Raw genomic sequence first — 72,089 nt, 5'->3', positions numbered from 1 at the left:
GCAAAGGGTCCCAGGTCCCAGCCTATGTCACAGGCACCAATGTAAATGTGATAAATATTGCTTATATTAAGATTTTCCTGTAAAAATTGGGGATGTGGGGACTATGTTGCTTTTTGGCAGACCAAAGATGATAGGATTGTATTGTCAGGATGGTAGTGACTTCTGCAAAATGCAGTATTTTTAAACTCTTAAATAGTACTAGGGACTGTTCTAAGTGAATTAGAAATCTTATCTAATTTAATCCTCATAACAATCCTATAAGTACTATTATTATCTTCAGTTTGCAGATAAGGAAACTGAGTTACAGACAGGAAAAATAACTTGCCCAATATCATACAGAGCTGTTATTTGAAGCCCGCAAAATGGATCCAGAATCTGTAGACCTAACCACCAAGCTTTATATTATTTCTAGACTTTCAACTGACTCTCTTGGCCCCCCTTTATACATGAGAGATCTACTTCCAAACTTTCCTTCCATGGTATCCCTGCTTAGATCAGTGAAAACAAGTTCCTTTAGAAGTTTGAAGCTGTTAGAAAACCACCTGATACTGACTACCATTTGCCTAGAGTCTGAGACCTAGCCTAGAAGGAAGTCTGCTTCTGATTCTCAGAGTAGGGCTACACAATAATGCTGAAGCTCTGATTGCCCAAATGCAGCACACCTTGTGAAAACAGTGTCTAGCCTGCTGCTGCTGCTAAGTCGCTTCAGTCATGTCCAACTCTGTGCGACCCCATACATGGCAGCCCACCAGGCTCCCCCATCCCTGGGATTCTCCAAGCAAGAACACTGGAGCGGGTTGCCATTCCTTCTCCAATGCATGAAAGTGAAAAGTGAAAGTGAAGTCGTGTCTGACTCTTCGCAACCCCATGGACTACAGCCTACCAGGCTCCTCCGTCCATGGGATTTTCCAGGCAAGAGTACTGGAGTGTCTAGCCAAGTGGTTCTCAAATGGTAGTATACATCAGAATCACCTAGAGAACTTGTTAAAACATATACTCCTGCGGCCTACCCCAGAAGTTCTGATTCAGTAGATCCGGCAGGAGGAGGGTGAAGGGTGTAGAACCATTGGCATAGCCTAATAGAAAGCATGACCATCCTGGGAAGCAGGATTCGTAGGAATGTCATCAGGGTTCTGGCACCAGAACCCTTGAAACTGAGAGTTCCTTTCAATCTGCTCTAACTCTGCCCTCACAATCTGGTTCCACAGAAGTTGGCTAAGATGGAGAAGGAAATCTGCTCTCAAACCAGCAATGAACCAGCGCTGGAAGTGTTTGTTGAAAAACAAAAGCAATGGATTTTAGGTAGTGGGAATTTGAATTTTTTTTTTCTTTTTATTCTTTTCAGGGGTGCTGGTGATAGTAATAGATTCTGATTAATGTGTCATTTGGGTAATTATTTTAATCTGAAGGGAAAAACAAGATATAGTCCAGTTGCAAAACACTGGAGTTACATTTATCCCAAAATCTCAAACTAAGTTCACCTACAAGTACAAAACAATAAAAATTCCATTTTACATTTTGAGTTACAAAGGTCTGGAAACTGAGAGATAACTTAAGTAACACCCGAGCGCCCTCTGGTGGGAAGTGAATTCTCCACTGCCCAAGCAAAAGTGTTCCTGTGCTAAGCAACCATTAGAGAATCTTGGATTTCTTTTCCAACCCTTTGAAATTGGAGAATGTTTTCTGAGAACAAATATAAAGGAAAAGATTACTGGGGAAGAGAGATTTTGGAGAGCACTGTTATGAAAATAGCTATGGATCTAAGTCAAACCTGTTCCTCTTCAAATTTTTACCCACTAGTCTGTTTCACTGATGATTCTTGCCTGAATCAATTACTATGATGATGACAGAAAAATATTTTTATTTACATTATAAATTCCAAAGCACTTGAACAATAGTTAATTTACAAACCTAGGATTCTAGTAAACCCTTGAAATTATCTCGTTATAAATATTCTGCTGGTCTCACTTGAAAATGCCCATGTCTTTTGTTTAAGTCACCAGGCTTGCTTACATTTACTTGACATTTTGTAAAGCCCTCTTTTGTGTTTTGTAAAGTGTACTGACTGGCTGTATATACCTCTTTGAATCCACAGCACACACCTACAGGTTCAGAATCAGGCCTAAGGGATTCAGCTCAGAACATCTTTAAATTAGTAATTAAGTCTAAGAGGTAATCTCTAGCACTTGCTCAGTTGCTAGTAACCACCAGTTGGAATATTATTACATGATATTGATATCTTCTTACCAACCTTCCATCCATCTAGAAGAGCTGATGAAAATTTTAAATGAACTATATTTTTAACATAGTAACTGACATATTTAGCAGTATTTCCTTCCTTTTAGGATTTTAATAATAACACATAACTGCTATAGCTATTCACTGCAACCTATGTGATGAGCACTCTTGCTGCTTCCATGTTACAGATCAGGAAACTCAGATTTACAGTGGTTGGAGCACTCACCCAAGTACAGCTCATTAAGAGCAGAACAGAGATTTAAACCCAAGAAGCTTTAACTACTCTTAACAGTATGGCACACTATCTCCCTTTTTATTCTTTTTATCTCTTTGCTTTTAAGAAAGAAAAAGACAAGCGAGGACATAGGTAGTCTTCTATTTGAAGGTGCCCCTGGTACTTCTAGCACATATTACATCTATAAACCAGTTTCTCTATTAGATTCCTTTCTTTCTATAGAAGTTCAAAAGCATTGATGGTTTTGAACTGTGGTGTTGGAGAAGACTCTTGAGAGTCCCTTGGACTGCAAGGAGATCCAACCGGTCCATCCTAAAGGAGATCAGTCCTGGATGTTCATTGGAAGGAGTGATGTTGAAGCTTAAACTCCAATACTTTGGCCACCTGATGCAAAGAGCTGACTCATTGGAAAAGACCCTGATGCTGGGAAAGATTGAGGGCAGGAGGAGAAGGGGATGACAGAGGATGAGATGGTTGGATGGCATCACCAACTCGATGGACATGGGTTTGGGTGGACTCTGGGAGTTGGTGATGGACAGGGAGACCTGGTGTGCTGTGGTGGGACTACCATACAATTGCACTAGCAAGGTTATGTTCAAAAACCTTCAAGCTAGGCTTCAGCAGCACATGAACTGAGAACTTCCAGATGCACAAGCTGGATTTAGAAAAGGCAGAGGAACCAGAGATCAAATCGCCAATATTTGTTGGATCATGGAGAAAACAAAGGAATTTGAGAAAAAATCTACTTCTGCTTCATTGATTATGCTAAAACCTTTAAGTGGATCACAACAAACCATGGAAAATTCTTAAAGAGATGGGAATACCAGACAACCTTACCTGTTCCTGAGAAACCTGTATGCAGGTCAAGAAGCAACAGTTAGAACTGGACATGGAACAACAGACTGGTTCCAAATTTGGAAATGAGAACAACAAAGCTGTATATTGTCATCCTGTTTATTTAACTTCTATGCAGAGTACATCATGAGAAATGCTGGACCGGATGAATCACATGCTGGAGTCAAGACTGCCAGGAGAAATATCAACAACCTCAGATATGCAGATGATACCACTCTAGTGGCAGAAAGTGAAGAAGAACTAAAGAGCCTCTGATAAGGGTAAAGGAGGGGAGTGGAAAAGCTGGCTTAAAACTCAACATTCAAAAAACTAAGATCATGGCACCTAGTTCCAACATTCAAAAACTTCATGACAAACAGAAGAAGAAGTAGAAGCAGTGACAGATTTGAATTTACTGGGCTTCAAAATCACTACAAGCAGTGACTGCAGCCATAACATTAAAAGATGCTTGCTCCTTGGAAAGAAGGCTATGACCAACCTAGGCAGTATATAAAAAAGCAGAGATCATTTTGCCAACAAAGCTGCATATAGTCAAAGCTATGGTTTTTCCAACAGTCATGTACAGATATGAGAGTTGGACCATGAAGAAGGGAAGACTTAGTGCTTTCAAACTGTGGTTCTGGAGAAGACTCTTGAGAGTCTCTTGGACTGCAAAGAGATCAAATCAGTCAATCCTAAAGGAAATCAACTCTGAAAATTCATTGGAAGGACTCATGCTGAAGCTGAACTCCAATACTTTGGCCATCTTATGTGAAGAACTAATGCACTGGAAAAGACTCTGATGTTGGGAATGACTGAAGGCAAAAGGAGAAGGGAGTGACAGAGGATGAGATGGTTAGATAGCATCACCAACTCAATGGACATGAATCTGAGCAAACTCAGGGAAAGTAAAGAACAGGGAAGCCTGGCGTGCAGCAATCCATGGGGTCACGAGGAATCAGACATGACTTGGCAACTGAATAACAATTAGCTGTGCCAGCAGTAGCCCCTGGCATCCCCAGCCCCACTTCTGTACCTGATGAATTCAGATTTGTCATTCTGGTTCAGTTTGAAATTCATCTTTCCCAGAAAGTTTCTCTGGAATTCTTCAGTAGTCTGTGCACATGGCTTCTAGCATAGCATGTTGCCATATTTTTTTTTTTAATCATCTGGTTATGTGTTTGCCTCTCCCATTAACAGACTTGAAGGTGAAGACCATGATTTACTCATCTTTGTAGCTCCAACCCAGTGTTTCATACATTCAATAAATACTGGTTAAGCTGAAATGTTATATTCATGCCATTTTGCTGTCAGGATTGTGGCTTCCTAGAGAGGAGGAATTCTGGCTTCTAGTACATATCTTTCCATTCTCTATACTCATCATACACAAAGCTGACCATCAGAATCTGAGGAGTTTTAAGTATAGTTTCTGAGAAATTAGTATATTACAAAGGTGACATTCATAGTACTGGGGGGTGGAAGGATAGCAATTATTTCTCCAATAGTGCTAATTTTTATCATATCCATAAGATATTCTGTGATCAATAGTTTAATCATTTAATTGTGATAAGGAGATAATGCTGAGTAAGTATAGAAAATGTGTATAAAGCATAGGACAACAGAGGAAGGCTAATCTCCCTGTTGGCATGTCAAATATTTATTTACCTGGGCATAACATTTGCTATTATATTTACTTTTGGTGTTTGTGAGTAATGCTACAAGAAAAATTGCTAGGTCAAGGCTTAAGATTAAAGTGGTATGAGGCTCTGGAGTGAGTGGAATGTAAAGAAAATGAAGCAGATTGCTTTGTTTTGTCTATTTTAATATAATTTATTATTTTTAGTGTTTAATAACTCAATACATTTATATTCAAAATTCCTTTATTATTGAACTCCCTGCAGCAAAAAATAACTTGGTTATTGCCAATCTAAAACTCTCTAACCCCTAATTTCCTTTTTCTACTGAAACAATTGTTTTGATAACATACTTACATAGTGAGAAGTATCTCAGGAATGATACTATTCAGTTATAGCAGAAAGGATTATATTAAAAATGGCATTGGGACAACTGGCTGATCAAATTGAGCTTACAGACTAAAGAAGAAAAAAAAATCATTAAACACCAACATTACAAAACTAGAACTCATATTTTCCCCCAAATCTGGCCTTCTTCCCACTTCTCTAAGAGAGGTATGTTTTCTCATACCTCTCTAAGACAGGTAGAGAGGCACACCTGACATACTTGACTCTTTTCATGCCCTCTCCTCAACATCCAATGTATCACCTAGTTTTATAGATGCTACTTCCTAAGTATCTTGTGAATCTGTCCACTTTTCTCCAGTGAACTTCCAACATCCCAATTTAGACCTCTATCATCTCATATCTGGACTTCTGAAAGTCATGGGTGTCCCTCCAAGTTTTCTTATGCTTTTCCAATTTATTCTTACAAACCACAACCAGTTTTCTAAAAAAACAAATCTGATAAGTTCATTCTCCTGTTTATAACTTTTCAATGGCTCCCCACTTGCAGTAGAATAAAGGGCACACCCCTTAAGATAGCTAAAAAAAGCTGCATTTTCTGGCCCCTTCTCTGGCCTCATCTCTTGCCATTTTCTCCCTCAGACATCCTTAACCAGACACAATGAATTTATTTCATTCCTCTCTCACTTCTGGCTTCCGTATGTATGTTGCATTTGCATTAACCACTTTTTCTATCTCTTGGCCACTTTTCTACCTATCTAGAAGCTTATCTGATACCTCCTCCTCCATAACCAGTTTATGTTGGATTCTAATCTCTCTGTATTATGCCCATCATCACTGCTACCTTACTAAATTGTGCTTGTCTATTTGTCTATTTTTCCCGCAGACTATACACTCACTGAAGGTAGAGATTTTGCCTATAACGTTCACTCCCAAATCTCTGGGCTTAACACAATACTCAGTACATGGTAGTACAATTTAGTAGTTAATTGGTCAAATGGATGGATGGAAGAATAAATGAACTAATGAATAGACTATACGATAAGTGTTATGTATTTATCATAAAATTATCATAGGTATTAAGACGACCTTCAGGTTCCATGATTCACTAGAAGGACTCACAAGACATAATGTGTGTTATACTCACAGAATATACTCACCGAATATGTGTTATGATTTGTTACAGAAAAATAGAGATTAAAATCAGCAAGGAAATAGAGTGCATAAAACAGAGTCCAGGAGAAACTAACTATAAGCTTCCACGTGTCCTCTCTCAGAGGAGTCTAACTGACAGCACTTAATTCTCCCAACAAAGATGTATGAGAACACATGCAAACTGTTGCCAACCAGGGAAACCCACCTGAGCTTTGATTCCAGAATTTTTACTGGGGCAGTCAGTCACAAAGGTATAAAGTACCTGCATGACTGAGTTTAGTATTGGAGAAGGAAATGGCAACCCACTCCAGTGTTCTTGCCTGGAGAATCCCAGGGATGGGGGAACCTGGTGGGCTGCCCTCTGTGGGGTCGCACAGAGTCGGACACGACTGAAGTGACTTAGCAGTAGCAATCCTGCTCCCAACCTAAAGATAAAACTGATACAGGATAACCCAAAGCCCAAGGAATGAAAAGAAGACATTCACCACAAATCACACTGTTAGTATGAACCATTGTTTTCCCCAGATAGGCAAAAATAAAGTATGTCTATGAAAACTTGCATAAGCCAAATGGTGTAAAGTGAAGCAGCAATCACCTTAGGTAACACCTTGCTAACAGATCTACAAAATAAATCAAAATAAAGCCAGTTCAAAACTGGCAGCTGGATGCTGAGATGCTGAGTGTAGTTCTCTGGTGAAGGAGCTTAGTGGTGCCACTCCTGCTGCTGAGAGTGCCCCTACCTCTATAACTGCTCACTACAGAACAAATGCTGAATGCTATTTTCTCTTTTTTCATAAAAGTGAAAATCCTCTTCAGATTTCTTTTGGTTAGCAAACACAAGAACTAACACAGTACAATTATGTAAAGTTTAAAAATAAAAAAAAAAAAGAACTAACACAGGTCTTTTGTGAAAGTCAAGTGGTGTAAAGAGAACTCTGGAAAGTCCTAGGATAACTGTATCTGGCACAGTACTAAGTCTCAGTTATATAAAGATACTCTTGTCAATAAGGATTATTTCAAGGGCTCAGAGGTTATATGCCAGGAGGTTGTTCATCAAGGGCCCATCCTCAAGACCTTTAGAATATGCAGGGTTTGGGCAACCCAGGCCTGCTGAGTTAATCCCTCTCAATTTACAGAAACTCAGAAGACTGAAGTGGGTTAAGGAGGACTTCTTAATACATACAACATTTGAGCTGCATATTGAAAGAGAAGAATCAGCTATAAATACAGATGAGAAAGCAAACATAGAAGTAAGAACAAAATCATCAAGGCATAAGTGAGCACAGCTCTTTAAGGGAAGGAAAGTAGCTCTCATGGATGAAGTCACCTCTACTCACAGACCCTCAAGCTTCCATGATGTTCCTATTGCCACTCTTTTCCCACCTGTATTCATCCACTCACTAGAGATCTTTTCACAAACTGGAAAAATGATTACTACATCATATTGTATTCTTGCTAATCTATGCTTTATGGTATGCAGAAATTTTTGCCCAAAGTCTCACAGATAATTTATTTCAAAGTATTCTCTGCATCCATTTTCAAACTCATAAACTATGTATCTATCATCTCTTTTGTATAACCTTTCCCAGAGACAGTGAGAATATTGTACCCAAGTTACCTCCTGAGTGAGGGAAAATGGCAAGACAGCAGAATATACTAGAAAAGATGAATAAGTATCTGAAAATATAATTTTCCTATACTTGTATGTCTTCTTGCAAATGTCTCAAGAGGGACAATCTTCTGTATCATTTGAATTTCCTATAGCTCGTGAATTTATACTAAGCCAAATCTGCATGGCTATGCTCCCCTATTCTCTAAAATTAGATAAAATAATAAATTACTTGTTGAAACTGAACCCTAATACTTTAAGCACCTTTTCCAAATTTAAGTAAAATAATAAATGTGAAAACAGTATAGTCCCTATATCCAACATACTCAATAAATTATTGTTGAAACTGAACTCTAATAGTGGGTATGTGTGTGTGCATGCTCAGTCACTCAGTCACATTTGACTCTTTCCTCCCTCACAGACTCCTCTGTCAATGGGGTTTTCCCAGAAAGAATACTGGAGTGGTTGCCATTTCTACTCTATGGGATCTTCTTAACCCAGGGATCATGCCCAGGTTTCCTGTATCTCCTGCATTGGCAGGCAGATTCTTTAACAATGAGCCACCTGGGAATCCCTAATACTTTAAGTATCTTTTCCAAATTTACCTCCTCATCAAAAGGAAAAATAATTGAAATGTATACTGAAATCACGGAAAAGGCAATGGCAACCCACTCCAGTACTCTCACCTGGAAAATCCCATGGACGGAGGAGCCTGGTAGGCTGCAGTCCCTGGGGTCGCTGAGAGTCGGACACGACTGAGCGGCTTCGCTTTCACTTTTCACTTTCATGCATTGCAGAAGGAAATGGCAACCCACTCCAGTGTTCTTGCCTGGAGAATCCCAGGGATGGGGGAGCCTGGTGGGCTGCCGTCTATGGGGTCACACAGAGTCGGACACAACTGAAGCGACTTAGCAGCAGCAGCAGCACATTGAAATCAAGGCTTGAATGAAGTATACTTTCTTAACAGTCAAAGCAATCAAACTCTATGAAAGACGAAAATTAAAGTTTTCCATATGAAAATATGGGGGGGTGGGGAATGAAACTTTGATGGGAAGAGGGAAACATACCAGCCATGGAAAATGAAACTAAGCTATGTATCTAATGCCAAAACCAAATTAAAAGAGGCTTAATGAGAACTAGGCAGCAGCCTGAAAGAAATCTCATTTGCCCTCTTCACCCTCGAATTGCCTTGTTGGGAGTCCATGAGAGTCTGTATTTAAGAAACAAAAAATGTGCAGGCATTTGGTATAGAAATTGCTCTGGTTTCTCATGCAATGGTGTGGGCTTCATAAATGTTTAGTGGAAATAAGAATGATGAATATTAGAAATAGGAAAAAAGACATACCAATTGTTTAAAGGAAGAGAAAATAAAGATGCACAAATGGAATTCTTATATGCCTATTGATTTTTGAAAGCTATATGAAAGACTGAAAAGGACAACAAAATATGAAATCTAATATTGCTACTTAACTTCAAAGCTTCTTCTCTCGTAAGACTGATGCATGTGTACAACCACAAGAGAAGCTTTATTTTAAATGTAAGCATTTCAAGGAATAGTGTGTGACCTTAGACATCACCTCTTTAAAAAAGAACAAGCTGTGAGAGGCTAAAGGCTTGTGATTTTAATGAGGGTTAATGATGATAATATAAAGCTACTTTGCACACTACAGTCCACTTATTAGCAACAGCTCATACCTCTTTGCAGAGCCACCTATTTCATATCCAAGACACAGTAAGTGTATTTTAATACAAAACCTTAAGTTTCTCTAAGACATTCCAAATTTATATCATTATCATCTTACCCAATCAGCCAAAACTCCAGTGTGTGGATTGCTTCTCTCCTGATCAGACTTCTGTGTGAATTGTCAAAGGGAAAAGGAGAAAATTGTGCAAAAGATGGCTCTGTGTTGTTCCTGACCAAACATTAATGTCAGCCTATTCCAAAATCAGATCAAAGATATAATTATTCTGTTAAGCAGACACAGAACAAATTTAAGAAGAGAAAATTTTAATATGGTCTGAATTTTCCACTAGCGTTACCAAAAAATAGCTCCAAAAATCTCCAAATTTTAATCTATGTTAATTAAAAATGACAAACACAGTTACTATAAGCCATCATGGCCTGAACTAATTTGACTGAGCATGCAATGCAGTGTTGGCAAGGTCAGGCTTTTGTGCTCAATTATTGTTCCTTCATGCGGACTTCAAAGAAACTGTTTTGTGAGAAGGAACAATGGTTCCACTATACAAAGAATAACTAACATAAAATTTAAATAACAATCCAGTGGAGGATGCAATTAGTTAGAATTCAAAAGACACACAAACATATGCAAAAACCTATTTGTAAATTGACTTTATTCATTAAAATTCTATAAAACTTTTTCCTAGACAGTAACAATGAGTGAATGCATCAGGAATGTAATCAGTATAGGAAAACCCATCCACTAGGAAAAGTGACAATGACTAGTGGTAGTATAAGTAACAAATAACCATAATGGTGATTGACGGTATCAAGACACAGAGGAACACCCCTGAGACTGAGAATCTGGATATAGAACCTAAGCCGTTTTAAGGTATGGAAAAATTTGGGTGATACCTTCATTGGGGCAGACCTCTTTCTGATTCTTCTTTTATTGGGATGGAGGGAAATTTCAGTACACCAAGACAAAGAGAAGTGGAAGGGATTTTTACTATCCCTTATTCTCCTCCATCTATGGGGTCGCACAGAGTCGGACACAACTGAAGCAACTTACCAGCAGCAGCAGCAGCATTCTCCTCCCATGTGGCGCTAGTGGTAAAGAACCTGCCTGCCAATGACTTGAGTTTGATCCCTGGGTTTGGAAGATTCCCTGGCGGAGGGCATGACAACCTACTTGATTATTCTTGCCTGGAGAATCCCATGGACAGAGAAGCTTGGCAGGATACAGTCCATAGGATCGCACGATTGAGTTGGGCATGACTGAAGTGATTTAACACGCATTCTCCTCCTAAAAATAGCAAGTATTATCTCTGTGTTACCTTACTAGCCCCTACCCTCTGCCATAAGGTAGGGAATTCCCATAAGGTGGGAATTGATGCTTTTGAACTGTGGTGTTGGAGAAGACTCTCGAGAGTCCCTTGGACTGCAAGGAGATCCAACCAGTCCATTCTGAAGGAGATCAGCCCTGGGATTTCTTTGGAGGGAATGATGCTGAAGCTGAAACTCCAGTACTTTGGCCACCTCATGCGAAGAGTTGACTCATTGGAAAAGACTCTGATGCTGGGAGGGATTGGGGGCAGGAGGAGAAGGGGACGACAGAGGATGAGGTGGTTGGATGGTGTTACTGACTCGATGGACATGAGTCTGAGTGAACGCCGGGAGTTGGTGATGGATAGGGAGGCCTGGCGTGCTGCAATTCATGAGGTCGCAAAGAGTCGGACACGACTGAGCGACTGAACTGAACTGATTCAAAGCCCTAAAACTGCTCAGTTCACTTGGTTCCTGGGGAAGATACCAGAGAGATATCTGCTACGTCATGTATCAGAAAGGCTGGGTAACTATTCCAAAGGAGGAAAATTTCCTAATCCCCATTATTGCTTTCCTCACAGCAGAAAATGTGGGACGGTGGTGATATCCAGTCACAGCTTTCTTAATAATCCATGACAAGGAGGAACAGATGCTTTTTAAAGTTTTCCTCTACCCTCTTAGGTTAAGTGAGGTCTATAAATTAAACTGACAAAAGATATATTCATAAAAGAAAATGTATATAAATTTTACTCATGCTAATATTTACACAAACTACAGAGGCTTCAAAGGAAACAAGTGAAAACCCAAAGCATTTAGACCCAGGGGCTGTACCATTTTAACAAAGTGTGATAAATTGCAGAAAAGCAACTAGACAAAGGAAAGAGGGGCTTAAGCTTCTATAGTGATCAATTGAGGGAAACCAGTGGAAAATGAGAGCTATTTTAGTAAGGTTTCATTTATTCAGATTCATCTCAGTTCCATCCTTCCATTTCCAGTGATAAAATCCATTCTCCTCATCCTGATACACCACAAGGGGTACAGGGGAATTTATGCCACCTTTGCAAAGGGAAATTTATGCCCTATTTCTGGGCAGATAAGGGGAGAGCAGAGAATCTTTATTATATTTATTGGTTCTTAATTTCCTTCAGCTCAAAATAAACCTTATTCTCCAAATATCTGACTTTGCTAGAAAAAAAATTCACCCAAATGAATAGATTGGTTTCCCTTGAAATACATGATCACAAATCTCTAAGGGCACACAGCCATGCAACCCCAGTGTCTGGCAATCCCATCATACTTCCTGAGAAGATTCAGTTTTCTATCCCCCAAAATAACTTCCTTCCTAAACTTCATATGTCTTCTCTCCCCCACAACCCTCTACCCTCAACTCTCAGCTACTGGTTTTATCTTAAACTTCATTAAAGATACTGGAGTAAAACAAATTTCCTTAATTCTCCTTTAGGCAAGCCTTCAAACTCACCTGCATTTGCTCCTCTCTCTGCTGCTACTACTGCTGCTAAGTTGCTTCGGTCGTGTCCGACTCTGTGCGACCCCATAGATGGAAGCCCACCAGGCTCCCCCGTCCCTGGGGTTCTCCAGGCAAGAACACTGGAGTGGGCTGCCATTTCCTTCTCCAATGCATGAAAGTGAAAAGTGAAAGGGAAGTCGCTCAGTCGTGTCCGACTCTTAGCAACCCCATGGACTGCAGCCTACCAGGCTCCACTGTCCACAGGATTTTCCAGGCAAGAGTACTGGAGTGGGGTACCATTGCCTTCTCCGGCTCCTCTCTCTACCTTCTCCCTTATTTCAGTGAAGGAAAATTTCTTCCCAGTATGTGTAAAACAGGGTATTAAATGAGGACTTTTCCTACTATACCACACTTTGGGTTAAGGCTCCAAAAATAAAAATAATTAGTGATAATTACCCCAACATTCTACAAGATACAAGACAGCAGAACCAGTCCATAACTGTCAACTTCCAACATCCATTCCAGCCAAAATAGAGGACACTAACAATTTGGAACTTGAATAAAGAAGAGCCATGTAGGTAAAAGAGAAGGAAATGGCAACCCACTCCAGTATTCTTGCCTAGAGAATCCTGTAGACAAAGGAGCCTGGTGGGCTGCTGTCTATGGGGTCACACAGAGTCAGACACGACTAAGTGACTTAGCATGCTCGCATGCATGTAGGTCAAGGTTTGCTACATGAGGTAATGAGGAATGATATGGCATTTTCCTGCCCTTTCCATGGAGGAAGACAGAGTCTTCCCTGCCCTTCCCACCTCAATCAAACTAAGCAATGGGAGCTCAAGAGAAGCACTGAACGAGAATAAGAAAAATATTATTTTCTTCCACAACTAAACATTTATTAAGCTCTAGAATAGCTGTGTGATGCCATGAAATAGGAGCAAATACAGTAAGAGAGTTCTCAGAAAGGCTTGATATATGTCACCTACAGCTGGAGGACTGGAATAAAGAATTTGAATCCATCATTTTTTAGTTTGATTGATAATAACTTGTAACCCTCAATATCCCTCATCTCCTTGTGCCTTACATCTGGGCACACTGATAAGAAAGTTCGAGCACTCGTTCTTTTCGCACCTGTGGGAAATTCAAAGCACACAAGCCTCTCGCCACCCACACGTAAGGACACTCACCCCAGCACCACCTCATAACCACAATGAAAACTCTAAGCCATTCTCCTTTCCCTGCTCTCTCAAGCCATTTTCAAAGTCAGGTTAGCTTGTAGAACTTCCCTGGTGGTCCTGTGGTTAAGAATCTGCCTGCCAATGCAGGGGACATGGGTTCGATCCCTGGTCTAGAAAGGTCCCACATGCCTCGGGGCAACTAAACTAATGAGCCTGCACGCCCTAGAGCCTGTACTCTGTAGCAAGAGAAGCCACCACAGTGAGAAGCCCATGTACCACAACTAGAGAGTAGCCCCTGCCCGCTACAACTAGAGAAAGCTGGCATGCAGCAATGAAGACCCAACACAGCCAAAAACAAAATACATAAATGAATAACATTTTAAAAAAATATCAGCTTGTGAAGTCTGTCTTGCTTCTCTCAAAGCCTCATTAGGTAACTAATACACTTTTCATACTTAACTTGGTATGTAGGTGGAGGTGAGGTGCGGGTTGTGACATCATTCTTGACATCCAACCAAATTCTGAGAGTCTATCTTAATACTACAAAGTGGTCATACAGGGACATTTGAGAATATAGACTCTAGGGACCTCCCTGGTGGGTCCAGTGGTTAAGAATCTGCCTTGGGATGCAGGGGACACAGGTTCGACCTCTGGTCAGGAAACTAAGATCCTATATGCCACAGAGCAACTAAGCCTGAGTGCTGCAACTGCTTAGCCATGCACCACAACTAGAGAGTCCATAGGCCGCAATGAAAGATCCCAGTGACTTGACGAAGATCCTGCATGATGCAACTAAGGCCCAACGAAGCCAAGGAAGAAAGAACACAGACTCTAGTGCCTGTTTTCCATGTGAGAGAATTTGGAGGCCAGAGACTGACTGGAGCCACCTGCAAAGGAGGGTAAGAAAAGAAGTCAGTGGCTGAAATAAGTGACAGTGCTACCAGTTTAGGGTGCAAGGATGTGAGACTTTATGGGCCAAGAGAACCCAAGAAAGCTATTTTAATAGTACTTTACCCAAGAGGGCTAAAAGCCAAGACAAGAGGGTCTCAGCAGTAAGAAGCTGTGCAACAGAACACCAGGAGCAGAAGCTGTGAAGGTCACAAAATGTCACCCAGAGAGTATCCACATTAGGAAACTATGCATTTTGGTGGTCTCAGCAGAGGTGTTCCCACACGTACAACCCACATCATAGCCAGCTTGTGGATGTCTGCAGTAATGGTGGACATTTGGAAAGAGCATCCCATCCTTATAACAGTAACAATAACACCAGACAATCTGGAAATTCACAACTCTCCTAGAACCCATTAGAACACTAAAATGAAAGAGTAACCAAATAATCTGAAATCTAAAGAAAGATAAGAGCCTCCAAAGAGAGACAGGGCATGAACCCTTGCTTACCTGGCACAGTCATCAAAAGACATTGGCAAGGAGAATTCAACTCTAATTTTTAAATAATTACTAGAGGGCAATTGTAGGCTACCTAGAGACTATAGAACCCCTGGAGGCTGCAGATACAAGAGGAATTCACAACCACTCACAGCCTTTTCTCTGCAGACTTCACTTGCTGCTGCTGGAAAGGAATGGGAAAGTTTTAAAAGTCATGGTCTAATTTACATTTTAAGATGGTCCCTCTGGCTGCTGAGTTCAAAATGGATTGGAGGTGGATGAGAGAGTAGTATAGAGATCAGGAGTAATATGGTGACAAGGGTGACAAGAAGAAAGGATGGACGGATTTGGAATATATTTTAGTGTTGAGATTGGTAGGATTTGTTGATGAATTGGATTCAGGAAGGGGAGAATTACAACTATCAATAGTCTTAGATGGATTAGGAATGGAGTGTCTGAGACACACAAGATGCTGTCACAATGTGGACCTGACTCAAGGAGAGGACTGCTGCTGCTGCTGCTGCTAAGCCGCTTCAGTCGTGTCCGACTCTGTGTGACCCCATAGACGGCAGCCCACCAGGCTCCCCCATCCCTGGGATTCTCCAGGCAAGAACACTGGAGTGGGTTGCCATTGCCTTCTCCGGGACCTCACTTGGGCACTCAACAAAAAAAAGCCTGGATGAGCGTAAGAGTGGGCTTCCCTGGTGGCTCAGGGGTAAAGAATCTGACTGCAATGCAGGAGACACAGGTTTGATCCCTGGATTGGGAAGATCCTCTAGGGGAGGAAATGGCAGCCCACTTCAGTATTCCTGCCTAAAAAGTCCCAGGGACAGAGGAGCCTGGAGTGCTACGGTCCATAGGGATCACAAAGAGTTGGACACAACAGAGTACAGAGCAAGAGTCCTGAGAAGTGTCCTTCCTAGTGCAGGCCTGGGAAGGAGCACAGCAGTCACTTCAGGAAAGACAGAAGTCACACTGGGTCCTTCTCCCCTACCTCCCCTAGGAAGGGGGAGGTACCTTACCCATTACGGGAAGGTAAATGCTGTCACCTAAGGCACTGTGAAAATCCAGTGCAGGTGGGAGAAGTAACAGAACATAACCCTTTACCTCTGGGGAAGGGACAGAATATATGCTAGGAATTACAGAATTACAGCTGGCAGAGGGACTTCAGCACTGAGAATGCTTCTCGCACCCAAGATCCAGGGAGATAATCCTTCCTAAGACTGAGGATTAATCAGAACAGCATACCTCTCATCTCCCACCCACAAGTAACAGTGTTCTACTGATGACATGCAAATAGTGAAGAGAGCCCCTCCAAGGAACAGAAGGAAGAAGGAAACAGAGGGGATACTCAGAGGAGTTCTGAAGAGAATTTAATGAAAGGGGTATTTACAGAGGGGAAAGTGATTCTGGAACTAACAGTGAGGAATGCTGAGGTACTGAAAGATGGGCAGCAGTAGGAAACTCTTAAGGCCCAATGTAGCAAGAAGAAACGGTGTAATTGGAATGAGAGCCAGAGTCAAGTGAGCAGGGCCAGAGGTGGAAGCAGTCATTGCCACACCACGACAAATTCTGTGTTTTTAAATTCTCTCTCCTGGTGTCTCCCACTGGCTGACCCAACCATAAGTCAGAGGGCCAGGGAGATGGAGTGTTACAACCTGTAAATCAGCCCCTTGGGGTACAGGGCAGAGCTAAGAAGAGTAGAAAGTGGAAGGAACAGATGCAAATGGAAAATACCTAGCCTAATATATCCTAGCATTCCTCCTGCAACAAGGTTGGTTCCATCTCCATAGACTTAGCAGCCTCTCCCACCTTAGGGTTCAGATCCAGGCCTTCTCTTTTCTTTCTAACCTCTCTCTAGGAGATATCATGCATTTTGGTGGCTTGTGACATTGTTGGTATGCTTATTACTCTTATATTTTTATTTCTCTAGTCCTCTCCTTCGGAGAAGGCAATGGCACCCCACTCCAGTACTCTTGCCTGGAAAATCCCATGGATGGAGGAGCCTGGTGGGCTACAGTCCATGGGGTCGCTAAGAGTCAGACACGACTGAGCGACTTCACTTTCACTCTTCCCTTTCATGCATTGGAGAAGGAAATGGCAACCCACTCCAGTGTTCTTGCCTGGAGAATCCCAGGGATGGGGGAGCCTGGTGGGCTGCCGTCTATGGGGTCGCACAGAGTGGGACACAACTGAAGCGACTTAACAGCAGCAGCAGCAGCAGTCCTCTCCTTGAGTCAGGTCCACATTGTGACAGCATCTTGTGTGTCTCAGACACTCCATTCCTAATCCATCTAAGACTATTGATAGTTATAATTCTCCCCTTCCTGAATTCAATTCATCAACAAATCCTACCAATCTCAACACTAAAATATATTCCAAATCCGTCCATCCTTTCTTCTTGTCACCCTTGTCACCATATTACTCCTGATCTCTATACTACTCTCCAATCCATTTTGAACTCAGCAGCCAGAGGGACCATCTTAAAATGTAAATTAGACCATGACTTTTAAAACTTTCCCATTCCTTTCTCTCCTTCCTCATCTTTGCCACACTCTTCTTTACCACGCTCTAGCCAAATTGGCTTTTCTGTATGTCCTCATAGAAGTCAAACTCTTTCATGACTTTGGGGTAATCATCCCCCTGCAAGTAGCTTCTCCCACCTGGCCCTATGTCTCAGAAATTGTCTCTTTCTTATCGTTCAGGCTGGCTTAAATGTCTCTTCCTCAGGAAGTCCTTTCCTGGCCACCTTATTTGATGCAAGTTATGCCTTCACCTCACTATTTTCTACCTTCCTACCTAGTTTATTTCTTTCTTAGCATTGCATGCTAAGTTGCTTCAGTTATGTCTGACTTTTTGCAACCCCATGGACTGCAGTCCCCCAGGGTCCTCTGTCCATGGGATTCTCTAGCAAGAATACTTGAGTGGGTTGCCGTGCCCTTCTCCAGGGGATCTTCCCAACCCAAGGATCAAACTCAAGTCTCTCATGTCTCCTGCATTGGCAGGCGAGTTCTTTGCCACTAGAGCCACCTGGAAAGCCCCTCACACTCTAGTTTCTCTGTTTGTTTGGCTGTGTTTTTGTTGAATCTCCATACTGGAATCTCCATAACCAGGGATTTTTATGCCCTAATGACTATCTTGACACCTTATATCCTCTGAGCCTAGAACATAGCACCTGACATGAAGCAGGTATTCAACAAATATTACAGCACCCTATTACATTTTCCATGTGCTAGGGTCTATGCTTAGTTCCATAAAAATAAGACTGCATTTACATCACATAACAATCCTAAGAGGTAGATATAATTTTCATTCTCATTTTACAAATAAGGTAACTGAAGAATAGAAAGGGTAAGTGAGTTATATGTTTAAGAGATGACAGAGGTGAGATTCAAACCTAGACAATCTGAGGCCAGAGTCAGTGCTTTTAATCACTATGCAATACTTATTCCCACATTCATTTCCATGGATCAAATAATGACTATATGAATTAATAAAGTGTGAGGACAGACATAGATGTACCCATAAGTCAGCCTGGGGGAGTCAGAGGAGATAGTATTGAAGCTGAAACCAGAAGACTAAGTTTGCAAGACTGACACACGTGAGGGGATATATGTGAAGCACAGAGGATCACACATGCAAAGGAACAGAGGCATAAGAGAGAGTGGTATGTTAAAGAACATGAAGGAGTTCAGTTTACATGGAATATAAAATGAGAGGGGGACTTGCCTGGTGGTCCAGTTGCTAAGACTCCATGCTTCCACTGCAGGGGCCACGGGTTCAGTCCCTAGTCAGGAAACTAAGAACACAAGTGTTTCATGGCCGAAAATATAAAAATAAAATGAGGAGAGGGAGATAATGAAGGATAGTAAGTCAAAATTGATAAGGCTGAATAGGAAAAATTGATAGTCCCCACAAAGCAGTTGGAATTTTATTGTGTAGATTAAGGATTAGAAAGGCATTGAAGAAATTTAATCAAGGTGCAGACACAGTTAGATTTGTGATTTAGAAAGATTTCTCTGGCAATGGTGTTGAGCAGACTTTCTTAAAGTTGAATAGGCTACATTCTTTCAAGAAAAAAACTTTTTTCATCAGTTCTTTCAGTATCTGAAGACACTTTTTATTATGTTGGTTAAATAGACACACACATATATATATAACAAACCATAAGCTCCTTATTCTGGTATCTTAGACATAAACTAAACTAAATAAACACATACGTATGTATATATACACATATATTTATATATTGGTTTCCCTGGTGGTTTTGTGGCAAAGAATCCACCTGCCAATGTTGCAGACATGGGTTTGATCCCTGGCTCGGGAGAAACCCCTGGAAAAGGAAATGGCAATCCACTCCAGTATTCTTGCCTGGGAAATCCTATGAACAGAGGAGCCTGGCAGGCTACAGTCCATGGGGTGGCAAAGAGTAGGACACAATTTAGAAACTAAACAACAACAAATTTGTATATATGTACATATATATATGGTTTAAACCAAGCTACAAACCAAATTAAATTTTAATTAGCAATCATTTAATGCAATGGTGTTTTACTTAAATGAAATTGCTACTCCGAGGGTGCAGTGGTCTTAATTGTTTTGATGCAGGTTCACTGGAGTTTGAAGAAAAGAGAGAAGGAAAAGAGAAACATTGAGAAACATTGCTGGTGGATTTAAATTGGATCACCTTTAATGTGCTTCAAGGTAAAGAAGTTGATTTTAAATTATATTTTGGCTGTTGAACTAGACTTGGCAGAACTGTACTTCTAGAATGTGACATTTCAGATTGAACCTCATGGATCACAGCTTTGGTAGCTGCAACCACAAGAATGTAAACCTCATATGTTTCTAAGTCAATCTTAAAATGCTTAATATGAACATAGTCTGGATCATCTGGATGACTGCTGCTCCTGCTGCTGCTGCTAAGTCGATTCAGTCATGTCCCACTCTGTGCAACCCCATAGACGGCAGCCTACCAGGCTCCCCCATCCCTGGGATTCTCTGGGCAAGAACACTGGAGTGGGTTGTCATTTCCTTCTCCAATGAATGAAAGTGAAAAGTGAAAGTGAAGTCGCTCAGTCTGGATGACTACTTCATAACAAAGCTCTGCCACGATACCTCAGCATCCACATTTGCCTTTCAGTTTATGATCCAATTACTACCATTTCAATTATTTTGGATTGGTGGGAGGAAATTGGTGGGAGTTCAATGTGCGATTTCTGCTTTCTAGCATTTCCAACTGGATGAAAACTAACCGACCCATGGTTTCTTTATGACTGTAAAGAAATTTTTCTTCTTTTCTGAAGAAAAGAAGGTAGTTCAGTATTTCAAACAGAGAAAACTAGAGGGAAAATTAAGAAAAGACTGAATCAAAGCTGAATCTACCATTTATTGAGTTGCTGTATGCAGAGTACACCATGCAAAATGCCGGTATGGATGAAGCATAAGCTGGAATCAAGATTTCCGGGAGAAATATCAATAACCTCAGATGTGCAGATGACACCACCCTTATGGCCGAAAGTGAATAGGAACTAAAGAGCCTCTTGATGAGGGTGAAAGGGGAGAGTGAAAAAGTTGGCTTAAAACTCAACATTCAAAAAACAAAGATCATGGCATGTGGTCCCATCACTTCATGACAAATATATGGGGAGACAATGAAAACAGTCAGAGACTTTATATTCTTGGGCTCCAAAATCACTCCAGATGGTGACTGCAGCCATGAAATTAAAAGACACTTGCTTCTTGGAAGAGAAGTTATTATCAACTTAGACAGCATATTAAAAAGCAGAGACATTGCTTTGCCAACAAAGGTCCATCTGGTCAAAGCTATGGTTTTTCCAGTAGTCATGTATGGATGTGAGAGTTGGACTATAAAGAAGGCTGAGTGCCAAAGAACTGATGCTTTTGAACTGTGGTGTTGGGGAGAAGACTCTTGAGAGTCCCTTGGGCTGCAAGGAGATCAAACCAGACAATCCTAAAGGAGATCAGTCCTGAATATTCATTGGAAGGACTGATGCTAAAGCTGAACTCCAATACTTTGGCCACCTGATGTGAAGAACTTACTCTTTGGAAACAACCCTGATGCTGGGAATGACTGAAGGCAGGAGGAGAAGGGGACAACAGAGAATGAGATGGTTGGACGGCATCACCAACTCTATAGACATGAGTTTGAGCAAGCTCCTGGAGTTGGTGATGGACAAGACAGCCTGGCGTGCTGCAGTCCATGGGGTCGCAAAGAGTCAAGACACAACTGAGAGACTGAATTGAACTGAACTGACAATGTGCCAGGTATGTAAACACCTTACACCCTCTGTCATGTTTAATCTTAAATTAAAAAAAAAAAAGTCCTGTGAGATTTGTATTATTATCCATTCCTATAGATGAGAAAACTAAGGCTCAGAGAGATCGGGTCAGACAACTAGGAAATGGCAAAGCCAAGACTAGGACCACTCAAGACTAACTTTGTTACCAATCCCCAATGGGTTGGAGATCCCTCAATGGGTCAATGGGTCTTTTGCTTGGAGTTGAAAACGTTAACCAAATGAAACCAGGTTCCATGTAGTACAGCAGAAACTTTATTCATTCATCAAGGAATGGAGAAAGGAGATATTTTGTCACCCATACCAGCCCCTGAGAACTAATGGATCCTTGCCTTGATTTATCTCTGTTGGTTTCAAAATCATCTGGTATTTGACAGAGTTGTTTTGCTGCTGTGCTGAGAGATTATGTAGTGGTCAACTGCCCTGAACTCCTTCTGACTTCACCACAGGAACTCACCTACACAGACAGGACTTGGAACTATCCAAAAGTTACCTTTGCTTCATTATTGTGCTACTATCTCTGCCCAAGGAAGGTGTGGGGAGGGGGTGAAGGTGAGTTTTTATTCCAATCCTAAAGGAAGGCAATGCCAAAGAATGCTCAAACTACTGCACAATTGCACTCATCTCACACACTAGTAAGTAATACTCAAAATTCTCCAACCCAGGATTCAGCAATACATGAACTGTGAACTTCCAGATGTTCAAGCTGGTTTTAGAAAAGGCACAGGAACCAGAAATCAAATTGTCAACATCCATTGGATCATCGAAAAAGCAAGAGAGTTCAGAAAAACATCTATTTCTGCTTTATTGACTATGCCAAAGGCTTTGACTATGTGGATCACAATAAACTGTGGAAAATTCTAAAAGAGATGGGAATACCAGACCACCTGATCTGCCTCTTGAGAAACCTATATGCAGGTCAGGAAGCAACAGTTAGAACTGGACATGGAACAACAGACTGGTTCCAAATAGGAAAAGGAGTACGTCAAGGCTGTATATTGTTACCCTGCTTATTTAACTTATATGAAGAGTACATCATGAGAAATGCTGGACTGGAAGAAACACAAGCTGGAATCAAGATTGCCAGGAAAAATATAACCTCAGATATGCAGATGACACCACCCTTATGGCAGAAAGTGAAGAGGAACTAAAAAGCCTCTGATGAAAGTGAAAGAGGAGAGTGAAAAAGTTGGCTTAAAGCTCAATATTCAGAAAACAAAGATCTTGGCATCTGGTCCCATCACTTCATGGCAAATAGATGGGGAAACAGTGGAAACAGTGTCAGACTTTATTTTTGGGGGCTCCAAAATCACTGCAGATGGTGACTGCAGCCATGAAATTAAAAGGTGTTTACTTCTTGGAAGGAAAGTTATGACCAACTTAGATAGCATATTGAAAAGCAGAGACATTACTTTGCCAACAAAGGTCCCTCCAGTCAAGGCTGTGGTTTTTCCAGTGGTCATGTAGGGATGTGAGAGTTGGACTGTGAAGAAAGCTGAGCACCGAAGAACTGATGCTTTTGAACTGTGGTGTTGAGAAGACTTTTGAGAGTCCCTTGGACTGTAAGGAGATCCAACCAGTCCATTCTGAAGGAGATCAGCCCTGGGTGTTCTTTGGAAGGAATGATGCTAAAGCTGAAACTCCAGTACTTTGGCCACCTCATGTGAAGAGCTGACTCATTGGAAAAGACTCTGATGCTGGGAGGGATTGGGGGCAGGAGGAGAAGGGGACGACAGAAGATGAGATGGCTGGATGGCATCACCATCTCGATGGACGTGAGTCTGGGTGAACTCAGGGAGTTGGTGATGGACAGTGAGACCTGGCATGCTGCAATTCATGGGGTCACAAAGAGTCGGACAGGACTGAGCGACTGAACTGACTGACTGACTGAGGCATCTAGGCATACTTCCTGCCTTCTGCAAAGAAGTGTGAAAGACTACCTACACCCCAGCTGCTGGCAATCTCCACTCCTTTCCTAGAGCCCTGATGACTTATCTGCCTTCTACCCCTTAAAATTCCTTTATTCCTCCTCCCTTTGGGGAGAAGGTGTTTTTAAAGTATGAGTTCTCCTTTCTCCATTCCTTGATCTACAAATAAAACTTCTGCTGTACTATACCAAACTTGGCTTCATTTGAATGGCATTTGCAACTCCAGGCAAAGGACCAATTGAGGGGTCACTGACTCTTTGAGGATTGGTAACAACTTCAATTCTATGATCTAAACTATTAGGCCTAAATGAAAAGGATTATACAGTATTTAGGTCCTTTACCAAAAGGCGATTTAATATTCTTAATTTATAAAACTAAAATCATATTGAATTGTGGCAGGTAGATTCTGATAGATTTGTCCTTATGACAGATTTCAGTCGATTGGTCTTGAAAACACTGGCAACACAAGGTAAAGAAAAAGGTAGAAAAAAGGCAAAAACTACTTTAACATTAAATACCTATAAACAGAGTTATCTGTAATCCCTTCTATTGACTTGGAAATTCCAAATCAATGATTGGAATTGCTCTTGAGAGCAATTTGTTGTTTGGATTTCTTTGGGGAACAGGGTTATGACCCTAAAAGAGAAATATGATCCTCAGAAGAATAATCATTTGATTCATTCCAGGAACTATATAAAGATTTCTCCAACAGACTGGATTAAGAGGGGTGGGAGAAATTTATCCACCCACTAGAAATTTATCAAATCAAATTCCAAAAACTTTTTTTTAATTTTCCAAAACTTTTAAAAAATAGTGGCAAGTTGGTCTAGAAAGTATTAACACTTGACAAAAATAGGCAGAGAAATTAATTGCTAAATATTAAAATGGAATTGAACCCAAATGAGCATAATGATACATAAAATGATAACATAGGTCAACCAGAGGTGAAATTAACTTACTAGAAATAAATTGGGCTCCTATGGTGGTATTGGTACTCCCTTGGTAAAGTAGTAATATATTTGTTGCTTGAAATTTATAAAAGAAAAGCCGGGGGGAGGATGGAAGACAGAACAGTCTCTTTCCATGGCCCACTATGCAAATTCTCCTAATTCTCAGCTGGCAGAAGCCAGATAACAACAATGTGTTTTCTGATTACTTCTATTACTGCAATACTCTTTTAAATACTTGTGCTATTTTAGATTCTCTTTTAAACTACGATAGAAAAATGAAAAACAAACCAAAAAACTCACATTATTTTTCTAATTGTTGTTGATTGGCTAATAAAGGACGAGTTGTCGCAACTGCGTTCAGATAGTTTTGACCCTCTCTACGCTTCGTAGAAAGCGGCCAGGTATCCGCTTCCCCGGCGTTCCCCCCGGTACCGCGGAAACGAAACTGCGTCAGGCTCCGCCCCACTATCTGCCGAGTAAGCCAATCAGGGCGCGGCCCGGGCTGCTCGCGTGCCAGGTGTCATGGCGGCCTGCAGGCATTGCTGCTCGTGTCTCCGGCTGCGGCCTCTGAGCGATGGTCCCCTCCGTCTGCCAGGGCGGGATAGGACACTCACCCAGTTACAGGTGCGAGCACTATGGGGTGGCACCGGGCTGCGATCCGTGGCCGTGGACTTAGGCAGAAGGTAAGGAACTGTGTGTGTTCTCTGCCCATTCACAAGGCGGGTCCGAGTACATTCACTTCCTAGAGTACGAATCCGGCAACCCAAGTCTCTTTACCCTAAACCTAAGTTACAAATTCCCTTTTCCGTGTTTGGAACCTGTTTCTTGGTACCCCCACCCCCATCCCCCTACTTCTCTTGCTGTCTCAGTACCGTGCCCTTTGCTGCTGCTTCCTCCCTCCCTCCCTGTTCCGAGCTTCTTTTCCCCAACTTGAGTTTGCCCACCTGATTTCCATTCTCTTTACTTTTGGTGATTCCTCGGCTATGAAATGAAAAAGATAACGCGTTAACAATTGATGCTTAAGTCCTTCAATCCAGTTTACTGCCTAAGAAGCTTGGCCCGTATGACTCCGGGTAGGAAGGGAAGAACAAAATCAGTTTGTTGACGCTGGTTATATGATACTCTGTTAAAGCCTGTGAAAGTGTTAGTCACTTAGTCCTGTCGGACTCTTTGCGACCCCAGCCAGGCTCCTCTGTCCATGGAATTCTCCAGGCAAGATTACTGGAGTGGGTTGCCATTCCCTTCTGCAGGGGATCTTCCTAACCCAGGTCTCCTGAATTGCAGGCAAATTCTTTACGGTCTGAGCCACTTGGGAAGCCTATAGTAAATGTACTATTACTCTCATTTTACAGGGGCTCAGAGAAGCTTAGGTAACTTTCTCAGGGTCAGTCAAAGCTACTCTTATGAGACTAGGTGGATTTTAAACTTGTGTTTCAAATTGATACTTTCTCTTGGGGTTTGTTTGCCAGAATTCATTTCTAAAATGACTTTTATAAAAGTAGTATGGGATTCATTTTAAAAAATGAAACTTCTAATACTTTATATATACTTTTCACATGTATTTTTTAAAAAACGTTGACTCTAGTTCATACAAAAGTCAGAAAATCTGGCTTTGAATCCAACAATTCCTCCCTGACTTAATGATCTTTGAACAAGTTATGTCACCACTCCTTCCACTCCCCTGAATGAGGAGACTTTTATTAAATCAAGAGTCAGCAAACTTTTTCTATAATGGGTCAGATAGTAAATATTTTAGACCAAATCATAAAGCTGGGTGTTTCGGTTTTGCCTACTGTGTGTAGGTCACGTAATCATATGCGTTTACATACCCTCTAAAAATGTAAAAAAAAAAAAAAAAAAAAGTTGTTAGGTTAAAGACTATAAAAAGAAAAGAGCTGTGGTTTGTTGACTGCTAGACTAGATAATCTCTAAGGTCTTTCTTTCCACCTCTTGCATTCTTTGATTCTGATTTTTGAGGGAAAAGATATCTCTTCCATTCTTCAAGGACTGAAAATTTATTCTTCTCTGAAGAAATGCCCCAGAACATTTCATTACACAGACATCTACTGTTTGTTAGGCACTAGGGACTCAAAACTGGAGAAGGCAATGGCACCCCACTCCAGTACTCTTGCCTGGAAAATCCCGTGGACGGAGGAGCCTGGAAGGCTGCAGTCCATGGGGTCCCTAAAGGTCAGACACGACTGAGCGACTTCACTTTCACTTTTCACTTTCATGCACTGGAGAAGGAAATGGCAACCCACTCCAGTGTGCTTGCCTGGAGAATCCCAGGGATGGGGGAGCCAGAGGGCTGCCGTCTATGGGGTCGCACAGAATCGGACACGCCTGAAGCGACTTAGCAGCAGCAGCAGGGACTCAAAACAACAAGGTTAGGTTTGCCCTCCAAATTTTTGATAAATAGTCTACTTTGAATCTGATTTATTAGTCAACTGGGATTTTTTTTGTAACCTATTTTTAAACCTGTGTCATGTGTTGTAGCAGTGAAATTCATAAATCTCATACCTGCTGGGTCAATTATTTTCTTTGTCATAAGTTTGCAACAAACTTTTTTGGGTGACTGCTTTGTACCACCAACTTGATACTTATTATATGTATTCTTTACAATGTCCTAGAAGGGTGTATACTATTGTGGTAAATGTCTTTACTACTCACAATAAACTTTGTAGTAATTTTCATTTCAGCAAGTTATTGAGCATTTACTATATTGAGTTCCAAGGCAACTAGAGATAGTCTGATGAGGAAGAACACAGATTCAGTGCTGAGAAAATCAGTTTGTGGGAAAGGTATGAATAGCGTGCTGAAGGAGCACAAAGGGGTGTTTATCCCACTGTAAAGCTTGCTGTTGAAGGTGAATCCTGAAACTCAAAAAGGAATTATCAAGGAGAAAGTAGCAGAGAAGATGGCAAGTGCAATTGCAGAGAAGTGAGAGAGTGTACTGACTAGCTACAAATAACTCACTGTGGATGGAGTGAAAAGTAAAATATGAGTTTGGCAGCAGAGGCAAGGCCCAATCATAAAGGTGGGTGTTTGTTTTGTTTTTTGCGGGAGTGGGGGTGGGGTAGCGTGAGTTTTGAACCACTGAATTTTTCTAAGAGGAAGGTGTTTACATTCCATACCATTTTGCAAGTGTTTCCAAAAATACTTGAATCTCTCTCTCTCCCTGGAGTTCTACTTCCTGTGATAGTTAGCTCCTCTTTTCCCTTCTCTCTTCCTAAGCTGTCTCCTCCTACTCTTGCCCACCAGTAGGACCTCCTTTCTCATTTTACCCTTTTTATTATTTTTTTCAAAAGTATATTTTGATTAGGTATTCACTCATTCAATATTTAAAAAGCTCAAAAATCTTCTCATACAGTTCCATAGCCACCCAGTTCCAATTCCAGAAGCCACTGATATGTTAACAATCTTTTATATATATTTGGAGATATTTTATACATTAAAATATTGGCAAGTAAATTGATAAGAGGTAAAATCACCATAAAATACAGGAAAAAATTACATGTGTCAGTTAGACACCAGCTGAGATCATGAGACATAATGGAAAGTAACCACCTAGGGGGAAAAAAGTTTAAATTAGGTCAGTCACCAAGGCAGAACTATCTGGTAGGTGGTCTGCTACTGCTGCTGCTAAGTCGCTTCAGTCGTGTCCGACTCTGTGCGACCCCATAGATGGCAGCCCACCAGGCTCCCCCGTCCCTGGGATTCTCCAGGCAAGAACACTGGAGTGGGTTGCCATTTCCCTTCTCCAATGCATGAAGGTGAAAAGTGAAAGTGAAGTCGCTCAGTTGTGTCCGACCCTTAGCGACCCCATGGACTGCAGCCTTCCAGGCTCCTCCATCCATGGGATTTTCCAGGCAAGAGTACTGGAGTGGCGTGCCATTGCCTTCCCCAGGTAGGTGGTCTGGGACCCCTAAAGGAGACATTGTGTAGATCAACAGAAAGGACAAAGAAAGTGGGAGGATTTGGTATTTGACTATTAATCCAAGCCTGTGTTTGAGAACATCTGGGGTACTTCTGTGTTTTACCTTTTGAGAAATTGCCAGATTACTTCCCAAAGCAGGTGCACCATTTTACATTTCAGTCAGCAGTCTATGAGACTGCCAATTTCTCCTCACACCCATCAACACATACCCATCATAACCATCCTAGTAGATGTGAATAGTATCTCATTGTGGTTTTGATTTGCATTTCCTTAGCGGCTAATGATGTTGTGCATATTTTCATGCAGTACTGTTGATCTTCCTTGAAGAAACATTGAAATCCTTTACCAGTTTATAAAATTGGGTTTCTTTTTGAGTTGTAAGCGTTCTTTACATAATCTAGATACAAGTCCCTTATCAGGTATATGATTTCCAAATACTTTCTGCTACTCTGTAGATTTTCTTTTACTTTGTTGATGATGTCCTTTGTAGCATGAAAGTTTTTAATTTTGATTAAGTGAGATTTATCTATTTTTTTTTCCTTTTTATTTGTGCTTTTGATGTCATCTATAGGAAGATGTTGTCTAACCCAGGTTTATGAAGATTTACTCATGTGTTTTTTCTTAGAGTATTATAGTTTTAATTTTTACATTTATGTCAATAATCCATTTTGAGTTAATTTTTATTTATAATATGAGGAAAGGGTCCAACTTTTAGCACCTTTTTTGCATATGGATATCCAGTTGTCCCAGCACCATTGGTTGAAAAGACTGACTTATCTTGGCACTGTTGTAGAACATGAAAGTTTCTGTTGGCAATTTTGGAGCTTATATTTTAAAGGCAATGAGGGAGATTTTAAAGGAATTAAGGAGAGAAATGATAAAGTTTGTGTGTTAAAAGGCTACTTTCGTCAACAAGGCAAGAATGGTAAGACAAGAGACAAAAGATGTGATAAATGGGAAATTAACCTTAAGAAAGGAGCTTCTTCCCTTCAGAAATACTCTGTCATTCAAATTACTCCTGTGCCTTGGTTTCTGTATCTTTTATAAAGGAGATCTTAACCTCCCCTTGAATCTTCGGTAATGATAGTGAGCTCTGTCCCTTTTTTGTTTGTTTGTTGGTAGTTGGAGGCCTATGGGACCTTTAGTTCTTTAGAATCTTTGACTGATTTATTCTAAGTTAGGAATTGTACTAATGACCTAAGTCCTTTTGTACTGGATTTTTATTTTGAACAGAAAATTAGAAATATCCTCTGGAAAACTGGCCAGATTTGCAGATGGCTCTGCTGTAGTACAGGTAAAAAGTCCAAATTGTTAAATTTTCATCCTAAAAATGGTTATGGAGACTGGTACTGAATATCTTTGTGACATCATGTAACTTCTTAGAATTCTGGTACTGGAAATTAATTCAGACCATTTGTAGTGTCAGCATCATTCCAGACAACCGGGGAGTCGGAGGACTAGATATACTAAATGACCTTTAAGGTCTCTTCCAAACTTGGGGTTCTAATTTATTCTGTTAATAAATTCTGTAATGCTTTTCTAGAGAAAGTAATTTTACTGGTTTCTTCAATAGTAATAATTTTTTATTTATAGCCTAAATTTCCTAATAAAAAGTAGAAAATATGATTGGATGTGACTAAGCTATCAGTGAGCCTTTTCCCTTTTAGTTCTGTTACTTTTGAAAAACTTAGTGACTATTCTAATATAGATCATGATTATGCAGAAGGGATTAAGATTGGACTGCTTGTGAATAATTATTTTCATAGTCACAGTGTCACAGAATAACAATTCTCTTTCCTTGGGTTTAACTGAGGGAGGATTCAGTCTTATATGAATAACTGCTTATATGTTAATATCTAATTTTAAAGGAATTTACCAGTGTTGTTTATGTTTAAGTCAGGTGACACTGCAGTGATGGTCACAGCAGTCAGTAAAACAAAACCTTCACCTTCCCAATTCATGCCTTTGGTGGTAAGTATTTGCTGATTTTTCTGAACTGTAATATAGAATAAATATAGAATTTATAATATTTTTGTCCAATGTCTAGTGAGTACAAATTGTAAACTTTGCACAATAAAGGATTTTCCTTAATTGTTTGATATTGAGTCATTAAAAGAATTTAAACTGAGCTTCATAACCAGTTCTTATATCAGTGGTCATCATACTTTTTTAAAGATCCAGGTTTATCAAGTTGACAGAAACAGTGGAAGTGCACAAGTACCTTGATGTTTAGTAAGCAATGAATTCATTGCTTTTGTAGATTTCCCTTTGTATGAGTCTACAAGTATATTTTTGGTGAAAATAGTATTTTATGGCTTCTTTTATTATGATAAGGGAAATGCAGTTAAAGAGTTGATACAAAAAAAAGGCAGTGTTGAACTTGACCAGGATAAGCTACTGTGGGAAGTATTGAGTCTATACAGTCATCTAACTGGGTAGTGGAAGGCTTTTAAAAAAATCAGTTTACTGAATATTTCTGTCATCTCTCCTTTCTCTAAGAGATACAAAACACTAAAAGTAAGCAAGATATTCACTCTTAGTCTTAGGAGTATGTTGTTGGCAACCTCAGGACAATTTTATCTCCATAGTAATTTCTTGGGGAAAATTTGCTACTACAAAAGTCAGTCAAAGGAACAGCATTTTTTTTTCTTCACTCCTTCAGGTTGACTATAGACAGAAGGCTGCTGCAGCAGGTAGGATTCCCACAAACTATCTCAGAAGAGAGATTGGATCTTCTGATAAAGAAATTCTTACAAGTCGAGTAATAGGTAAGATACTAAGATCTCTGATATACATACCTGTGTTAGTATCTCTTCTCTTCCATCTGTGTTCTATAATATCTCTTAAATTTTCTTCATTACATTAACACAACCTAAGATTATTTACTTTTTGTATCCCCTGATTCAAATGTGGGCTTCATGAGAAAAAACTTTTTGTTTAATACTGAATCCCCTATACCTAGCATACTCCCTGGAACAAAAGAGGCATTCAACAAATATTTGTTGACCAAATGAATGAATCTCTATTAATCATATAAATTCTGTGGCCCACACCTCTACTCTGTTGAACCTGTCCTAAGTATTTTTCATTTGTATGTTCAGCATAGTAATTCCTGAAAGTGTTATATTCATCAGCTACTGAAATATGTTTATGATTTTTCAAATCTTTGATATCCTTAAATATCATGGGATCATTTGTAGTTTATAGTTCTTCTAACCAAAATTTCTACTCTATATTTATACACATGCCAAGGATTCCAAGGAAGGGTTTTATTTTGGTGTGCTGTTGGTCTTAAGCCTCTTTCCTCTGCTTAAATAAATAAATAACAATTAAGCAATGAATTCTGATGTCTGTGGAACCAGAATGAAAAGTCGCTCCCCAATTTTACACTTGGGTGCTCCAGTCCTGCTGGTTTTTCATCTTTAGGACCTGGTGTCTATTAATATTTATCTGTGTCCCTGTGAGTAAATTAGTCCAAGGGTTTTGTTTTTGCTGTTATTGTTTTGTTTTATTAAATGGCTAGTTACATTACTTTTTAGCTTGGTCTTTAATGAGGGAAAAGTGTTGAATTGTTAAGCAATTTCTGCTAGTAACGATTTAACCTCTTTTTTTTTCTTTTGGCAGATCGTTCAATTAGACCTCTCTTTCCAGCTGGCTACTTTTATGATACACAGGTATGTTCTGTTTTAGGTTTATTTGTTTCCAGGTCAGTAAAGAAAAGAAAAAGATGTAATCTCTATTTAATACTTCCTAGGCCAAACATTATAACAGTATAAAATAAGAATTTTTGGTGATGCTGCTGCAGTTTACATTACTTTTTAAAACCTAACATTTATTTGGTATCAGTATGAGCTGATACCTGAATTATGAGTAGGAATTAACCAATGTAGGAGTGGAGGAAGATGGAACAGGAAGCACAAAATCCTTGGGCAGGAAAGAAATTGGTAAATTTGAAAAAAGGTTAGAGTAATTGAGGTGGGTGGGGACAGTTCAGACTGGGCCTCGAAGGTCATATTAGTAACAGACATAGGACTGTCAACATAGTCTTTATTACCTATTTTTTATCATTGGGTTCTCTAAACTTCTGCTTTGTTATATTTTGTTACTTTCTGAATATTACCTTCTTTTGTAATAGCGACCCATTTATATACTTTAATTAACTATTTTATGTGTGAAAAAATAAATATGCCTTGCAAATATTCCTGTCAGAATGTCACTGCCTCGAGAAGTTATTTTCCTAAGTACATGACATAAGCATATTATTACAATGTAATTTGTCTTATGCTTAACAAACAGAAGATGACAATATTTTTATGTAACATTTACTAACATAGCTAACTAACATTTACTGCTCAGTACTATAAATAATTTATACACAGTATTTTCTATAATTTTCCTAAGAACTTTTTAGGAAGATACCATTATTTTTATCTTTTAAAGATAAGGAAACTTTTGAGGCTTAAGTAATTTTTTCTGTGGTCAAGCATGTAGTTAAATGATAGAAGTAAGGGGTTTGACTACAAAGCTCTTGCTTTGAACCATATCATATAGTTTTCCTATATTTTAGGCCAAAATGTTGTTCCAAATGATAATCCTCCCAAATCAAGTAGATTTTTAAGTGCTTTGCATTTTTTCCCTTGCCCTAGATCCTTTGTAATCTGTTAGCAGTAGATGGTGTTAATGAACCTGATGTCCTAGCAATTAATGGTGGTAAGTATAAAAATAAAGATTAAAATTATTACTGTTAATTTTCTTTTTTAAGCAATGAAATATTTTTATTTCAGCTTTTATTTTCTTTCTTTTTTACAGCTTCTGTAGCCCTCTCATTATCAGATATTCCTTGGAATGGACCTATTGGTAAGTTAGGATTTGAAAATAAAAAACATTTTTTCTATGACTTCTCAGCTTTTTGGCTAAGATCACTGAAGAAACATATTTTTTTCAAAAAATTGGAGTGAGCATGCTATAGCAAGGACATAGATTTATTAGCTTTGATTTACTGTTTCTTGGGGAGTCTGATTAAATGACATTCTAAGAAGAGTCCTTTCAGATCTTTTAAGTCACTTTTATCTTTGCTTTGGGTTTTGTTTCTTATAGCAATATGTTATGTGTTAGAGATTATTTTATGTTCTCAGATACTCTGACTTCTTAGTTGCCTCTTCTGTTTGAAGAATTCCTCTATTTTTGGACTGAGAAATTGTCAGGGTACACACTCGCTTCAAGATAATAGTGAAATATAAACTTGTTTGTAATTTACAGCTCATGTAAGTTGTATTCATGCAATTTACAAATGATTTCTTAGATAAATAATTATTGAGTGTCCTAAATGCCCAATATTGGACTTAGCAATGAAAGAACTAAGGCAGACTAGGTATCAGCAGTACAGAGATGAATGAGACAGTTCTTGGTTTCAGCATGAGCAAAATAATTTTTTATAAACAATACTATAAAAGTATAGTCAGAGTGTTAAGAAAATGATAGAGAAGGGCAGGTTTATATTTGTGTAGTTAGGTGTCAGAGAGGGTTTCTCAAGAGTCACTGACATTTATGCTGTACCTTAGCAGGATCAGAGGGTAAGCACTTGTCTTAAGATAAAATACAGTCAAGACTAGGAAAAGACCACGAGCATAATTAGAGATGAATGCTGAACTTGAGTCACCCAGTGAGGCCAGAAGATAGGGTGAGGTAGTATTGTCAATGGTCCTTAAATACCACGATAGAAACATCGATTTTATTGTGGTCACAGTTGAAGGTAGGGATTGAAGCCATAAGTGGAATGTCTTGAAAACTGAGTTTTTATTAAACAATTGCCAATATTTTAATATATTTTAGGGGCAGTACGAATAGGAATGATTGATGGAGAATGTGTAGTTAACCCAACACGAAAAGAAATGGCTAACAGTACTTTAAATTTAGTGGTTACTGGAGCACCTAAAAGTCAGATTGGTAAGTAGTTTATGTGGTAGATTTGTTCTGGATTTTATGTACAGGTTTTGGCTTCTAAAAATGTATGTGTGTTTTGTTAATTAGCCATAAAAATTTTTGTTTTGTTTTATTGCTGCCCTATTTTGGTAGTGCTCTTTGTTCATGTCAAACAATACCTAGAATTATAGAATGTTATATAACTAATTGAAATACAAAAATCTTTATTAAGATAATTTTAGTAATTATTTTTAGACTGATAAGCTATTCTAAAATTTGAAGTTTTAAATCTGGTAGTAAATAAATTGTTTTATTAGTTTAAATATGTTAATTTAGCTAATGCAGTCATTCTAAGCCTGTTGTCCTCTGAGAAAGAGGTATCATATTTCCTCATAGGAAACTAGTGATAAAAATATGCACTGGACCATGGGTCACCTTTACTCCTTCCAGCTAAAATGCCATAATCAACATGATCAAAAATCAGAGGCTGGTTCTGTTGAAGGGGAATAGCCTTTAACAGTCAGAATGACTTGGGTTTGAAACCCAGCATCTGCCATAGTTAACCATGCAACCTTGGACAAATAAGGTCTCTTAGTTTATCCTGCTACCTGATATTTGTTGTCTGGAACTTTTTGACACAGAATCTTCTGATGTGGGAACATTTTGATGAAATGTAAACTTATTAAACTTTTAGTGCCTTTTTTGTTCAGTTAACATGTGAAATACCTCATTTCCAGCTGCTTCTTTTGGAATGTTCATAATGACTTAGAACTAGATGATACACAAAATACATGAAAGAGGAATTGTGTGTTATCTACATGTTAGTTAGGAATTGTGTGGTTAAACTAAATAACAAGGCTTAAACAAGATGGGAACTTATTTTCTCTCAAGTAACAAAAATTCAGAGATAATGAGTCCAGGACAGTTAAAGCAGCTCCCCTAATGTCTTAGGAATTATAGCTTTCTACTCTGCTATGCTAAGGGTGTTGCTCGCATCTTCCTGGCTGTGTACTGGCTACCAATCTTCATGGCTATGTTCTGGCTACCAGGGGTGGTGTAGTTGCTGTCGTGTACGGCTCTTAGAACCCCATGGACTGTAGCCTGCCAGGCTTCTCTGACCATGAGATTCCAGAACTCTAGCTAACAGAACTCTGGCCAACTTATCTTACTTACAGGCAGGAGGGGAAAAAACAGGCAGGGGCAAGGGACCAGGAGGAATAGTAAAAAGATGTGTGCCCACTGAGTAAGTCACCCTCCCTTTTAAAGGTGAAGGTGGGGAACTATCATAATATAGAGAAGATTCTAAAGATTTGGGGAGGCTGTGAATAATGAATGACCCCTATATTATATTTGAGCATCTCAAAAAGGGCCCTGAGTAGAGTGTTGGTTTGCTATTTGAAGTTCAGTTGGTCTATATCTGAAATTTTTCTGCTGAAAGTTAGTAACTTTCAGCAAAATTAGTAAAAAAAGAAATTTAATAATTTATCAATTAGTAAATTGATTTGGCTACTTTATAGGGCCATTATGAAGATTAGAGTCAAGGTTTGTAGAGTACCCAACATAGTACCTAGAATCTAGTAAGCAGATGGTTAATATTACTGTTAAGATGCAAAATAAACCATCTTCTAAATGGTCATATATGTTTATCTGCCTTTGTGTCTGAACCACTCTAATTTTAAAGAGATACTGGAGGAATGAACTAAGGATCTTTACTGTATCTGCAGCATGCCACAGAAACCCAGTAGGCAGCCTTCCAGCTGCTGTTCTGACCTGTTCCTATGCTTTTTTTAAAATTAATTTACTGAGGTACAGTTTACATACATTAAATGCATGTTTTTAAATCTCCAATTCTGTGAAAGGGAGAGGAGATGTCATGGGAACACAGATAAGAGAAAGGCTATAACCATCTCCATATCATGGTATCAGAGGAAGCTTCTTTGTGCCTCAAGTGAATAACTGAAACCTAACCTCCCTTGATCCTCCTCCATGTATATTTGTTTAATATTTCTCTACATTTAGAACCACAACAGGGAAGTGTTACAATTTTTGCTTCAACCATCAAACAGTTTAGAAAATTCCAGACAAGTATTCCAGTGTGTTGTATTTACCCATATTTCTGCTTAATATGTTCTTAATATGGTTTCTTCCTTTATTGTTTTCTTACTGTTTAGAGACCTTCCTTTAGCCATTTCAGGGTGACACATTTTCTTCTTTCTCCTACATTTAAGAGTTTTGATTTCTCCTTCACTCTTAAAATATTTTCACTGGGAATAGGATTCTGGGTTGACAGTTCTTCTCTTTCAGCACCTGAAAGATATTATGCCTCCTCCTTCTGGCCTCCATGGTTTCTGATGATAAATCTGCTGTTGTTTGAATTGCTTTTCCCATATGGGTATGGTGTCATTTTTCTCTAGCTGGTTTCAAGATTTTTTTTCCTTTGTCTTTGGTTATCAGAAGTTTAATTATGATATGTCTTCCCTTGGGTTATCCTATGTAGGGTTTATTCAGCTTCTTGAATATGCAGGTTTATATTTCCACCAAATTGGGGAAATTTCCAGCTATTTTTCCCCCAGTATTTTTCAGCCCTGCCACCTTTCTCCTCTTTCCAAGACAGCAGTGACACAAATGTTAGATCTTCCATTATAGTTTCACAGATCTGCTTTAGCTGACTGATGTAATTCCAACATGTAAAGCATATAAGATTTTTTTTTCCATTCTTGATTATGCTTAGCTGCCTTAGAAGTGACTTTTTAGAAGTGATTCATTATGACTTTTTAGCCATAATAAATCTTAATGACAACATGATGTGGTTAAACACACTAGTTTGATGGTAGCTATGCATTATATGATCTTAGACTTTGGACAAGTTGAGAAATGCCAGAAATGGCGCACATATTCAGCCTTATAGAAACCAAAGCTATAATGCTAGAAGCCTTACTTTGGAGCTTGCCTGCTTTCCACAGGAGTTATACTTTACAAAACTAAAAACAACCATTTTATGGTAGTAGCTTGGGTCCTCTAGTTGGCTAACTTGAAACAATATCACTGCAAAGATTTCCTGACCCAGGCAAGAATTAGAATATATGACAAGGACCAAATTAAGTGAGAGGTCACATCAAATAATTGTTAAACAGGAAATGTTATTGGACACCTACTGTGCTGATATTTAAAATTTTCAATTTAAATACATTTTAAAAATAGATGCAGTTGTATATGTTAAAGGATGGAATTTTATGGTATTTGAATTATATCTTACAGAGCTGTTACAAAAAATTGCGTGCACATTTCATTTTCTGTTTCATTTTTTAAATGAGAAATTCCTCAGTAAATTTATGAAGAACATATACTTAACTTCAAATATCAAGGTTTCTTTATTCATTTACTACTGTTTATATTTTGGAATTGTGTTAATTCTGAGGAAAGAAATCAAAAAGGTAGAAAATTGATCTGTAGTATTTGTCATGTCATGGTCTTTAAAAATGGTAAATTTGACATTTGAAAATTCAAATTTGAAACATTTGGAAATTGGTAAAAGGTTCAATGGCAGTCTTGTTTTCTTTTTTCTTTTTTTTTCTTTTTAGTCATGTTGGAAGCCTCTGCAGAGAATATTTTACAGCAGGACTTTTGCCATGCTATCAAAGTGGGAGTAAAACATACACAACAAATAATTCAAGGCATCCAGCAGTTGGTAAAAGAAAATGGTGTTACCAAGAGGACACCTCAGAAGTTATTTGTCCCTTCGCCAGAGATTGTCAAACACGCTCATAAGTAAGAACATCTGTATAAAAGAAAATATGAAAGTATCACCAAATTTAATTTCCTCTCAGAAATAACTTCTCATGGAAGCAGTGTCCACACATAACTTCCTAAATACCAGCTTTCTATTTTAAGAGTCATTGCCATAAATAACAGTCTAATGCTTTTAGAAGGATAAACCTATATCTCTCTTCAAGAACCTAAGTTTAAATCTCAAAGGAAAGGGGAGAGTGAGTGTACTTGTCAAAATTAAGATAATTCTCCTCTCTCTCTGTCAAGGAAGAAGAGTATAAAGAATAAGATATTTGAATATCTAAGGAAACTTGAGGTTCTCAAAAAGAAATACAGCCACCACTGTATGCCCAGTCGTAGAATAGTGCCTGTACATAAAGTACTCAATAAATTATGAATGAATGACCAGAGAATCATTTCACTTGAAATAAACTGAAAAAGTTAATATTTCCCTTAGTATGAGTCTCACAGCCATTACTTAGAGATTAGAGTTTTAACACTACCCAATCAAAGGTTACCTGCAATAACAGCCAAAATGCATAGAAAAAAAAAAGCAACTGGTTCCATGAGAGTGAGTGAAGAGAGAAAAATCTAAGATGAAATTAATTGAACAGTTAAGAGAAGGTATGTGTGAGTGATTCCCCTAATATGTTAGAAAGAAATTTGTGTTCTCCTTCCCTTGTGGCTCAGCTGGTAAAGAATCTGCCTGCAATGTGGGAGACCTGGGTTTGAACCCTGGGCTGGGAAGATCCCCTGGAGAAGGGAACAGCTACCCACTCCAGTATTCTGGCCTGGAGAATTCCATGGACTGAATAGTCCATGGGGTTGCAAAGAGTTGGACACAACTGAGTGATTTCACTTTCACTTTTTACTTTCATGCATTGGAGAAGGAAATGGCAACCCACTCCAGTGTTCTTGCCTGGAGAGTCCGAGGGACGGGGGAGCCTGGTGGGCTGCTATCTATGGGGTCGCACAGAGTCAGACACCACTGAAGCGACTTAGCAGCAGCAGCAGCAGTGTTACAGAGCAATAAATACATATTTTTAATTATGAAATGTTAAGTATTTTAGCCTGTTTAGTATTTCACTCTTGTTCATAATAAACACTGTCTAATGTTTCTACATATTATGCTGACCTTTACTTTTTGCTTAAAATAGACTCGCCATGGAAAAACTCTACACAGTTTTTACAGATCATGAACATGATAAAGTAGGTATACCTGAATTTTGTTTATGTAATTGTTCTGGGAATTCTTTTTTGTCATAGCTCACACAATTTTGTTTATGAATATTTGTCGTATTTTTATGAAAAAGGGAGTGTGAATACATTTAAATGAATTAAACAGGTAATATTTCTTATAAATCAGTAACCAGTTGCAGTCTTTTAAAGACTATTACCATTAGGGAAATCTGATTACTATTACAATGTGTTAATTGTGTAGTAATTTAAAAAATAGAAATGTTAAATATAAAAGCCATATATAACAACTGAACTTCAACTTTCTTTTAGATTTCCAGAGATGAAGCTATTAACAAGATTAGATTAGATACAGAGGAACAACTAAAAGGTAAATTTTATTTTTCTTTTAGTATAAAAAAATAAAGGAAATAATAGATTTTAAAATTTCAGTTGTTAAGAATCAGTTATTCTTATTACTCCTTAGTTTTATCTTTAGTAAACTTGTGATAATGATACATCCTGAAGTTACTGTTAAACTGACTTCTATGAATGGGTAAGAACTGCACCTGACCCAAAGTGAGCACCAAAAAATGCTGCTTTGAGGTGTTCCTAATCTTCTCTAGATCAAACTCTTATACTCCAAAATGGGTATCCTTGTATCCTGTCCTATGAAAACCTAAAAGACACTCTTTAAAATTCTTGAGTTTAATTTATAAAGTTGCAATTCTAATATGGTTTGTGAGGACTGAATGAATAAACCATTTACATCTGTGCCTGGCACATAGCAGGTGTTCAGTAAATGTTAACTAATGTTATTAACATATGGAATTATAAAATTTAGATTTTAGAGAATCTTTCTCTCTAAAAATTATTAAAAGGATTTTACTGCTTAATAGCAGTCACACAAACTGATGTGTACCACGCATGACATATAGTTCTTGTTAATTTTTCTGCTAATAGACAAATATCCTCTCACTTGCATATCTCAAGACAAAAATTTTGCTGCTAACGTCAATATTAGGGCCATTATGTATTTCTATAATTATCTATATCCATTATCTATATGTGTAATTGCCATTGAAAAAGTTTGGTCTTTTCTCACTATATTTCATCCTATTAGGGATTAGAAAAGTAAGTCAGATAGAGAAGGAGAAATAACATATGACATCCCTTATATGTGGAATCTGAAAAGAAATGATACAAATGAACTTACTTGTAAAACAGAAAGAGATTCACAGACTTAGTGAATGAACTTATGGTTGCCGGGGGGAAGGAAGGAAGGAAGGGATAGTTAGGGAGTTTGGTTTGGACATGTACACACTGCTATATTTAAAATGGATAACCAACAAGGACCTACTGAATAGCACATTGAACTCAGCTCAATGTTATGTGGCAGCCTGGATGGGAGGGGAGTTTGGGGGAGAATGGATACATGTATATGCATGGCTGAGTCCCTTCACTGTTCACCTGAAACTATCACAACATTGTTAACCAGCTGTACCCCAATACAAAATAAAAAGTTGGGGGGGGGAATGCAAAAAAAAAAAAAAGTTGTAGAACACCTGCTGCCTTATTTAAAAAGAAAGTGATTTTAATAATACATAGTCCTGGGGCTTCCCAGGTGGCGCTGTTGGTAAAGAACCTGCCTCCCAAAATAGGAGACATAAGAGATGTGGGTTCAATTCCTGGGTCAGAAAGATCCCTTGGAAGAGGGCATGGCAACCCACTCCAGTAAAAAAAGAAAAGTAGTAGTAATAACACAGAGTCAAATACCTTCTTGACTCTCTGGGTTCATAGGATAATATTTTAAATGTTTTGTTACTAATTATTTTTCTAAGTGCAACCTAGTTAAAGTATAAAAATTCATATTAAAAATTACTCGTCTTAACAAAAAGACACAATATATACCTCTCTGTGGCCACTTCTTTTGTTCTGCCCACTTTCAAGTTATATTTAATAAACTAAATGCTTAAGAGAACAGTGCTTAGAACTTGGCATGAATCAACTGTTAAGATAATAAGATAAAGTAGCTTAACATTTAAAAGCATAAGCCTAGACAGACATCTTTATTCAGGTCACAGCTGTCAGTTACTACCTGGGTGATCTCAGGCAACTTGCTTCTCTTCAGGCCTGTTTTTTCTTCTGTAAAACAGAGATAACAGTAATAGCATTTATCTCCCAGATTCCTATAAAGATTAAAGGTATTTAAATAAAAACATGTAAAATACCTGGGTTATGAAAGAACTTGATAACTGTTAGCTAAAAACTAGTCAGCAGGGGGCTTTCCTCACTGATAAAAGAATCTGCCTGCCAATGCAGGACACATGGGTTCAGTCCCTGATCAGGGAAGATCCATGTACTGTGAAGAAACTAGGCCCATGTACCACAACTATTGAGCCTGTGCTCTAGAGCTCAGGAGCCACAACTGCTGAAGCAGTCCCGCCCTAGAGCCCATGCTTCACAACAAGAGAAACCAGCACAATGAGAAGCCTGCGCTACCTGCTCGCCACAACTGGAGAAAAGCTCATGCAGCAACAAAGACCAAGCACAGCCAAAAATAAAGAAAAGAAAATCTATTAAAAAAAAACTAGTCAGTAGGGATTTTTAATGTATAAAGAAAATTATTCCTCTATTTGTGGACTAAAATAAAAGTTCCTAAAGCAAAACAGTGAAGGAGACTACTCTTAAAAACATCAGTTAAATCTTCTCATAAAATGGTTGGCTGGATATGCAGATAACAATGAAATAGTTGATTATAAAGTGCTATTGTTCTGGTAGAAAGAAAACTAGGTTCCCATTAATGGTACAGTTAAGGTATAATAGTTGTGTCTCTCCTACTTAAAAACTTTTGCTTAGAGGACTAATGTTCAGTCAGCTCCTTTGGCTCAATTCCATAGTTAACTGATTTGACACTGAATTTAAAGAGAAATTTTATCTTCCAAAAAGAGAAAATCTTTGTTTTGGTTTGTCTTTCTTCTATAGAAAAATTTCCAGAGGTTGATTCCTGTGAAATAATAGAATCCTTCAATATTGCTACAAAGGATGTTTTTAGAAGTATTATTTTGAATGAGTACAAAAGGTAAACATATCCTTTTTTTTTTTTAATATCCTTTTTTGATGGAATTGAAACATGTACTCTCTGCAAGTTTCCTTGAAAGTGACAACTAGCTGAAAGCTAGAAACTATGATTTTTTCCTTTAAATAACAGGAAATAATTATATAATATTCATTTTATAAATGGATACCTGTTGACAAGTGTGTGGATTCTGTTGATATGTTTTGACTGTCTCTCTCTAGGCTTCATGTGTAGAGCATTGCTTCAAAGCCATGATTGCATGTCAGAATTACCTGCAGAGCTTTTTAACAAGTGTATGGGTCACAGCCCCTGAGATTCTAATTCGGTGGGACTTAGGATGGGGCCCAGGTATCTATATTATTTTTTAAAGTTCTGAAGGTGATTATGATATGCAGTTCAAGTAGAGAACTTTATGGTAGTGATCAAGAGATAATATGTGATTTTTCTGATTTTCAACACTGCTGTAAATAATTATTTCCTTTATTACTCTAGGTGTGACGGTCGAGATTTGACTTCACTTAGGAATATAAATTGTGAGGTAGATATGTTTAAAATTCTTCACGGATCATCATTATTTCAGAGGGGACAGACACAGGTAATATATGTACAAAGCTACAATTATTTGCTAATACGAGATTGTTTAGATAGTCCTAATAGAAGTACATTTATGTAGGTTTTTAGCATATGGAATATATTATCTATTCAGAAGAAGATCTGATTTTTTAAAAATATGTTTAAAGATAATGAACATAGCAGTTGCCCCCAAGAATTTCCTCATTGCTGTCTGGTCTCTTCTTCCTGCTCCCCTCCTTTTCCTTAGGCAACTTTCATCACTGCGAATTAGTTGCATTTTCTAAAATTACCTCGTAGTTTTATAACATTTTTCTTTTAATCTTAGGTATACAAAATTAAGTTACTCATCTCTCTCTTTAGTCACTAAGTTGGTCACTCATCTCTTTCTTTTTCTCTTTAGTCACTAAGTCATGTCCAACTCTTGCGACCCCATGGACTGTAGCCTGCCAGGCTCCTCTGTCCATGGGATTCTCCAGAGAAGAATACTGGAGCGGGTTGCCATTTCCTTCCCCAGGAGATCTTCCCGACCCAGGGATTGAACCCAGGTCTCCTGCACTGCAGGCAGATTCTTTACCAACTGAGCTATGAGGGAAGCCCAACTTTTTTTTTGGCTGTACCACATGGCATGTAGGATCTTAGTTCCCTGACCAGGGATTAAGCCCCTGTCCCCTTCATTGGCAGTGTGGAGTCTTAACCACTGGACCACCAGCAAAGTCCCAAGTCACTCATACTCCTCAGTTTATGACATTGTCACTGTTGGTCTATTTGAGGCTCTCACTTGTTTTCTCCATTTAGCCTGAACATCAGTCCTATTCTTTTCCTTTACATAAGCATCTGTTCTCTTATATTTAACATATATTTGTATGCACTGTTTCATGTATGGTAAAAAGCTTTAATTATGTAAATCACTAATTTTGCCCACCTAATGGGTACAAAGTGGTATGTCATTGCTTTCAGTTGTATTTCCTGATGAAGAATGAGTATCTCTTTATATGATAGCCAGTTAACATGATAATGGTATAAACCATACCCTGTGGGGTGCATACCTCCAGGGCACTCCTATAGATAGTGTCCCTAGAGTTCAACAAAGTGGTAGCCTTAGTTTAGGTTTGCTCTTTCATGAATTATCTACTTATATCCTTTGACCAATTTTTTTTTCTTTTTTTAAAATATAGTTTACTGTCTTTTTCATGCTATTTTTTAGTGAATTCTTATGTGTTTTAAATATGAATCCTTTTCAGCGACCATAATTTGTATGATTTGTATACATACAAATTATAAGCCTTCTAGCTTTGTTTGTGGTAGTCTACTAGAGGCATACCTCGGATATACTGCAAGTTCAGTTTCAAACCAGCACGATAAATACCACAGCAAAGCAAATCACACAAATTTTTTGGTTTCCCAGCACGTATAAAACTTACATTTTAAACTATCTGTAGTCCGTAGTACATGATAGCATATGTCTTCAATAACTGTACAAACCTTAATTTAAAAATACTGTTAAAAAAACACTAACCATCATCTGAGCCTTCAGCAAGTCATAATCTTTTTACTGGTGGAGGTTTTGAAAATTTCAAGAATTAACTACAATGTGACAAAAGACAAGAAGGGAGTAAATGCTGTTGGAAAAATGGTGCTGAGATGCCTGCTTGACCCAGGTTTGCCACAAACCTGGGTCAAGCAACCTTCAGCTTGCTTTAAAAAAAATCGTTATTGGCAAATAATTAAAAAGTTAAACACAATACAGTGAAGTACAGTAAAATGAGGCATGCCTATATCTGTCTACAGTGAGCCTAAAATCTTTGAGATCTTCTTTAAGAAATCCTTACTCCAAAGGCATAGAATTATGTACCTACTATTAACTTTCTAGTTTTAGCTATATCTGTCTTGGAGTTTATTCCTATACATGGTGTGAGGCAAAACCCTCCAGAGTGAGTCAGTTTTGCAACAGTGTTTACTAAAAATTTATTTTTTCCCATTAATTTGTAGTCACCTTATCATATTGAAAATGTACATTTTTGAACTATATACTCTGTTCCATTGTTTGTGAGTTCCCTGGGCCAGTGTCATATTCCTTTAATTATTATAGTTGGGGGATATATTTTAATACCTGAGAGATAAAACCTCCCTTTTTATTCTTCCTTCCCTCCCCCCCAAAATTGTCTTAGCTATTCTGGTACCTTTGTTCTTTCATTTAAATCAGTGATTTAGATTGGCTTTGCACTGACTTTATGGAATGAGTAAAAAATGGTATTTTCACAATTTCAATCAGTTTTTCAATAAATATAATCTGTCTTCTCTGATTTGTGTTTTCTTTTATGCCTTTTAGTAAAAGTTTATTATTTTTATTTTTTTGGCCATGCTGAGTCACTTGTGGGATCTTAGTTCCCCAACTAGGGATTGAACCTGGGCCCTCACTATGAGAGTGTGGTGTCCTATCCACTGGACCACCAGGGAATTCCCAAAAATTAAATAGCTCCATTAAGATATTTTGTATACTTTTGTTAATCATTCTGACAATCTCTGCCTTTTAACTGGAGTGTTTCATTCATTAAGGTTCAGTTTAATTATTAATTGAATTTAGTCTGTCATTTGATTATTTGTTTTTTTGTCTAGCCCCCCCCCCCCTTTTTTTTTTCCCTATTCCTTCTGCCTTCTTTTTGGATTAATTGAATATTTTTTAAGATCTCCATTTTAATTTGTGTATTTGCTTTTTAGCTATACTTCTATATTATTTTATATGGTTACTATTAGAGAATACATCCTTAACTTTTCATAGTCTTTTTACAGTTAATTTTTCCCACTTCACACAAAGTGAGTAAAGTACAACCGTTTAGGTATATTTGCCCCTCATTCTATCCTTTATGCTGTATTTACTTCATGAGTTATATGTTTTACAACTCTACAAGGCAACATTATGACCTTTATTTTAAACAATAAGAAAAAAAGATAGACTTTTATATTGACCCACATATTTGACATTTCTGATGGTTTTTATTTCTTCCTGAAGATCCAAGTTTCCATTTGTTGTTATTTTCCTTCAATCTGACAAGACTTTAGTATTGTCCTTTGGATCTTATGATAACAAATTACTATTTTTCATTTATCTGAAAATGTCTTTATCTTTTACAAAGAATCTTTTTGCCAGAATATAGATCCTGGGTTGATATCTTTTAGCACTCAAAGAAATGGTCTGTTCCTTTTTGTTTTCCTTTTTCTATAAGAAGTCAGGACTCATTCATTTATCGTTGTCCCTGTAATTTATTGTTTTATCCTGGTGCTTTCAAGGTTTTCCTTGTCTTTGGTTTTCAGCAGCATGACTATGACAAGTGTGGTTTTCTTGTATTTATCCTAAGAATTTCCTAAGCTTTAAACCTGTAAATTTGTATCTTTCATCATACTTAAGAAATTACAGCTGTAATTTCTTCAAATATTTTTTCTATCTCATTCTCACTTTTCTCTCATTCTGGGATTGCCAGTATATATGTTTAGGCCGTTTGATATTGTCCCATAGGTCCTGGAGGCTGTGTTCTTTTTTCTCTGCTTTTTGTTCTATAGGTTGGGCAGTTTCTTTTAATCCTTGTTCATATTCACTGACTCTTGCATTATATTTGCATTATATTATTTTTCAGTTCTAGAATTTGTTGGTTTTTTTTTATGTCCTTGAATATAATAGTAAGCTGTTGAAAATCTTCTGTCTTTTAATCCAACATCTGAATCCGCTCAGGATGTCTCTGTTCTTGTCTTTTCTTTTAAATGGGCCCCTATCTTCTGTTTTCTTGTAGGTTGTATCCTGAATGTTGTGAATGATACAGTGTAGGGTCTCTGGATTATATTATGTCCCTCCAGTCTTCTTAGATTGACTTTTTTTAATTTTTTCCAGTTTTAAGCAGGAAGTTTTTTATTGGCTGAACTTTTATTGAAGATTCCTTTATGGGCAGGTTTATAAGTACTCCTCTTCTTGTCCTCCTCCCCCAGCACTCCTAATATCTTTCATATGTAGTCTATGTGATATTAGACATCTGGATTATTGAAATTTACATATAAAGTTATATGTAAATTATATAATTTCTAATGTTTACTGTACCTTGAATAAATGTTTATTGTACCTTGGCAAGCTTTGAATAGAATGTACTTATTTCTTTAAAAGCTAAATGAGTTTTTCACATGTTTTTCATTTTCATCTTTGTTGTTAGTAAATTAAAGCCTGAAGAATTTTATTTTTTTCTTTTTTAGGTGCTTTGTACTGTTACATTTGATTCATTAGAATCCAATTTTAAGTCAGACCGAATTATAACAGCTATAAAGTAAGTTATGTTTCCTGGTTATGATGTTACAATATATAATTCATGTGGCATATTATCATTTATTAAAGCCTGTATCTCTATACTTAATTTTTCTGTTTACCTAGTAGTGATTGCAAGGGTTTTTCTGTGCTATATTTGTCTCCTGACTTACTTATTCAAACAAAGCATTTAATTCTCTAGCATGGGTACATTTAGTTTATTCTCTTATCTCTAGAACCATTACTCTGGATAGATTTTTCCAGAGTATTTTTCCAGATTATTTCCATTAATAATAAGAATCCCAGTTCCCAAAAAGAATCCGGAAGTTGTTAAATGAAAAAAACTTATCTATTTCTAAGTACATTTGAACTTGTGTTTTAAAAAATACTTGATTCTCCTGCTCTGTTCCAAAAAAGTCAGCAGTAAAATCATGTTGATCAATTTTATATGATCAGAATCTATATTACAGTCCTCACCAACATTTCTGCAGCAGAGTTCTGAACTCACAGCCACAGATTTTCCTCAGTGCCTAACAGGGTTGCTTCCCTTTCCTTTATTAAGGGTCTCAAATGACCAAAGGACCACCTCCCATTTCCTGTTTCCCAGCTGATGAAGATAATCCCCAGTACCTTCAAGATTGTTGTTGTTTAGTCACCATGTCGTGTCCAACTCTTCGGTGACCCCGTGAACTGTAGCCCACTAGGCTCCTTTGTCCATGGGATTTCCCAGGCAAGAATATTGGAGTAGGTTGCTATTTCCTTCTCCAGGGGATTTTCTTGACCCAGGGATCGAACCCAAATGTCTTCGCGTCTCCTGCCTTGGCTGGAAGATTTTTTTACCACTGAGCCACCAGGGATGCCCATCTTCATGACAGCATCGCTAATTATTTTTCATGTACCTAATAAAAGTAACAATGCAGCTGCATGTATAAGACTTGAATGTTCATCATAATCATGATTCTTTGTGGCAGGGGAGCTCTTAAACTTCTGTATTTTAAATTCCCACCTAGGCAAAAACTTGGTTGCCCTGTTCTTCTTCATGCTGACTCCTTTCTTCTAGGAGGCAACACAGCTTCATAAGTGTGTGTACTGGCTTTGGCCAGGGTACCTCTCTGCATTCTAGTCCCAGGTCTATAACCTCTGTAAGTGAGGTGGTACATATCACACATCTATGCTGGTCTTTTGTCTTCTCACCTTATAAAGTGCAGGTACTTAGCTAATGATCCCTAGGCTCCTCTCTAGCCCCCTAAATCGATGATTGCTTTAGTCTTCTGGAGGTGTCTTGTTTTCAAGTTTCTTTACAAAAAGCTGTAATTTATGGTTGTACAGATCCAGCCCTGGCTCAAGACTTTCTAAATCCTCTGTACAAAGAGGTGCCTTTTGTAATTCCACTCAAAGGGAACACTGTTTGTGCCAAGAACCTGTGTTCCTCAGTTAAAAAAAATTTGGTTTCCTGCTTCCAGGAATTTTTTCTTCTCATCTTTATTCTCCCCAATGTTGTACATTCAATAACAGTTCTCTTTTCAATCTTTTCAAACGCTGAAAAAAATCTTTGCCTGTCAGATCCTCTGATTGTTCTCAGTTATATCATTTCAGTTATTGATTTTCATTTCACGTTTGACTTAGAAGATCATAACTGAGATTTAAATGTTTGTAACATTTAGGATTCTCACTAGTTATTAATGCTTTAAAATGTGTCTATTGTCTTAGTATTTAAGTCTGGATATCTAAGTCTTTATTTGAAGCAAAATTGTTTTCTTAAATCTGTGTAGAATTCCTTCAAAAGCCCCAACCCTGGTGGGGGGACACAACTGACTCTGACATTCATCCTTCTAATTCTTCTGGTATTCAATTTCAGACCAGTTTTCCTTAATAACCAGTTTTTTAAATTCCCTTACATCTTTTTTCATTGTTTATTGAATAAATTTATATCTGCATGGTATCTTTAATATTATGCTTTTTGTTTGTAGTGGAATAAAAGATAAAAATTTCATGCTGCACTATGAGGTAAGGTGAATTTTTCCCAGTATTTTATTTTGAAAGATTTTTACAGTAGATAACCTGTATATCCACCACCTAGGTTCCTGCCATTAACATTTTACTATGCCAGTTTTATCATGTATCTGTTAAGGTTTGGGCACTTATTTTAATGCTTGCAGAGGGATTTAGAGAGTAGAGAGACAAGTAATACCTTTCCAACCAACAACATCCTGTTCTGAGTCAATACATAAAGGCTAAAGTATAGTAGACAATATTGTATTAGTCAAAGAGTTGTAACTGTTCACATGTATGTCCAACAAGTGGGGCTTTTCAAATACTTCAACAGGCAAATCACCATCTCCCTTTAGTTCACGTAAATGTTCATATTTTTACTTATTTGATTAGCAGCAAAAGAACTGAGGTATTTAATGTTAAATTATTTTATGTATGATATCAGTACATGTAATTGAGTTTTTGATTAGCTTTCCTAAGGGACCAGACGTGACACAGCCATATAGCACTCTAATTTTAGTATTTGAAGCACACAGTTTGGGAGACTAGTGTACCAGCAGCAGGCCTTTTGAGTGGCTGCTATTGGCTGCCCAGAATCCCAGCATCTCAATTTTGTTGAATCTGCTATAGCTAATAGAGAATATTTCATGTAGAAAATATATGCTAGAGAATATCTAAACCTGGAGATTCTCACAGGTTTTAAATCCCTAATATCCTGTTTGGGATATATACAGATGCTAGAGAAGCCAGAGAGGAATTATAATTGATAAGGCAAATCTTAGGTCAAGAACTGAAAAGCACATTGCAGTCTTTAAAAAAAATCTTTATAAAGACTTTAAAAAGGGCACCTGCAAAAAATACAGCTCTAGCTGATAATTGGGAAAAGAGGTGAGGGCAGAGGCAGAAGAAAGATACGGGCTGTATTGCTATTTTATTTCATTTTTTTAAAAAAATCTTTTTATCATAAAATACAGATACTAAAAACCATATAAAACAAAGGATGACTTAATGAGTTTTCATAAGACAGACATCCTTGTAACTACCACCAGAGTCATAGAATAGAATGTGTCCAGTCAGTCCTTCCATGTTTTTCATCCCAGTCTTAAAAACCTTCTTTCCCTAAAAGTAACTACTCTTCTAAGTTTTATATTAACAGTAATCACTTCCTTGGGTTTCTGTCACACATCCCTAGATACAGCAGTGTTAGTCTTGTCCATTTTTTTTTTAAATTTGATAGTCTTTAAGTCTCTTTTTGTCTACAGGTCTCTCCTCCATCATATTCTTTTCTTTACAGTCTTTCTGTTGAACTCCCAGAGCCATCTGACCTGCAGTACTCCCCACAGCCTGGGTGCTAACTGCACTCATGGTACAGTTCAGTGGTCCATCTCCTGCAAAGTGACCGCTAGATCTAGAGACCTTATCAGATTCATGTTCTATCTCTCTTTGTAAAAAATATTTAGTTAAAGTAAGTGGAATTCCAGATTTTTACAGGAAATTTCAGTTTAAACAACTACATCTAGTTTACATTCTTTTAAGACAGTATATCAATCAAATAAAATAATTTGCAACTCTTGGCTAAAGTAATACCCTTATTGGAAAAGATCTGTTTCCTTGATGTGCATTTTTTTTTAAATGTATATTTCCTGTATTATAAAAATATAGTATTTTGTTATTGTTAACAATTTAAATATTATAGACGTTTGAGTTGTAAATCCTCATAACCATCTATTTCCTACCCCAGGTGATATAAACACTAGAAATAGCTACTTTTAGCAGTTTGGTATATGTCTTAGGGGTCCAGACATTTTCTGTGTGTATGAATGTACTTTTTTCCCTTTTTTTTTTTTTTTTTTAACAAATAAGGGATTCTATTTATTTTTGTAACTTATTTATATATATGGGATATCTTTCCATGTCAATTGTATATGTACGTGCTTTTTTTTTTGTTTGGTTTTTTAAGTTTCCTCCCTATGCAACTAATGAAATTGGCAAAGTCACTGGTATAAATAGAAGAGAACTTGGGCATGGTAAGTACAAATCTCTGTATATACATGATTTTATTAAAGAGACTTAGCATTTTTTTTTGTTTTTTGCTCATTATTTTCTATTCTGATTTAGGTGCTCTTGCTGAGAGAGCTCTGTATCCTGTTATTCCTAAAGATTTTCCATTCACCATAAGAGTCACCTCGGAAGTACTAGAGTCAAATGGTATGGTTTTGAAACATTTTTCCTATTGAAAAAGAATGGACTCCCTGTTATAGTTTTAGCTTTTCATAAGTAATGTTTCATTACATTTATTACTGTAGTACGCAAAACCACTGCAAGAGAAAAATGTGTTTAATCATATACTTGTCAGAATCTCTGTTCTTAACTAATGTTTTGAAAACAATATAAAAAAATGTTTATCTTTGTGTCTCTCTTACAGTAGATCAAGTTTTGGTTGTTTCCTTATTTTTATAAACCATAGAGCAAGGCCAGCTTGGAAAGAGGAAGGGGGGTAAAATATAGTGAACCGTTAAGCAGGGGACACTTGTCATGTATCATAAATAAAAGAAGATATCACAGAGAGAGGCTGGGTTTAAAAAGTCAAATTTATTTTTTTATTTTTTCAAGAGAAATTATCTTTTTTTTTTTTTGCCATGCCATGCAGCTTGTGGGATTTTAGTTCTTTTAGATCTCCAGCCAGGGATTTAACCTACGCCTTGGCAGTGAGAGCACAGAGTCCTAACCACTGAACTGCCAGGAAATTCCCAAAAGTCAAATTTAAATTGAAACTCGTTCCACAGGTCAAGGGAAGGTAACATAATCATTAAAGGCAGAAAGGGCACAGGATTCTCAAACATGTAGCCTATCTAGATCAGATGGTTATAGATATTTTGTAAAAAATACCAAAGTTCAGAATTTAAACTAGGACTTTCAGTTCTTTACTGGGTGTGATTAAGCTATAGCTTATGGCCTAGCAAGAGAGCTAGAGCCCTGTATTTTTAACTGCCTCCTAGTTAAGCAAAAAAAGAGGCATGCTGGTTTTTCTGGTAGTTTCTTAGAAGCAGAATCTCTAGTACTGCTGTCCAATAGAACTTTCTGTGGTGACAGAAATTCTCTTTCTCTGTGCTGTGCTAAATTCAGCTAAGGGACTGAATTTATTTCAGATAATTTAAATTTAGCCACACGTTGCTAATGGCTGTCACATTGTGCAGCTCTGTACTCTGTGGTTTAGGAGAGCTTGCCTTAAGTGCTTTTAAAAAGAAGGAAAGAGTACTGAATATTTAAATTACAAATGAGTAATTGTAAGGAAATAACTAACAGTAGCAATTTTCTACATTTAACAAAAATCAATATTAAAGCAAGTATTTTCCTTTGTTTTTATAGGGTCATCTTCTATGGCATCTGCATGTGGTGGAAGTTTAGCATTAATGGATGCAGGTAAAAGAATTATGTCTCAAAACTACCAAAGCTTATTTATATAATATAGACTTAATCAGTAATAAAATATAGGATTTTTTTAAATTGTATTTTAGCAAGACTTGAAGAAGTCAGATTACAGATTACCAAACCAGGCCAGAAGGATGATAATTAAAAAGCACAGTTTCAACTACAGGTATCTGCTGAAATTCTTATTCTTGGCTAAAAGTAATAAATTGAAATTATTTATTTGGTGACCCCTTGGGCTTTTGAGAGCTCTGCAATTGATACCATTCACTAAGGAAGGTTGGCTTAGCAAGCAGAAGTATTAGGACCCATAAAGGAAAATAATTTATGTAATCTTTCAGTCGTTTTAAGCAAACCCTGGGAAGAAAGCCACTCATAGACGAGTACACAGAACTTTAGGAACGAAGACTGCAAGTGGTTCAGTATAATCTCTGGATCTGAAACACCAAAAAGGAAAGAAGCAGCATGTTAAGAGACTCTGAAAACAGTATCTGCCAATTACCAGTGATGCTATTTAAGAAGAAAAAGAAGAGGAACCTAAAGACAAAGAGGCCACACACAGTTCCCTATAAGTTCTCACATTTACAGTACAGAAAAGGAAAAAGAAAGGATGATATAATGAAGAATGAAATGAAAGAATGGTCTAAGTGTATAATGTGTGTTAAATCACTCAGTCATGTCTGACTCTGCAACCCCATGAATCGTATGTAGCCTATAGGCTCCTCTGTCCATGGAATTTTCCCAGCAAGAATACTGGAGTGGGTTGCCATTTCCTTCTCCAGGGGATCTTCCCAACCCAGGGACTGAACCCACGTCTCCTGCATTAGCAGGCGGATTCTTTACCACAGAGCCATCATGATACCATTATCTAAAACCTTAAAACAGGGCAAAGCAAAAAAGCTAAAGGCAATTAAAGGCAGTTTTCTAGTTCTGTTCAGTGGAAGGAAAACATAACCTGATATTTAAGGTAGCTGGTTAAAATACCATGTCTATTTTCACTTTCATATATTAATTCAAAAATCTTTATTGTATGCTAACTCTGTGCCAAGCACTGATCTAAACTCTTGGGACTTGGTGGTGAACAAAACAAAGGCTCTGTCTCATGCAGCTTGCATTTATCACTCTTACAATCTCATATTGGAAAACACAGAACAAATCCTGAAAAAGGTGAACTGAAAGATAAAAGATCACAAGAGAGTCTTTATCTGCTCTAAATGAATTCAGATTTCAGGTCTAGATAAATTCATCCTAAGTAATGAGAATTTCAGGATAAGATAACTGAACCAGTTTGGCAGTATTGGAGAAATCCTGGAGGTTAGTATACCAAAAAAAAAACAAAAGAATTCTTACTTTTGAAAGATATATGTATTTCCTGTAAAGTGTAATAACCCAGTGAACTTGACAGTGACCCTAGTGTATAAGTATTTTAACAAGGAGGTAGAAGAGAGTCACTCCAAGTAAGCCATGCCATAGAGCAGAGGGAGGATGGGGCTTGTACAGTGTATCTAGAGCTCAGCTTAGCAGTTTGTGACCTTGGCAGAAAAGGATGCAGAAATTGATAATGGATGATAAGTATACTTTTTGTAACTAGTTGAAGGGTGAGCAGCCAGGACTACATAATCTGATCGTAGGTTGGAGAGAGTTCTGAATTGGAGCTTGAAGATGCTCCATCCTAAACCTTGTCCTTAAAAACTGACTAAAAATGTTATTGAATTTACTAAGAATACTGGTCTGCCAATAAAAAGATACTGATAAAAAGTAGTATGTGAATAATGTGTTAAATGACAGTTTTGATCTCTTAAAAAAAAATGTTAACATTAAAAAATAAGGAGCCAAATAGAAAAAGAAGTTGATAAGAATGAATGTCAGATTCTACGGGAACAGCCAACAAATGGTATTCAATTCAAATAACATGAGTGCTTGCAATGTCTTACATCAGACGCTATCTATGCTACAGGGATACCCAGTTTTTTAAAAGTTTACAGGAACAAAAACAAACATAAAGATACTAACACATCAAAGAGATAATACAAATATGTACAATACGGATGAAGAACTAGGTTGAACATAATTGGCTTCATAGAGACAGCTACATTTCATGTGAATTTAAAGGCTGAGTGGTTGTTGAGCAGGCATATTATAATAAGGCCCATATTTCATGTGAAAGGAGCATGTGCAAAGTTATGAAACAGTATAGTGTGTTTCTGAAATATATTTGAAAGGTGTGATGATGTAATACACTGGGACTGTATTTCAAAGATCATTATTATACTAAAGAGTTTGAAATTTTCCTAACTCAGTATTCCATGAAAGAGAGTACCACAGGATGTTGATTGTTATATACTATGAAAAAAAATATGTTTACACAGGATTAAACAAGTTTTTTTAATATGGTTTAAATAAACCTAAATAGGTTAATGTGAATATTGAATCTCTAGGAACAGGATATTTCCCTAACTTTTTGACCACAGAACTTACATAAAAAATTCCTGAAAGCAAGTAATGGGGAACTTGAAGGATTTTATAGAGAAAAGTAGCATGATGTGAATCTGCTGTTCTTTTGGGGGTAGTTATTCCTAGCTTACATGATAGATGTAGGTGATGATGTGGGAGAGAATAGGAGCTGGGGTAGCGGGTAGGGGAGCTAAAAATCTGAAAACTGGACAGGGAAACTCTTGCCAGGGGGAAAAATAGTGTGGACTTGGACTAAAAAAGTAGCAATGGATATTTCAGTATTTGGAGGAAAAGACAGATTTTCTACAAAAAAAATATTTAGAGGATTAACCTCTAATCAGATTTTTGTGACTTGATTAGGTGAAGGAAATGAAGAAAGAAGTGTTGATTCTAATATGTCATTGCTTTCAATCAAGACAGGGAATGCAGGAGAAAAGGGTTTTATTGAGGGTGATTAAATTTTGAAATTTAAAATTTTATATTTATTTACATATTTAAGATGCATTAGGGACATTTGGACCCACTCCAGTGTTCTTGCCTGGAGAATCCCAGGGACAGGGGAGCCTGGTGGGCTGCCATCTATGGGGTCGCACAGGGTCAGACACAACTGAAGCAGCTTAGCAGCAGCAGCAGCAGCAGGGACATTTGGTGACGGACAGGGAAGCCTGGCGTGCTGCAGTTCATTGGGTCGCAGAGTCCGACACGACTGAGCGACTGAACTGAACTGAACTGAGGGACATTTAGCTGGAGATATCCAGCAGGCAGATGGGTTGTACAGATCTAGGTTTAGCAGAGAGAACTAGGTAGGAGGGGTAGATTTTTAAGTCATCAACATTATAGGTGATAGTTAAAACTGGACGTAAAGAATATGAAATGAGATCTCTACCACATTCCTTTATGCCAAATAAGTTTCAAGTGATCAAAACTTTAAACTTCCTTTTAAAAAATTAAACAAGATTTTATGAAACTCTTGGACAGAAAAAAATAAAGCCTTTCTATGGAATTCCCTGGAGAAGGCAATGGCAACCCACTCTTGAAAATCCCATGGGTGGAGGAGCCTGGTAGGCTGCAATCCATGGGGTCGCGAAGAGTTGGACATGACTGAGCGACTTCACTTTCACTTTTCACTTTCATGCATTGGAGAAGGAAATGGCAACCCACTCCAGTGTTCTTGCCTGGAGAATCCCAGGGACAGGGGAGCCTGGTGGGCTGCCATCTATGGGGTCGCACAGGGTCAGACACGACTGAAGCAACTTAGCAGCAGCAGCAGCAGGGAATTCCCTGGCCATCCAGGGATTAGTACTCAGTGCTTTCACTACTGTGGCCTGGGTTCAACCCCTGGTTGGGGAACTAAGATCCCACAAGCCATGCAGTACAGCCAAAAAAATTTTTAAAAAAGAAAACCTTTCTAAGCAAAATCCAGGAACTATGATTACATACAAAATCCTATACAGGAAAAAACACAAGAAGATCAACAGACTAGAAAATAATATTTTATCATGTATTTCATATTTGTTATTTTATTTACTGTAACAGTCTACATATTTAACAAAGGTCAATCCATATTAAAAACTCTTACAAATCAATAACAAAAGACTAACAACAATGTAAGAAAAAGGCTGAAGGCCATGAAGAGCCAGTTCACAGAAAAAGAAATATGGTTTAAAAACATTTTTTAAAAGTTCAACTTCACTAATAAAAGCAGAAATCAAGTTAAAAAGAGGAAGTTACCATCTTTATCATTCAGATGGCAAAGGTCAAAAGATTTAACAAAAATTAACAAGAATGTAGAATAGCAGGGAGCATCATATACTGCTGGTAAAAGTATAAAATACTAAACACTGTGGAAGACAGTTTGACATTATAAGAAATGTAAATCCACACCCGCTTCAACTCAGTAACCCCACTTCTACTGTGTAGCTTATAAACACATACAGGGAGTACTCTGCAGCTATTCAAAAGAATAAGGTAAAAGATTAGACTCACATTTAGATTCCCTGGGTATAATTTTTGGGAGGATACACAAAATCTAATGGTGCTGTCATGGGGAGGTGGACTGAAGGACTCAGGCTAAATAGATTTATCACGTACATGATTATTTTTCAAAAAGAAGGCTCCAAAAGCAAAACACAAAGAAATGGATTACTTTCAAAGTTAAGTTTGCCACTATTAGGGAAGTTTTTGTTGAGAACAAAGAATTATGTTAAAGGACTTTTATTATATATTTAAGAAGAAATGAGGCAGGCAGATGATTTATTAAGGCTTCCATCGCGGCTCAGCTGGTCAAGGATCTGCCTGCAATGTGGGAGACCTGGGTTCAGTCCCTGGGTTGGGAAGATCCCCTGGAGAAAGGAAAGGCTACCCACTTCAGTATTCTGGCCTGGAGAATTCCACAAACTGTATAGTCCATGGGGTCGCAGAGAGTCGGACAGGACTGAGCAACTTTCACTTTGACTTCCTCTAACTTAGTTTTGATAATTGTCAATATAGAACACCATCCCCTTATATTAAAATATCAACAGAACGATGAATAACCTATGTTCGGCTGATACGTACACATTGTACACAAGTTCTTTTCTCAATTATAGGAGTGCCAATTTCATCTGCTGTGGCAGGTGTGGCAATAGGATTGGTCACCAAAAACAGTCCTGACAAAGGTGAAATAGAAGACTATCGTTTGCTGACAGATATTCTGGCAAGTATATTCACCTTTTCAAATGTTTAACAGTGAAGATTATACACACTTTGTAAACAAAGTGCTTAGAAGAATGCTAGTGCTGGAAAAATAGAAATCCGTCTTCTTAACTTTCTCCTGCATATCTGCCTTGGATTTTATAGGATATGAGTTAAAAACAAATATTACAGTATGAGTATTCATATTGGCTCACTTTAGGATGATTATAAATTAGTCCTTATGCATTTATGGGACATTATCTAAAAATAAACTGATTTTCTAATGAAATATATGTAACTTAAAACTCCATATTTTTTTTGTATTTAATACATGAGTTTTTTATTTTATTAATATGTGAAATATATATGTTCTAAAGGACATAGTTCACTTATAGAGCTATTTTTAAAAATTCCTCTACAGTGACTATGGGTGAATTTCACTTTTGTTTAAAACTATTATTATATCATAATTTTTTTAATTGTTTAAGGGGATTGAAGATTACCATGGTGACATGGATTTCAAAATAGCTGGCACTTCTAAAGGAATAACTGCATTGCAGGTATTTTAGAACCTATTTTATTTTGTTTTTAAATAGTTAATATCAGAAATCAATATTTATATAATTTTTTGGCTCTTCCATATTAGGCTGACATCAAATTACCTGGAATACCAATAAAAATTGTAATGGAGGCCATTCAGCAAGCCTCAGGTACGCCAAGCCAGTATGCCTGATTCTTCTTTCATCACTGTCTATGTGTTAAATATGAATTATAATGCCCATTAGGCTTATTATTTAAAATAGGCTTATTCTAAAATACTGCTTTAGAAAATGAAATTTAATGTGATAACCTAAATCAAGAAGTATTAAGTTTCTAGGTACATAACTATCACCAAAGTGGATGACCAGTGAAAATTCAGTTTTTACAAATTGCCTCCCCAAGATAGGATTTATGGAGAGGGGAATACAAGTAGAATTTTTAAGGTAATTGAGATGCGAAGAACTTTGATTATTATGTTTTTATTTCTTCTAGTGGCAAAAAAGGAGATATTACAGATAATGAACAAAACTATTTCAAAACCTCGAGCATCTAGAAAAGAAAATGGACCTGTTGTAGGTAATACATTAAAATTATTGATTTGATGATAAGGTAAACATTATATGGAAGTACACTGCTATTTAAAAAAATTTTTTTAATCTATACACAAAACAATTTAAATGCTTTTATAGTTAAAATACTTTAAATTTGAGGGGATAATCTGAAACATAAGAACTTTTTTAGTCACGTAGTAAACTGTTTTTCTGTTTCATACTAAAATATTTGTACAAGTGTCTTAGCCAAGTCTTGACTAAACAGTACATTTTTAGGTTCATACATACATATGTATATATATGAATGAATATGAATTATTTCTATTTTTGTTTATGCTACATTTCAGAAACTGTTCAGGTTCCGTTATCAAAACGAGCAAAATTTGTTGGACCGGGTGGATATCATTTAAAAAAACTTCAGGCTGAAACAGGTAAGAGTTGTACGAAGTTTGGGATTTTTTTATTTAGGTCATGTAAGTTTGCCATTAAGTTTGCCTCTACTGTGTTTCTCCAAAAATATGTTTGAGAAATGAGAAATGTAACACATTTCAATGAGATGAGAAAAGGATGTAACATTGACATGTCTTTATTTCTGTGTACGCCTCTTAATTAGTAAACGATCATCTTTAATTATATTCAAGAAGAGTGACTTAGAATTAATCCTTTTTGCTTCAACATTTTAAAGTCAGACATTTAGAAAAACTACTTTTTCACGTTAGAAGAGTTTCCTTTAATTTTTCTTATTATGAGTTCTATTTTTCACTTAGTCTTATTTATTTAGACTTTTATTTTCTTTAGAGAATATGTGTAGAAGTAGTATGCTTTAATTTGCTTTTTTTTCTGGAATCAATCTTTGGGATACCTAGTCACTTACCAGCTTTGAGGCTATAGAAGGAGCATAAGAAGTCAAGTAACCTTAGGCAGTTCCCAAGATTGAGAAATGACATGATTTCATCCCTCATCCATCCGATGACTACTCTAAAAAGAGGGAAAAAAAAGAAACAGTGAGGAAAGTGTTCTATAGTTTCTTCTAATTAAAAACACAAGAACCAAAATTAGAACTTAATGTTTTCTCCCACCAAGAAAAGGGACACTGTTCACTGTTGCATCCCCAGGGCCTAGTGCAGTGTTGGATACAGAGCAGGTGTGCCGTGTGTATTTGTTGATGAACGAATCCCTTCGTGATTCCTTGTGATTAAACAGACAACCCTGCCCAGCTACTTCCAGGTCACCCCCTGCTCTCAAATTTACTTTTAAGGCTTTTCTCCACTGGAATGAGCAAGTTAACTTCAATATGTAAAATTATCTTTTTAAAAGGAGTCACTATTAGCCAGGTAGATGAGGAAACGTTTTCTATCTTTGCACCAACACCTGGCGCCATGCATGAAGCAAGAGACTTCATTACTGATATCTGCAAAGATGATGTAAGTATTGAGCTTCTGATAGTTACTTTTTTTTCCTACCTTTTGTTACTGTTTTCTTTATGAATCTTATGGTTTATTTTGTACTTACAGCAAGAGCAGCAATTAGAATTTGGAGCAGTGTACACTGCCACAATAACTGAAATCAGGTAATATCAACTAAAACACTATGCTACTTTTTGTAAGATTTTATATTATAACCTCATATTAACTTCACATTTGTATTATTTAGTTTGAAAGTATAAGGTGTTTAGATTATGTGTCAAATGCCATATAATCATTATTCTTAAGATAAAATTTATTTTCTACACCAGTTTGTAGATTTTCATGAACATGGGTCTGTGATTATTATACTAATAGATTTTTCTGACTGAACTGTTTTCTTTAACCAAAGTTCCCACCATTTTAATCTTCCATTAAACATGTTTCCTTTCTCTTTGTACTTTTTTCTTTTTGGTAGTTTCTTGTTGACTTGTTTTCAAGATAGTATTAAATGCCTAAGTAGTACAATTTTTTAAATGCCAGTTTCAACCTCAACTCATTTTTTTAAGATAGCTAAAAAGACTGAATTTTCTCAATCAGAAAATTACCTTTCGGGGACTTCCCTTGTAGTCCAGTGGTTAAGACTACAGGCTTTCACTGCAGGGGGTGTGGGTTCCATCACTGGTCAGGGAACTATTATCCCACATCCCCTCCCTCCCACCTCCCCACCAGAAGAAAGAAAATTCACTTAATAAGAAAAAAAAAGAAATTATCAGATGTAACATAAATGTTCAGAACTAATTGAAATGAATCATAAAAGACAATGGAATAGTTTTTTTAATATCACAGGTGAAAACTAAGAAATGGGCTGGCTTATTTTAGTAGATTAGAGGAAAAAAGATATATTTTTTAATAAAATAAGTGCCTGATTTTATCTATCCCGCTTCCTTAAATCAGGCTTCCCTGATAGCTCTGTTGGTAAAGAATCCACTTTGCATGCAATGCAGGAGACCCCAGTTCAATTCCTGGGCGGGGAAGAGCCACTGGAGAAGGCATAGGCTACCCACACCAATATTCATGGGCTTCCCTTGTGGTTCAGCTGGTAAAGAATCTGCCTGCAATGCAGGAGACCTGGGCTTGATCCCTGGATTGGGAAGATACCCTGGAGAAGGGAAAGGCTACTCCAGTATTCTGGCCTGGAGAATTCCATGGACTATATATAGTCCATGAGGTCGCAAAAAGTCGGACACGACTGAACAACTTTCACTCATTTCACTTCACTTCCTTAAATCACTACTTAACAGGTTGATCATTCTACACTTACTTTAAAATATTTAATGCCATTTCAAAGTTTTTGGAAAATATTATGAAGAGAAATATAAAAGAATGTATATTCCAAAAGCTTTTCCCTACCTATTTTTCCTTTATCTTCTCTCTGTCCTTTGATCCGTAAGTATTTAAATACAAGGTGTATTTTCCATTGGAAAAATAAGTATCCCACTTAGATAATCATACTTTTTATAGTTATAAAAAACATGTACTGGAGAGTGATTTTTATGTGTTTTTTTACTTTGTTCTCCTGTGAAAACATAACCACAGTTTAATTATCTGTAGAATAAAGTTCCTTATTACTCTAATCAGGCTTATTTCCTTACTGTAGAGACACTGGAGTAATGGTTAAACTCTATCCAAATATGACTGCAGTACTACTTCACAACACACAACTTGATCAACGAAAGGTAAAAACAAGAAAGGCAGATTTGATTATTTTAACTGCCTGAAAATAACCATAGTGAAATTACCTAGGTTGGTAAGAACCGTACACGTTGTCCACTACTAGACTAAATACAAAGACAAAACAAAAAAGACAGAAATACTGCTCGACAAAAGGGTTTACAGTGTTTTCCAGTAATGTTTCTCCTTCAGTGATGGAGTAGAAACATTCTTGAATGTTTTGAAGTGGAACAGTTCTAGAGTTAACACATAGCAATTTCTAAAAATATCTAGCTATAGCCCTGTTTTCCCAATTTTCCTGACCAGCCAGTCATGTAAAGATAATTCTTAGGATGTCCTTAATCTTTATTATAGTCTATATTTGGAAAACTTAAGAATATGAAACCATTCGAGAATACTATGGGGCAGAGAAATAATAGGTGTTTTACCAAATATTAAAATATTATATAAATACAGGATCAAACAGTAGATTACTGGCCCAGAAATGGACAACAAAAATCAGAAATAAACCCAGTTATGTGCATAAGAATATAATACATACTAAAAGTTGCATTTTTAGTTGAGAAACCAAGATTATTCAATAAATCATATTGGAATAACCTGTTTTCATAAAACAGGATCTTGCCTCTTTTTATACCAAAGTCCTATTTGGATCAAGAAGTTAATGTAAAAAAGAAAAAGAATTTTAAGGCAGTGAGGGCAGAAAAAGAAAATCTGGACATCAGGAAGGGTAAGGGTTGAGGCAGGACACTAGATGAAAATACAGATATTTTATTAATCTTGGAACTGGAAAAATCTTTTTCGGCATAATATCAAAGCCAAAAATGTAAATAAAGTGATAACATTTGACCCCATCATTTTTTAAAATTATGGCAAAATTATAGTAAGTTTGAAAGACAAGCAGCAATTTAGGGGAAAAAATACTTTAACATATGACATATACTGAGGGCTTGTATAAACCAGTAAGAAAGATGAGTATCAATAGGAAAAATGAGCAAAGAACATGGAAAAATTGTTTTTTAACTTGACCAAGATATTCAGTATCAATAGCAATTTTTTTAAATGCAGGTAAAGCCAAGTTCCCATTTTTCAGCTTTTCAGATAGTTGAAAATTCCCAGTGTGCATGAGTGTAGAGATAAAAATGGACATACAGGAATGTGAATTGGGGCAAACTTTGGAGAGTGTCTAGTAAAGGTACGAGTACCTTTGGTACAAGTCCCATCACATGTAGGACATTGTTCTGAGAAAATAAGAGTACATGAATATATAATAAGACTGCAATTTATTTTTCCTCAGCATTTTGAAAATTTTTAAACCTAAGAAAAGTTGAAAAAATAATAGACCAAATACTCATAAACCTTTCCCCTAGATTCATAGATTAAACCAATAAAGCTATTTTCCACTTGGAAAAAAATGTGTACTACCATGGATAGTAGGAAGGTTATGCATGACAACTAATAGATTAACATGTTTTCTTTCAGATTAAACATCCCAGTGCTTTAGGATTAGAAGTTGGCCAAGAAATTCAGGTACTTGTATTCATCCTTTTAGCCTTAAAGTTGTAAATTATACTTTGTTTCAATTATTTGTTTAATCAAATAAGCTGAAAGAATCAAATCTACATTTGTGGTTTATATTATTTATATGCTGTCTTCTTTTTTAACTTTTTATATTATTTATATGCTGTCTTCTTTTTTAGCTTCTTCCTTAAAACAGACTCATTAGGGATTTAGATATAGTTCTTGCCCTCAAAGAGCTTACAGTTTAGTTAGGACAATAGTCCCCCTTTAAAGCTTTTAAAAATACATGAGCAACTCAGCGATGGATATGTAGAATCAGTGATTCAGAGACAGGACATGAGGAACATGATAGGTAACTTTGAGGAGTTAGGACTTGAATTGCTTCAGTATATACTGGTTGAGGCTGAAAATTTTTGAGTTTGATGAAAGCCATGATGTCAATTCTGGAATTCTGATAACCAAATTGACCTTTGTAATAGTCCTTATGAATAGATGAAAGAAGTGGTTGCCAGTCTGGTGTTTTTTTGTTTTTTTTTTTTGGCTACACTACATTCTGTTCCAGTAGTGCCTAATACCTATGACCTGAGTAAAAACTAAGACATAAATTTATTCCCAATCTGTCATTCCATTATTCACAAAGCCTCCAGGGAAAGGTAAGAACTAAAACATAATCTCTGTATAAGATTTTTTTTTTTTTTTTAAACATCAGAAGGGACTTAAAAGTTAGCACATCCCCTCTGACTTTCAGTGTCTAAGGTCAAGCCAAATAACCTTCAGCATGATAGATGGTCCTTTGAGTGTTAGTCTGAGTGACCTAAGCATAATCCTATATAGATTGTAGCACAGTTAGGGTCAAGAAGCTGTCGTCTAGATTCATTCACCATGGTTTTTACTGTTCTTCCATAATAGGGACAAACAAAAAGGCACAGATAAGTCTAACAGAAGATTATAATCACTACTTATCCAAGTATTTTTAGCATATACCTCCAATTAGCACTGAGAGATGCTTTCAGTGAACAAGTAAAAACTTTAATCATTGCCTTTTTAGACCAAGTATCTTTTAATTTGGATATCAGTCAATGCACTGTAACTTTTAAAGTATCTTGTTGTTCAGTCACTCAGTCATGTCCAACTCTTTGCAACCCCGTGGACTGCAGCACACCAGTATGTTTAAAGTATATTTGTTTCTTTAACACAGGTGAAATACTTTGGACGTGATCCAGCTGATGGAAGAATGAGGCTTTCTCGTAAAGTGCTCCAGTCTCCAGCTACAACTGTTGTCAAAACTTTAAATGACAGAAGTAGTATTGTAATGGGAGAATCTGTTTCACAGCCATCATCTAATTCTTCTTGATTTTTTTAAAGAATTCCAGAGTTATATTCTATAGAGCAAAATTTCAGTAGCATCTTCTAACGTGTAGATTTATATATAATATAAATATATTCTAATGATTTATATGAAAAAGCTCACTTTAGGTGTTCCATTTTTTAAATTGAGTTACCTGTATTATTATTTACATTATAAATCAATACATATTATTAAAAGTAAATCATCTATACATATAAGACTCCCAACTGCTAATAATTTGGAAAAATAAAACTAGTTCTTAACCTCTAGAGACCAATGGAGAAGGAAATGGCAACCCACTCCAGTATTCTTGCCTAGAGAATCCTGTGGACAGAGGAGCCTGGTGGGCTGCTGTCCATAGGGTCACATAGAATCGGACACAACGGAAGTGACTTAGCATGCATGCCTTGGAGAAGGTAATAGCAACCCATTCCAGTATTCTTGCCTGGAGAATCCCAGGGACAGAGGAGCCTGGTGGGCTGCCGTCTATGGGGTCGCACAGAGTCAGACACGACTGAAGCGGCTTAGCTGTAGCAGCAGCAGTGCCACAAAGTGAAAATATAGGTCACTAACTACAAACCACAAAACGATTCCATTTCCACTTAAACCAAGGTCATACACTTTATGTCTGAACTTTTTTTATTTTTTGTCTTCATTCATATCTTGGTAGTTTTCCCTGCTTTCCAATAAAGTTTTTGTATGAGGGCTATTATATGCTAAGATCTCTAATTTATAATGACTCTAATGACTCAAATTGACTACCCATCTTTGGTAGTAATGCAGTATAGGTACTCACAAGACTTGTTCCTTTATAATCTTTGTCACTAACACTTCCCTGCTCACAAATCATAGATTTTTTAATACAAAATTTTTTTTTTCTCATAGAATATCTTGAATTTCTAGATCTGACATCATTATCTTTCTTAACTTCAGTTCAGCCAAGCATAGCATTCATTTATTCAATACTTACTATGTGCCAAGTTCTAGAATGTGTACAGGAGGTAGATCAGTAAACAAACAAAGTTCCAATGCTCACATTCTAGTGGATGGAAACAATAAGTCAGACAGTGGTAGGTTCTTTAAAGAAGAACTGTAAAGGGGATAGAGTGATTTTTTTTTTTAAAGGTACTATTGTAGATAAAATGATCCAGAATAGCATCTCTGAATAGGTAACATTTGAGCAGAGACCTAAATGAAGTGGAGGAAGATATACAGCAATTTTGGAAAGAAGATTCCGGATAAAGGGACTAACAACTTTATTAGTATGGTATGTGTAGAATATACACCAGCCTTTCTATTCTAGGAACCAATTTCATACAGTCCTTTTACTCCTTTGTCTTGTGCCTATTCTTCAACAAAATTAGAAAGCAAATTTTATAAAAGAATATAAAACAAGAGGAGATATAATCAGTGCAAGGTGATAATTTTCAAAGCATTTAATCTGGAAAGAATAATGTTTGCTTACTTGTAAGAAGAAGAAAGATATGAAGGTCGTGTAACTTTAAGCGGCCTTTACAAAATTCCAGGCTCATGAGAGCCTAGGGTGGTAAGCAGCAAAAATGGAAAAGAGAATGTATCTTGGTATCAAGGGTCAGAAACCAACCTAAATTAAGCCAAAGCTAAGAGGAAATTTTGTCACAGGGCCATGAATTTATTTCACAGAAAATAAGTCACAATCCCTATGGTAGAATGGAACCAGGACTGTCAGGTAATTATTAGGAACTAAGACAGTTCTCCCCTACCTATGGAGTCTCATCACCTCTCATTTGAGCTTCTTTCCATATAACAATTTTTTTCTTCTAAGTCAGTATATTCTCATAGCATGGGGCAAAAGATGGCTGTCCACAGGAAGTTACTTGTCTCTGAGTTCAACTTCTGGAGGAGAAAAGGATAGGCTTAACTTGAGAAAGGTGTCAAACCTGACAGGATTGCCAGATAAAATAACAGAATGCCAAGTGAAATTGAAATTACAGGTAAACAAATGTTCAGTATAGTATGGCCTCTACAATATTTGGGATGTACTTATATTTTAAAAAATTATTCCTCATTTATTTGAAATTCACATTTATCTGGGTTTCATATATTTTTGTTTGCTAAATCTGATAACCCTAAACCTGGTGCAAGCAACTAAGTCAAGGAATTCTTAAGGGCTCATTCCTGGGAGAGGAGAATGTACAGAAAAAATGGACTGAGCCTATACCCAAGATACTGCAGAACAAACATGAAAAGAAAATGGACAGACTTAGATTAACTCAGATAGTAGGGGATGCAGGTGAGAGAAGAAAAGGCAGATTTCAGCCTGAGGGTTGTGAAGACAGGCAGATCTATGACATGAATAGTAAACCTGGAGGGGTAAATAGTTTTAAAGAAAAAAGTGTTTATTAAATATGAGCATGAAATCACCAACATATTGGTTGGATATTCACCTGAATATCTGAAAAAGCAACTGAGGCATAAATGACTTTTGCAGAGAGAATATTTTAAAACAGTTTTAGTTTTACCATCTCAAGCATATCTCAAATCACTGCAACAGGTTTCAAAGTTAACTCTGAAATTTACAAAATGAAAGGTTATTAAAACTACCTGTTATGAGCACAGTACCAAGTTATGGAGCAGTTTGCTTCCTTCTGAGATTTACATGTATAGTCAGTAGTTTATGAAAAGCTGATTGATGAACAGTCTAGTAAAGGTTTTTAAAAGTCATAAAAAGATAGGGGAAAGAATAGGTTAATTCTAATTGGAAGAAAAAGTGAAAGTTTCTAAGAAGTGGAATTTGAATAGGACATCATGAGGGAAAGGTGATATTTGAGTTGGGCTTTTAAGAATGATTATAAAGGGAAAGGTTGCCTGTGGAATGGAACAGTTTTATCAGTGGATGAATAAGGCAGTAAGTAGAGGCCAGATTGTAGAGGGGTTTTGGATATTAGACTTAGGACTCTGAACTTTATTCTGCATATCCTGAGAAACACCAAAGAATACCCATTGTTTCATGAAAACCAAAATTGCATAGCCGGCTATAGTTTTGATATTGTGGCCATAAAATTTAATGCCAATTGCCAAGGACTCAGAAGAGATGATATTTTTAAAAACACTAAAATGTGTAGGCCATTATCAGCCATTATCATTTGTGAAAACAGATAAATTAATAAAATATTGGCAATAGCTATTAAGACCAAATAGTCTACAGGAATGCAAGGATGGGTAGGCATATAATCTCTATAGTGAATTATAGAGAAAAACCATATGATAACCAGCTGCAAGAGAGGCAATTTACAGGATTCAATGTACATTTCCTAGAGAATTTAGAATATTAGTATTTGTCCTCAACTTGGTAAGTGGTATCTATCAGCAATGAAGAACATGTATAACACTGAAGATGTTGCCATTAAAGTCAGGAACAAAACAAGAATCACCACTATTTGATTCATCAGTGTTGAATGATGAACATAATACACCATCAGCGTTCTGAGGTCCTAATCAGTGTGATGAGATTAAAAACAGGTGGAAAAGAAAAAACATTTGCAGATGATTATCTAAAACACACTTTAAATTGGTATAGAACAGGCCACGTATATCTGCCAAAATAAATAGCAGTCAGCTGCTGTTATGGTATAAGCTCATTTCCACTTCTCTCAATTTTTCCAGATTTCAAAGAGCTACACCAGCAGTGAGTCCCCTGGGGTCCTGATCAGGATTAAATCTTCTGTCCCAAAGTCAATGAAATCTTAATTATCCAGTCTTAGCCTCCAGTCCTCTTGATCAAGAACCCTCAAAGTTCAATCCCAAGTGTACTCTGGTTCCTACTAGTACATGCTAGTTTATTTATTATTTCAGTTCCTTTGGTGTGTAATCTCCTCCCTTACCAGGCAAAGCAGTCCCCAGGCATATTACAACTAGATTTAACCCTAGTTACCACAGCCTCTTAGCCAGAAGAAATGGAAGCATATGGAAGAGAACTTCCTACAAGGGGGCAAGTGTTATCTCTTTCTAGGAGTTAAAAGGCACTTCTGCGATCCCCAAGGTTAGAGGGATGTTTACAAAGCCAAAATCCTCAGGGCACCCACCCCATGTTTCAACGCTTTAGGCTTTCTCAAGCAGGGCCCTAGCTGTATAGCAAACCTCCCTAGGCTGAAGATCTAGGTATCTTCAGAGCTCTTGTAACTGTCTAATCCCATGTCAGTTTTTTCACTGTAGGAAATAAGGGCCTCTTTATGAAGCCCAAAGAGCCCCCTATGGCTCACACTTAAGTTTTTTCTTCCAAACTTAGTTTTTAACTGTGCATTAAGGATTAAGTGCCCTCAACTCATTATCCCTCTTCGAGGAAGTAGTATAACTTAATTGGCCAGCTCTGCTCTCATAAGCATTGTTTCCCCCATATCTTTAAAATCCTGAATTGTTGAATAGGTGACAGCACTCACCCCTTCTAGGATGTTTTACTAGGTCACTACTGGTGAAATCAGTAGTCAGATGGCCACGTTGTGCCAGGGATTGAGTAAACTATTTCCCAAACCACATCTTACGGTCTGATTTCTGACACCACTCCCTGTATCACCTATTGTCAGTCCTGATCCTCAGAAAAGCAGATGCCAAGAAGGGGGTTACATATGCAAGACAGTGATTGGGAGAAATGTCTGTGAAGGATAAAACAGGTGGGCTCAGGATTGACAGGGACAGCCTACAGACCATGGTGCCAAGTCTGACTCCTGTAAAAGGAGAAAGGGAAGAAAATACAGAGTGGAACTTCAGACTAGTGTAATTCCAAGAAAGTCTCATCCTGGCTGATAAGTTCCCCAAGCCAAAGTTGTCCATTAGAGGAGTTCTGTGCACAAGGAAGGACAAGTCTGACTTGCTGTCGAATAACTGTTCTCCAAAGTACAATATGTTTAAGGAAATCAGAATGGTGCATGTGTATGGCCACCACACCAATCAAAAATCAAAACAAACTAAAGCTACAGCAATTAATTGTCATACTAGAGTTGGCCAAATAAAACAATGGAAAAAGAGTGAATACGGACTCAAATCTAGATATATGTCTGTGAATTTAATAAAGAATATAATTTAAGTAGCATTTCAAATAATTTCATCTGTAAATGATGTTGACAGTTGACTCTCCCATTTGGAAGAAAAATTTTAAATTGACATCCTATTTCATATATACAAAAGGTTTCAAGTGAATTAGAAAACTAAACATTAAAAAACCATAAAAACAGGACAGAATACCTTGGTTAAACATGGAAAATGAGAAACACAGTTAAGTAATTTTTTTTTTAAGTAGAGTCCAAAGGGCAAACAAAAGACAATAGCAGAGACGAGATTTTAACAAATGTTGGTTGCATGACAAGCAAATAGAAAAGCAGGGGCAAATTTAGCAGAACAGAGGAAGTCACAATCTGTATGACCCACAGAGGTGATGAGGCAAAACAGCACAAATCTTCACCAAAAAAAGGATCAGGGCTGAGAATTTGAGGGCAGGTTAAAAGTCTATACAGAGACTTACATGCCTGACTCCCTTCCCAATTTCACATAACCAAAGGACTACCATCACCCTATACACACACACTCATACCCATACATGCTCTTGTAAAACTGCCACGACCATCTCAGAAGAATGAGATCCTAGCTACCAGAGATGCAATGGTGAGAAAAACATCGCTAGTCAGACTCATGAAAATTTTTTATCTACATGTGGAGACAATTATTAATTAAAACCCATACAAATAAAGGTAAGGATTCAGCCTGAGGATAGATGAGGCAGAGCAGAAAGTAGAATCAAGAGGAAGGAAATCAAATTCTCATTGATACTCGTCAATCAAATCAACACTGAGGTTCACCTTATCTTCAGACTTTGTGTTCACATGAGCCAATGAGTTCTCTTATCATTTAAACTAAAGTGAATTAGGTTTTTTGGTACATTCCAAGGGGATATGGAAGGAAGTCAAGGAAGGCTCCTCTACATAAATGATAATTGTAGTGACATCTGAAGGATAAAGCAGGAATCATCATGAGATGATTGGAAAGAAGGAAGTTCAGACAAAAATGTCAATTTTAACTTAGATCAAGAAAAACAGGTTGAAAGATGTTTGTGGGCATTATCTACATAGAGGTCTTTAGTGAGTTTAACAAGAGCTTTTTGGTGAGGGCTGAGTGATGGAAACCAGAATATGCGTGTGTATGCGCATGCGTGCATGCTCAGTCTTTTCAGTTGTGTCCAACTTTTTGTGACCCTATGGACTGTAGCCCACCAGACTCCTCTGTCCATGGGATTTTCCAGGTAAAAATATTGGAGTGGGTTACTCTGCCCTCCTCCAGGGAATCTTCCCAACCCAGGGATCAAATCCAAGTCTCCTGCATTGCAGGCCGATTCTCTACTGCTGAGCCACTGGTGAAGCCCAGAAATCAGGATAGGTTCAATTAAGGAGTGAATGGTGAGGTGAGGAAATGAAATGAGTTTGGCTGAAAAGAGGCAAAGAAATAGGAATATCAGTGAAGAAGACACAGGTTATCAGTTTTGATGACTTTTTAAATGGGGATGGCCTTAAAGATTAGTCACCTCAAGGAAAAGCTAATTATACAGCAAAAAACCTCTCATCAAAGTTTTTTCATAAAAATATCCGGGGAAGGCAATGGCAACCCACTCCAGTACTATTGCCTGGAAATCTCATGGACAGAGGAGCCTTGTAGGCTGCAGTCCATGGGGTCGCAAAGAGTCAAACACAACTGAAGCGACTTTTACTCTGTAGACAGAACTATTTTTAATCCTTAAGAATTAAAAAGTGTAATGTACTCTCAAGAGACATTTGGCAAGGATGAGAGATAATTCTGATGATCACAACAGGAGGATGAGGTGTAATACTACTAGCATCTGGTGGGTAGAAGCAAAGAAATCCTGCTAAACATCCTGTGATGCACAGGACAGCCTCTCACAACATAGAATCATCCAGCCCAAAATTTCAGTGATGCCAAAGTTAAGCCCTGCTCTAGGAATTTAACCCACACATGTGTTGACACACATAAAACTACTTCTGTACAATCATTTATTGTTTGAAATTACAAAGTACTGGAAATGACATAGGTATATATAGAAGGTTTAAACAAACTAAGGTACACTAGAACACCAGTACTATGATATTCCATTATTTGTGTTTAAAAAAGAGTGGTAGAAGTAAATGTTACATATATAGATAAAGATACCTATCTATCTTAGCCTTTGGGGTTGAACCTTCCTGAAAATAATTTTTGCTGGGAAAAACTCAGTGTTGCAGTGCATTACTGCCCTCAGTATATCTTAGAGACTCTTGCTCTGGCCCTCTGTCTGTGCTTCTCTCCATGGGATGAGAAATCAGTGAAACCAATGGGTATGTCCAGCTGGAATCCACTCTTTCCCTTCCAGATCATGTTCTGGCCACCCTGGAATTCC

The 72,089-nt window shown here is 37.4% G+C and overlaps 1 protein-coding gene across 4 annotated transcripts; it reads left to right on the top strand.

Annotated features, from left to right (window-relative positions):
- Positions 1–24,773: 24,773 nt before the first annotated feature.
- PNPT1 (polyribonucleotide nucleotidyltransferase 1) lies at positions 24,774–64,883 on the top strand. 4 transcript variants are annotated; one of them, XM_006068870.4, is made up of 28 exons: positions 24,774–24,970; positions 29,458–29,518; positions 30,121–30,195; positions 30,887–30,992; positions 31,849–31,898; positions 32,871–32,934; positions 33,034–33,081; positions 34,057–34,170; positions 37,728–37,914; positions 39,072–39,123; positions 39,424–39,481; positions 42,076–42,172; positions 42,662–42,764; positions 46,979–47,049; positions 48,998–49,034; positions 50,980–51,046; positions 51,138–51,227; positions 52,389–52,442; positions 57,491–57,597; positions 58,064–58,135; positions 58,222–58,285; positions 58,608–58,691; positions 59,014–59,097; positions 59,984–60,090; positions 60,181–60,236; positions 61,730–61,808; positions 63,286–63,333; positions 64,523–64,883. In XM_006068870.4, the coding sequence occupies exons 1-28, from the start codon at positions 24,810–24,812 to the stop codon at positions 64,676–64,678; spliced, it is 2,352 nt and encodes a 783-aa protein (XP_006068932.1). In that variant the 5' UTR covers positions 24,774–24,809; the 3' UTR covers positions 64,679–64,883. The 4 variants fall into 4 exon arrangements, with proteins under 4 accessions (XP_006068932.1, XP_006068933.1, XP_044781859.1 ...); XM_006068871.4 differs by having other exon boundaries at positions 24,785–24,970; positions 30,125–30,195; XM_044925924.2 differs by lacking the exon at positions 24,774–24,970 and adding an exon at positions 27,186–27,324 and having other exon boundaries at positions 30,125–30,195.
- The last annotated feature ends 7,206 nt before the right edge of the window (positions 64,884–72,089 follow it).

The sequence above is a fragment of the Bubalus bubalis genome, chromosome 12, assembly GCF_019923935.1.
Source record: "Bubalus bubalis isolate 160015118507 breed Murrah chromosome 12, NDDB_SH_1, whole genome shotgun sequence".
NCBI lineage: Eukaryota > Metazoa > Chordata > Mammalia > Artiodactyla > Bovidae > Bubalus > Bubalus bubalis.
The sequence above is the reverse complement of the archived record's forward strand: the minus strand, read 5'-3'. Positions and strand labels throughout refer to the sequence as shown.

What these genes read in the sequence shown, in the direction of transcription:
- PNPT1 (XM_006068870.4), top strand. Translation starts at nt 24,810, where the DNA reads ATGGCGGCCTGCAGGCATTGCTGCTCGTGTCTCCGGCTGCGGCCTCTG. An exon ending in TTCAGAGGGGACAGACACAG is followed by an intron (nt 42,765 to 46,978) that starts GTAATATATGTA and finishes TTTCTTTTTTAG; the next exon opens with GTGCTTTGTACTGTTACATT. An exon ending in TTTAGCATTAATGGATGCAG is followed by an intron (nt 52,443 to 57,490) that starts GTAAAAGAATTA and finishes TCTCAATTATAG; the next exon opens with GAGTGCCAATTTCATCTGCT.